We start from the raw sequence: 53,341 nt of genomic DNA on the forward strand, positions 1-53,341 counted from the left end.
GACTGGATGCCATGATCTTCATTTTCTGAACGTTGAGCTTTACAGCAGGTGCATAATAAATATTTGCTGAAGGATTAGTCAGAAACTGGCGCCTGTACAGATGGAGACGGGGAACCCGCAAACTCTCTACATTCCCATACCCACCCCGCCAGAAATCTGTCTGTGGCTGTGACCCAGCCATGAGTCTCCGGATGCTCCCATCTGGTCCCTGCCCCGCACCCCCCACCCCCCGACCAGGAGACAGAGCAGACCCAGAGCCTTGAGGGCCGGTGGTTGTAAACAGTTTTATTGATGGGGGGCAGGTGGAGGAGGCAAACTCCAGAGAGGGTCCAGGACTCAGCTGGCCACTCAGCTGGCATGCATGGTCAGCTGGAAGTCAAGGGGGAGGTCACAGAGGACGGGTGGCATGGGACCCTCTGACCACCCTGGGGCTGTATTTACAGGGGGGCCCGCCCGCCTTAGCCGTCCCCCAGACCGCCCGAGCCCTTAGACAGCTGCCACTGTGACATCTGGACAGGCCTCCCGAGCCCCCGCCTAAAACCCCTGCCGCATCTCCCCTCGAACTCCTAACCGGCACCTCGGAGGCCCCCGGCCCTCTGGAAGCCCCGGCGTTGGCTCAGCCAACACCCAGGCCGCTGGGACCTCCGCGCTCACACACAGACACGCACACTGCGCGTGGCCGTCGCCACACACACGCAGCAGCAGCCTGCAGGCACACACGCACGCCTCCCTCCCCTGCCTGGCCCCTTGCACACGGACACGGCATGCACACACACACACACACCCACACACGCCAGGGGCCGGGTGGAGGAGGGCGGCTTTGGGTGGTTGGGTGGGGCAGGGGGAGCTTGGGTCTGCAGGTGCGCTCCCCGCCCCATTCCCACCGCCTCCAAGCGCCACCCCCAGCCCCTCGGCCGCCACCCCGAAAACGGAGTTGTGCAATTGGTTTAGAAAACTGCAAAAGAAACGCAAATTGGAAAACAAACCAAAATCCACGCGCAGAAGGTCAACCTCAAATCCATAGCACATTCCGCCCGCCCCGTCTGCCCGCCGCAGACCGCCTCAGTGTCCTGCGGCTCTGGGGGCGCGTTGGGGTAGTGGGGGAGGCCGAGCCCCTTGTGCTTCCCTGCGGCGGAGGGGAGCCCCCGCCCCCCCGCGCGGCCGGGCTGGGGGTCTGAGCACCCACATGGGAGCTGGCCCCGGGCTCTCGCTCCTGGTTCCCGTGGCTGGCACCGCCGAGGCGCGGGGCCGCGGCCTAGGGCACAGGGGGCGCAGTCCTGTCGGGGCCCCCGTAGGAGAGCAGGTGGGCCAAGTCCGTGACCGGCCGGGCGTGGCGGCCGCGGGGCCGGGCCTCGCCGCTGTTGATCGTGTGCGTGCGGCGCAGCGCAGCGGCCGGCGGGGCGTGCGCGCCTGGTCTCCGGAGACTGCCTGTGGGCGGCGGGCTCCAGGGCCGCGGGAAGCCGTCGGTGGACGAGCTGTGGTCCGAGGGTCCCGTGGGCGCCGACACCACCCGCCGGCGGTCCGGGCTGGCGTGGGGGGTAAGCGGGAAGTCGCCGTGGGAGGCGCGGCCCGGGCGCGCGGTGAAGAGGCGGGCGTCTGGGGCCGCCGGCTCGCCCGGCGCGGGGGGCGGCTCAGGGGCGCGGCCAGGGGCCAGCAGCAGGAGCGAGGACGAGGCGGAGGCCGTGAGCAGCGCGGGACCGTGTTCCCAGGCTCGGGGGCCCAGGGTGTGCGGGTGCGGGGTGGGCAAGCGCTTCTGGGGCAGTGGCGTCTGCTCGGGCGTGGGCAGCAGCCCGGAGTCCAGGTCGTGGGGGCCGCCCTGCAGCAGTGTGGCCTTGGTCCAGCCGTTCTGCATCAGGGGCGCCAGCAGAGCCTCCGGGGGACCCCCGGGCCCGCCGCCGCCGCCCCCGGCCCGGCCTCCGGGGCCGCCCGCTCGGCGCTCGCCCAGGCGGCTGACGCTCAGCACGGCCTCGCCGCCCCCGTGTGCCAGGATGGCCTCCTTGTCCTTGCGGCGGGCCAGTTCGCGCCGCTCGCGGAGCCCCACGTACCAGCCCACGCTGAAGCCGGACACCACGGCGCCCACCACGAAGGCCGCCACCGATGACGTCACCAGCAGGTTCACCGACACCAGCCCAGCGCGCTCCTCGGAGAGGCTGGCGCGCAGGAGTCCTGGCGGGGAGCGCGGCGTGAGAAGGGCTGGCCGGACCGTCCCCTGCATACCTCCTGCGACCTCCAGCCGGGCTGTCCACCTCTCTGCTCAGGGGCGTCTCTCTGACCCTTTCAAAGCCCATTTGCCCATCCGTCTGTCCCCTGGCATCTGTGTTCCTAAAATCTGTCTGTCCATCTGCCTGTCTCTTGGCCTCTTTCTGCCCTCCCTCCCGTCCCGGTCTGTCTGTCCTTTTCCCACTACCCTATCTGGAACTGGGGCCCCTTCCCAAGCCCTGAGGGACGTCAGTGTATCCCACCCATTCGGGTGTGAGAACCCTGGAGGATCAGGACTTAGAGTCCCCAGGCCTCCTCCCCTCTCCCCTCTTACCTGTACAGTCCCCTAAGCCTGCAGTGCTGGCCCCAGACACGTCCTGCTCAAAGGTGGCTCTGATGGGCGGGGGTGGGGGGGGCAGAGAGGCACGGTCAGTGGAAACCCCTGGCACAGAGCTGTGGTTGGTGGGGGTAGGGGACTCCCGATCATCAGGTGACTCAGTCACCCTCCCCCCACCTCCCACTTCCCCAGTACCTGGTGCCAGGGCTCAGGAAGATGCAGGAGCCATCGGGGGCCCACCCGCAGTAGGGGTCCTGACTACCAACGCAGTTCCTAGGGCAGACAAGGGACCCGGCAGGCAGATCAACCAGGGTTTCTGCAGAGGCACCTCTTACCGTCAGCTCTGGGAGTTCCCAGGACACATCTGAGCAGTAGGGGCTATTCCTTCTCCATTTTACAGATGAGAGAACTGAGGCTCAGGAACGTTTACTTTTGTCCAAGGGACAGAGCCAGGATTGGAGCCCAGGTTTTGGATCTGTGCTATGGCATCACTACTACCATGATGGTGGGCACAGGGCCAGGGTGCTCCATGCGGAGGGCTCACTCTGAGTCCATGAGTGTGCCAGTATTTTGCAAACATCTGTTCCCTGGTCCCCAGCTTCTGCTTCTCTAAGAAATGTCTGTCAGATCCCATCCTGCTCTGCCCACAGATCTCTGGGGCTCCCACCTCACTCTGGGGGTGGGGGAAGGAACCCAAGTTCTCCTGAGGTTCACAGACCCTACCCAACCTGCCCCGTCTTCTCCCTCCCCTTCACTCACTCTGCTCCAGCCACAGAGGGCTTCTCACTGTTCCACCAACACACCCAGCATTCCTGCCCCAAGACCTTTGCACATGCTCTGCCCTCTGTCCATCGTTCAGAGTCAGAATGCTGTTGGAGCCTGCACTTGAACTTGACTCTCCCCTTCTTTCCATGCCCACCTCCCTTCACTTCCCTTGCCCACAGCTGGCTGGGGGCAGGGGGCACTCACTTCATGCATCCTGAGTATTGCTGGCAGCGTGCCACGGGCACTCGGACCACACAGCGGGGGAAGGCTGCCAGCAGGCCGCCCGAGGCCGCATCCAGCTCCAGGCTTAGCAGCCGGTGCCCTGTCTCGCCACCTCCAGACCGTCCACACCTGGGGGTGAGCAGACTGGTAAGACTCAAGGGGAACGCCCTGTCTCCCTGCCCGGTGGCCCTGCCTCTTGACCTCTGCCAGCCTCACCTGTCAGGCCGATAGGTCTCAAATTCCTCCAGGAAGACACTGGGCCCCGTGGTACCTGAGGCACTGGCGTTGGGCCAGACAAGGAACTTGAGGACCGTGCCTGCCTCAGACCCCAGGAAGACAACAGTCTGGTTGCCCCAGGGGCCGGCGCCCACGTCCACAGCCACTCGGGTCAGCTGGTGCCTGGGGCCAGGGTGGAGCAGAAGTCAGGCTGCCGCCCAGCCCCCATGGCCCCTTGTGTGCACTCGGAGACATCACCCATGCTGCGCAAGGTGGGCATGGGCATGGCTCCAAGGGTGCACATCACAGAGGGAAACAGACGCCCAAAGCCAGCTCCTCCCTGGGCTCTCCTGCCTTCATCTCCCCATCTGCCTCCCTCTCTGTGTCTCCCTCCATCTCTGTCTTCCCCTCGTGTCATGTCAAAAGTGGCCCCTATGCTCCCTTCTCGCCCACCACCCTGGCCTGGGCTCTTTTCCCCACCCAGGCCTGGCCACCAGGACCCCAGCCAAGTGTAGGAACTGACCGCATCAGAGTCCGAACAATCCAGGGTGCGTGGCCCAGGGAGGGCACGGCCTCGTCCATCAGAGGGTGCGTCTTGACAAAGTTGAGGATCTCGTCCGGGAAGGCGCTCGAGGCATTGTACTGCATGCCAGGAGCTGCGCAGCACCCGGGCCTGGGTGGGGTGAGGGGGTGGTCAGGGCAGACCTAGAGGCCCCCCACTCAGGGGCTCTGATTCACTAGGGTGCCCCTGCTCCAAGGGCCTCAGTTTTCTCCACCTGCATAATGGCTACAGCTGACCTCTGTGCTGTACTTAGTTGCTCACTCGTGTCCAACTCTTTGCGACTCCATAGACTTTAGCCCACCAAGCTCCTGTCCATGGGGATTCTCCAGGAAGGAATACTGGAGTGGGTTACCATGCCCTCCTCCAGGGGATCTTCCCATCCGAGGATCAAACCCAGGTCTCCTGCATTGCAGGTGGATTCTTTACCATCTGATCCACCAGGGAAGCCCAGGAATACTGGAGTGGGTAGCCTATCCTATCTCTAGGGGATCTTCTCGACCCAGGAATTGAACCAGGGTCTCCTGCATTGCAGGCAGATTCTTTACCAGCTGAGCTACCAGGGAAGCCCACAGCTGACCTCAGCAACAGCCAAACAACAGCCTGGGAGTCCCAGCCCTCAGTTCAGGGTCAGGATCCTACCCAGGTACCCACTGCAGGATGCAGGGGCCTCTCACCGGGGCCGTGGCACCTGATCCTCTGGCACGGGTGTCCAGATGGACTCAGGGGACTTCTGCTCACGGAAGCGGCCCTCAAACACGGCAGCCACCTGTGTCATGTCAAAGGCGCAGACAGCCGAGCCGGGGATGCTGTAGGTGGAGGCAGATGAAAGGAAGTGGTGAGCCTGGCGGGGTGGGGAACTGCCCTGGGCAAGCATGTAGAGGAGTGTTTGTCCTCTGGAGCAGTCAGACCTTCACTTCCCTGGGCCAGAGTTGCTGCCCACCCGTCCAATCCAGTCATTCCACCATCTAAGCAGTTCTCAGACTGGATCACAGCTCAGTTCCTCCATGGCCACCCATGTCCAGGTGCCCCTGTCACTTGCCTGGATGTCCAGTTTCCCAGATGCCACTCTTGCTCCCTTTCAACCCATTCCCGAGAGAGTTTTCCAGAAATGCAAGTCTGACTTGTTCCTCTTCTGCTCCTTACCCTACCATGGCCCCCTAGGGCCCTCAGGATAAAATTCAGGCTCCTCCCCACAGCCTGCCACCTCCCTGCTTCATATCCTCCACTTTCCTTCTTGCTCCCACCGCTCTAGCCTCCTCCCTATGGTGTAAACATTTCAAGCTCATTGGAGCCTCAGGGCCTTTGCACATGCTGTTCCTTGGCACACTCTTCCCTTTCTCTCCATCTCATACCCGTTGATGCCTCTTCTAGGACACCCTGCCTGACCCTTCCTCCAAAGGCAGAAAATAAAGACGTGCCTGCATCTGCCAAGTTTTGGCCAGAGGGCCTTGGAGGGTCAGTGTCTGGCTTGGTCCCCCTCCTGGCCTGGGACAGAGGCCTCCTGGGAGCCCTGTTTTACCCAGCACAGGACCCCTGGGAATATGTGATGAGTGAGCGTGAGAACTCTCCACCTGCACCCACTGACCTGTTGCTGGGCGTGGAGAAAACAGCAAGGACCACGGGCCGGCCCCCCAGGCTGACCACGCCCGTGACAGCCTGTAGCACGTTGAAGTAGAAGTGAGAGTCCCCCGGCACAGAGCAGTTGAGCCGCGCCTTCAGGAAGGAAGTCCACTGCTTCTCCAGCACGCGAGGAGAGCCGCCCACGTCATTCTTGCAGACCCGGGCCACACGCGACACCACCACCTGGCACATCAGCGGGAAGACAGGGGCCTGAGCCCCATGTTCTGCCAGGCCCACCTGCAGGCTGCAATGCCCACCACCCAGGATGGGATGGAGGAGGCTAGTCCTGGCTGGCTGTGAGTCCCTGGCCAGTCACCCTGGCCCCCTGGGCACCAGATTCCCCGGCGGAAATGTGAGGATGGTGATGATCACAGCCACCAAGGCAACTGTAATCATCATTGCCTCCACTGATGGATCCCTCACTAGGTGCCAGGCACTTGATCCTGTCTCACGCTCCTCCCGAAGCTCTACAGAGGAGAGCCTGTTATCCCCGTGGTACAGAGGGGAAACTGAGGCACAGAGAAAGGGAAGTAACTGAAGCCCAAGGCCACACTAGTAGTAAGTGGCAGTCTGTGCACTTAACTGTCTGCATGGATTGAGAGAGGTGATGGATGGATAGGTGGTGCAATGGAGGTGAATGGATGGATGGATGAATGGATGGATAGATGGGTGAATCTGAAGGGACAGTGATGGATAAAGAAGATAATGAAGAAGGAGATAACTGGTGGATGAATGGATGTGTGGATGGATAGATGGATGGATGGACGGGTGGACAGATGAATGAGTATGTGGATGGACGGATAGGCAGATGAAGGAGATAATGATAGATCATTATCATGGCATATCCATGGGTGGATAGAAGGTTGAATGGAATGGATGAGCAGGTTATGAGGAGAAGCTGGAGGCTAGATGACTGGATATACAGACGGGTGGGCAGGTAAATGGGGAGATGGATGGCGGATGAGTTGATCAGTAGGAGGACAGATCAACGGATGGTTGGTATATGAATGAATGGACAGGTAGATGGATGAATGGATGAAGAAGCCAACGAGTGGGAGGTGGATGGATGGATTTACAGGTGCACAGAAGGTGAGGGATGGATGGATGGATGGATGGATGGAGAATGGTTGAGGCAGGGGTGGGCAGATGGATAGATGGATAAATGGTTTGATGGAAGTGTGGGTGGGCTGAAATTGGGTAAATGAGAGGGTGGCTGAGTGGGCAGACATATGGGCTGTGGTTGAAGAGTGGATAAATGGATGGTAGGTGGGTGGATGGACAGACAAACAATAACAGGACTGGGACTGGAAACCACGGGTGTATCAGACTTCAGACCTGGGACCCTCACCCAGGGCTACTCCAGAAATGTCTTCAAGTCTCAGGGGCCTGGTCTTGACCAGAGTGGAGGGCCCTGAGGGCCAGAGGGCTGCTCTCACCCTGGGTGAAGTTTCATGGACCCAACCTCTGCTCTCTACTTCCGATGATTGGAGCCTCTCAGCTATATGCCCTACTGCATGGGCCTCTCTAGGAGGGGAAATAGGACCTTACCTTCTCCAGGTAGTTAAACTCCATTGCGATCTCCCGGAAAAAGAAATAGATGTGGCTGCCCCACTCCACCGCGTGGACAAAGTATGGCTCTGTAGGAGAGAGGGGTCAAAACCCATTTCGTGATGGGAGAAAGGGAGTTTCTGGAGCTGGGAACACAATAGCCTGGGTAACTGCTTTTACAGTGAAGGGGTGGGGGAGAACATCAGCTGATTACCCAGGCAAAATGAAAGACACACAAAGTCTGGGATTTGTGTGTGTGTTGGGGGGGGGGGCGGAGAGTGGGTGTCAAAATCCTAAAATCATCGTGTCTACTTTCCGCAAACAGCAACGTCTACTATTTTGTCATCCTCCTGTGTTGAGCTGAGCTCCTGCTGAACCCCTAGTACTGTTCCATTTCAGGCTGCTAAGCCACTCATTTCCAGCAAGTTCTACCTTATACCCAAGTTAAATCTCTCCTCTGACTAGATCGTCAAAGAGACCAGTAGGTTCTAAAGAGGAGATGGGAGTTCCCTGCCTGTCTCCTCTGGGACTTTATTTTGGTGGGGAATTTGACAGATGTGAGCCCTGCCAGGCCTGTCCCTATCGCCCCACCTTTGAACCACTTGGAGTCATGTTTCACCGTGCGCAGAGTGGGCCGGTCCCCGAGACTGCGGTAGATGACGGCATCGATGGCGAGGAAGTCAGTAACGGTGGCTGTGAAGAGCATCCCTTCTGGGTGGGTGTGAATCAGGGGGAGGCAGGTAAGAGATTAGACTGTAGACCTCAGGGGTTGGGGGGGTCAAAACCTGATCTCCAAGAGTGAGCCCTGGTACTTCCCTGGTGGTCCAGTGGCTAAGACTCCATGCTCTCAAAGCAGGGGAGCCAGGTTCAATCCTGAACAAGAAACTAGATCCCACACACAACAACTAAGAGTTCACAGGCTGCAACTAAGACCGATGCAGCCAAACAAATAAATAAAATATCTAAGAAAAAAAGAGACTGAGCCCGGAGCTTAAGTGAGCTTAAGTCCTAGGCTGAGCCCCAACCCTGCTGGGACCCTGGCTTCAGCTGATCCTCAATTCCCCAGCTGATCCCCAACCTCGGCTGAGTCCTTCCTGCCTTGAGAGTCTGTCTGTTTCATGGCTGGAGAGATGGTCTCCCAGCCACCTTCTAAATGACCAAACTCCAAGAATGGAAAATTCCACGCCTTGCTCAGGGCTGAGGCCCCTTCAAATGGTCAGGGTTGGGGGCACTCACCGGAGAAGAGGGCAACGTTGGCGTGTTTGGGGTCGTATGGGCAGCGGGCCATGCCGCTGATGTTGTCCCCAAGGGGCTGCAGTGTGTCCATCTGCGGGGGTGGGGGTGGGGAAATAGGGTCTGAGTGACAGCTCCTGGCTGTACCTAGCAAGCAGCCCCTGGCTCCCCCAGCGACCCCCTCCAAGGGGAATCCTGGTGCCACCTTGGATGCTGTGTGACTTTGTCAGTCACTTAACCTTTCTGGGGCTGTTTTGCTGTTGTTTAGTGCCTTAGTCGTGTCCGACTCTTTTGTGACCTCACCAAGCTCCTGTGTCCATGAGATTTCCCAGGCAAGAATACTGGAGTGGGTTGCCATTTCCTTCTCCAGGGGATCGTCCAGGGATGGAACCCGCACCTCCTGCGTTGGCAGGTGGATTTTTAACCGCTGAACCAGCCGGGAAATCCAGGGCTCAATTTACTGATCAGAAATTGGGTCTAGGAGTCGATCCTAGTCAATCTTTAAGTAGCCTCAGCCTGTAGAGGCCGCCTTTGGAAGCCTCTTATGGAATTCTGGGTGATGAGGGGGGAGGACAGTTCATCCAGTAAGGCTTCCTGTAGGAGGTGATGTGGCCTGGGGATACTGCAAGACCAGCAGAGGGCCCATGAGCAAAGGGTCGCCGATGTTAAACCTGGGTGGGCAGGGCTTCGAAGGGCGGTGACTCACGCTGTAGTTGGCACACACGGGGTTGAAGGCATTGGAACCACACACGAAGAGAGTGGATTCGTCCCGAAGTAGAAGCACCTTTACAAAATTTCGACACTCGCCCTGGGATGGGGCGGGAAGAGAAAAGCCGAGGTGGGCGTGATCACGGGTGTGGGCGGGGCCAGGACTGTAGGGCGCGATGGGGCGTGGTGAAGGGCGGGGCCAGGGTAGAGGCGGGGCCCGACTGGGAGGGGTCAGGTTGTGGGCGTGACCAAAGCAGGGGGCTAAACTAGGAGAAGACTGGGGGCGTGGCCATGGCTGAGGGTGGGGCACAGACAAGAAAATAGGGCACTTGAAGGCGTGAGCTATGGCAAGGCCACTAGCAGAGTGGCCACGACTGAGGACCACCTTGAGGGCATGGCTAAGCTCTGGGAGTACCCATGGCAACAGGGGCCTGGCTTGGAATGAAAGCAGAGAAGGATTTGCCCTGTGGGATGGCCAGGACGGATTGGGGCGTTACCACAGCTGATGCGGGCATGGCCAGGGCTCACTTACCTCCTGCTTGCCCTTCATCCGACACACGTTGATGTCGCTGGGGTTGGAGGGCCAGGTCAGCTTCTGGGGACACAGGGGGCTGGTGAGGGGAGGGGGTCCGTGACGGACCCAGGAACCCTGCTAGGCAGACCTGAATCCACCGTGCTCCTCAGCGCAGTGTCCGGGCTCCCTAGTGGGAGCGCCAACAGCTGCCCCCTCCCCTCCCGCCTGCGCCCCTTCCTCACCCGCTGGTACCGCATTTCAGTTGATGTGGGGGGCTCCAGCTCCACCCGGTATAGGTTGTCCCTAGAGAAGAGGTGTAGTTAGTGAGATCGGGGGCCTCCCCTACACATTCTATCCTCCCGGCAGCAGACGTGGTGTCCAACACGTACCACACAGGGGCGTGCCAACACCTCTGTCACGCGCAGCTCCAACACTGAGCGTGCCTTCAGGCGCCTGAGCATGCCCTTACACGCCTCCTTGTGCCCTAAAATGAACCACGGGTTCTAGCACACCCCACATGCCTTACGATGCCACCTCACACAACCCATAGCCTAGGGACCTACAGCTAACACGATGCACTGTCCAATGACTTTACATCCAATGTCCCCCCCCACCCAGCACCCCTCGGTCTCACCCTCCAGGCTCTCACTTCTCCTCCACATGCAGCAGAGACTGCCCTGATCAAGGTCACTGGCCATTGTCAAGTCCAGCGGTGACTTCTCTGTTCTCTTCTCCCTTTCCACAGTGTCTCTCCCCACCAGTCCATTTTCCTTCTGGGAACACCGCCCTCATTGCGTACCTGGACCTGGCACTCACCTGCCTTCCCTCCCACCTCTCTGGGCCCTCCTCTTCCCCCGGTGGGCCCACGCCTGGGTCCTCTGGCCTCTCCCTTCCCCTAGCCATACCCCTCTGGGCGGCCTTGTCCACTCTCAGGGTGGAACCGTGGCTCTGTGCAGATGACACTCACAGTCCTGTCTCCAGCCAGGGCCTCCCCTGAGTTCCAGCTTTGGGGCCCGGCTAGCCCTCAAGGTCTCCACAAGGGAGGGCTCACAGGTTTCTCACGCTCGACATGGCCTCGCTGAGCGCGACCATCCCCCAAGCCTGCCCCCACCCTGACCACCCTCTCGGGTCAGGTGCTGTCTCGGCTGAGACAACAGTGTGGGAGGGACCCACATCTCCCCGCTTCGCCTTCCCTCCCAATATCTTCACCTCTGCCTTCAATATGTACGCAGCGTTCATCCACTTCTCACACCCTCTACGGCCACCATTCTCGTTCAGCCCCCGTTACTGGATTGCCCAGGTGTAGGGGCTCCCGCCCTCACCGACACAGCCTGTCTTCCCCGCAGCAGCCACCGGAGAGTCGGGTCCACATTCTCCCCCACAGTCGGCTCTCCTCACAGCAGCCACTAGAGGGCACCTGTGAGCACCTGAGTCAGGCCCCGCCCCTCCTCTGCACAGCCCTCTTGGGTCCCATCTCCCTTGGGGTAAAAGCCTGAATCCTCCCTGCAGCCCACAAGGCCCTGCACGACCTGCCCTGTCCTCTCCCTGCCCTCCCCTCCTCTCTCTCTCCCCCTGCTCCAGACATTTGTGCCTCTTCACTGTCCCTTCACCATACGAGACACAGTCCTGCCCCAGGACCTTTGCATGGGCTCCATCCTCTGTTCTGACGTCTCTTTCTCCCTCAGATTTCCTCACAGCTGGCTCCTCATCCTTCAGGTCTCAACTCAAATGTCACCTTCTCAGAGAAGCCCTTGGTGCCACTTCAGCACCCCCTCTAGCAGCCAGTGAATTCTGACCAGACAGCTGTGCCCACTTGGTAACACACTATAAGCAGGGTCTGGTCTTCAACCACACCCAGAGTTCAGCACTTGAAATTCCCACCCCAGGGACACGTATTCACATTCCAGCTGAACTACAGGCCCTATCCCACAGACCTCCCTAAAATGCTACCACCTGCTCCCCACACCTCACCCACCGCATTCTCTGCCGGGCAGTTTCTCCTACCTGCCCCCGATGAACAGCGTTCTATTGACCCGTAGAACTCGCTGGATGTTGAGGTCATCAGCGTCTTCTGAGGGGCTCAGGCGTCCTGGCCCACTGCCCACGAACACGGGATAGTGATTCAGGTCTGGGGGAGGGTAGAGGAAGGGTGTGATCCAGGGCCAGGGTGAGTCTAGCCTGGTGAGACCCCGGGGAGGGGGACTCCCTCCCCCATCGCAAGACTCCCCACTCACAGTCCCTCGGGGCCACGCTGAGCGGCGGCGGCTCTTCGGGGAAGAGGCCGTGGGCGCCTCCCAGGAGCAGCAGCAGGAGCAGTAGGGCCGGACGGGAAGGGGGCCCTCGCGGGGTCCGCATGGCGAGGTCAGGGCGACAGGAGGTAACACCTGCGAGCGAGGGGCGGGGCGGTGAGCCGTGTGGCTTGCAGTCCCGATTGCTGCCAGCAGAGGGAGCGCGAGTGTCACGGCGTCCGGGACCTTCAAGTCCCAGAAAACTTTCCCATTGGGGTAATAATTTAAAAATAACAACAATCATGGCATTAGCGATAATAATATCAGCACTTACTAATTACCAGAACAACTTTCTGACCATATTTGAAAGCGAAAGTTCAGGAAACGGTTCCTAACAAAAAATCATGAGACTAATTTAAAAATTAAATGATTTTAAGTTAAAAATAAATAATAACATATTTCAAAACATATATGTATTTAAAAATTCAATTTCAAAACATGTTTAAAGTATTCTTAAAACACAAAAATTTTAAAAGAAAACGCTCAAAAAAAAAAAAACAGAAAAGAAAGAAAAAGAAATTCAAAGGCCCTAGGAATTTTATAAACCACAATCTGGGAACTGCAGAACTTTGGAACTGCAGGATATTCAGTTGGCTGGGGACCTCAGAGGCCGCCGTGAGCCCGACTCCCTTCCGAGTCCAGCCTTTCGGTCCTCTGCTAACATACTTCTGTGACAGGAGCCTCACCACCTTTAGGAGGGGTTGTGGGAGAGGCCGCTTCCTGCTCTAGGTGTATGGAGACCCCTCCCCCACCCGAATGATGCTCTGGTTGATGGTGTAAACAGAACTCACCCTCTGGAACCCAGCCCTCCACTCCTCTTTCAGAAGGGGCGCCGTCCGGAGCCCCAGGAAGATGTCCGGAGCCCCAGGAAGACATCCGAAGCCTTGTCCTCCTGTGAAGTCCCGGGCTAGCTCTGAGCCTCAGTTTCCCCACCTAAGCAGCAGGTACATCTCCCAGCCCTGCCCAGGCCCTGGGGGCATGGGGATTCCGAATCCGTGGAGGTGGACATGAGCCACGAACTTTGGCCCTGGAGCGCCTGCCTCCGAGGATTCAGGGCCAAAAAACAGGAAGGCCTTGCGTGAGCCGGCAGTGTTTCCTCTCCGACCCTGAGCTTCCAGGATTTGTGACTCAGCCGACGCCAGGATCCCATGTGCGTATGGACCTGGCTCTGCTTCCTTCAGTTTCCTGCCCGGGCTCCTCCCCTGCTCCACAACTGCCGGAGTCTCCCAGCGACCCCAGAGTCAGGCCACCAACACTGCGATTCAAGGCCCCCAACTCCACGGCCAGACCTCAACTCTCCACTCCACCCAGAAAATCTCCTCCCCACACCTGCGAGGACACCTCAGCCTCTGCGGTGTTCTGTCTGCTTGTGCCTTTTTCCCCCCCTTTTTTTTTAAACACTTTAATATTGTGGTCCAGTGTACACAGGGGCTTCCCTGGTGGCTCAGTGGTAAAGAACCTGCCTGCCAGTGCAGGAGAGGGACAGTTCGATCCCAGGGTCGGGAAGATCCCCTGGAGAAGGAGGTGGCAACCCACTCCAGTATCCTTGCCTGGGGAAGTCCATGGACAGAGGAGCCTGGCGGGCTATAGTCCGTGGGGTCACAAAGAGTCAAATACGACTTAGTGAGCAAACAACAACACCAAAATATATATAACATAAAATTTGCCATCTTAACGATATTTAAGTGGCATTAAATACATTCACATTGTCGTGCAACCATCCTACGACCCACCTCCAGAATTTTCTCATCTTCCCAAACTGAAACTCTGTCCCCATGAAACAGGCTCACTGTCCCCTCCCCTAGCTCCTGGCCCCACCATCTACTTCCTGTCTCTGTGGATCTGACTCTAGGGACCTCCTGTGAATGGAACCAGACAGTATTTGTCCTTCTGTGTCTGGTTTCCCTCATTGAGCATCACATCCTCAGGATACATCCTTGTTGTACCAAGTGTCAGACTATCCTTCCTTTTTAAGGCTGAGTGATATTCCATGGTGTGGATGGACCACATTTTATTTACGCATTTACCTGTCGATGGACAATGGGGCTGCTTCCACCTTTGGACTGTTGTGAACATCTATGAACACAAGTGTGCAAACATTTCTTTGAAACCCTGCTTTCATTTCTTTGGGTGTCTATGTAGGAGTGGAATTGCTGGATCGTATGGTGACTCTATGTTTAACTTCTGGAGCAATCGCCAAGCTCTTCTCCACCGTGTCTGCACCATATTCCCACCAGCATCACCCATGTGTTCCAATTTCTCTTGCCAACACTACTTTCTGCTTTTTGATAGTAGCCATCGCAAGAGGTGTAAAGGCAGTGCTCTGGGCCTTTTATCCCATGTTATATTGGAATTGTGTTTAACTTCAGAAACTTTAAGACAACAGCTTCCACTCACAGGCCATGCAGCACTGTGATGAGTGGCGAAGCTCCAAGGTCATAAGGGTTCAAACCCCAGCTCTGCTCTGCTCTGTACATGCTGTGTGACTTGGACACGGCACTCCACCTCTCCCTGCCTGTTTCCTCATCTGTGAAATGGGCATGGTAATAGCACTGACCTCACAGGCCTGTAGTGGGTGTTAGCACAGAGCCTAGAAATGCTGCAGTTGCTCAGAAAATGCTAATTCTTATTATGATTGTTGTTGCCATTGGTATATTAAACATATCAGAGGCCAAGCTGAGTGGTTTCCAGGAATTGCTTCATGGTAACCCCAAGGGCTCTAGCAGGGCTGGTATAACATTCAACCCATTTTTGCAGATGGGGGAACTGAGGGGCTGATTTGGTGGTCATGACCCACCAGTGAGGACTGATCACAGGGCTCTCTCTGGCTCCAGGATTTTGCTCCTAGGAGTTGAGCGTTTGAACAGTCATGACAAGATTAATAGCCACCCATTCCCTCACCCTTTAACCAGGTGAAGCCAGCAGTAACTTTTTTTTTTTAATTTTTTGGGTTGCATTGCACAGCATGTGGGATCTTAGTTCCCTGACCAGGGATCAAACCCTTGTCCCCTGCAGTGGAAGAGCAGAGTCTCAACTGCTGGATATCTGGAGGAGTCCCAGAGGCCAACAGTTATTTAACACCCAGTTCACAGACAGGCAGGTTGAGGTCAGGATGGGACCTCACGGCTCATTTTTTCTCCTGGTTTTCGTAACTTTGTCATGCAGCCACTTGGGGCTAGAAGGATGTTCCTGTCATCCCTCCGTCCACAGCTGCCCCAGCCACTCAGAACCACCCTGGGACCCCTGCACCCCAAACTGGGCTTTTCTTGCCTCAAACCTGCTTCTTTTACCAGATCCCTGACTTACGAATGGCTCCACTGTCCTTGAGCCAAAGACCAGGGTGTTGGCCTCCCAGTCCCTTCCTCCACCCTGATCGCCCCAAGGCCCAGCTCCCACCCCCTACCTTGTCCCCTGGCTTCCAGTCCCAACCCTTCAGTATCTTCCTTAAGGTAGCAAAGGAATCTTTCTAGAACCCAAATCTCATTTGTTTCTCTCCTGCTCTAAACCAGGGTCTCTCCCCTTCAGCACTGCTGACATTTGGGACCGGATCATTCTCTGGTGGGGGCCATCCTGGGCACTGTGCCAGAAGCATCCCTGGCTCTAACCCACTCAATGCCAGGAGCATCCCTCAATGGTGACAACCAAAAACATCCCCAGACATCATGCAATCTCCCCTGGGGGGGAAACCCACCCCCAGCTGAGAACTTCTGCTCTAAAGCTTTCTATGGCTCCCCAGTGCCCTTGAAATGACATCTCCCCCCTCCCCTCTCCACCTCTGGGCATCTGCATGTGCTGTTCTCTCTGCCTGGAACAACCTGCCTCCTGCTCCTAGTAACCTGATGAACAGGTTCGTCACCTTAACACCTCCTCCAGGAAGACTTCCCAGATCAGCCTGGATTGACTTCCTCCAGCCTCCTGCCTGCCTGTGCATCCCCAGTGAGTGCCCTGCTCACCCCATCCTCTAAACGCCTGGCTAACTGTTCACCTTTCCCACTGGACTCTGACGCCCACATGCACAGTGGGGCTGAGTCTGTCCTGGCCACCCTTGTGTCCCCACCACCCAGCACAAGACCTGGCATACAGTATAAGCTCAATAAACAGTAAAAATAGCAAACACCAAGCACTTTCTATGGGCCAGGAACCATTCTAACGTCTTCAATGAACTCATGTGATCCACACAACACATCCCATAGGTGGGTGCTGTTAATATGCCCCTTACACAGATGGGGAAACTGAGGTACAGAGAGGCGAAGTCACGACCAAATGGAAATGGTGGAGCCAAGACCGAAATCCACTCAGTTTTCTTTTCCTTTTTTTTTTTTGGCTGCACAGCATGTGGGATCTTACCTCCCTGATTAGAGATCGAACCAGTGTCCCCTGCATTGGAAAAGACTCTTAACCATGGGGCCACCAGCGAAGTCCCTGAAACCCACTTAATTGACGTGTTAGTTTGTTGATGGTGCAGAACTGAACCCCACATGCTGTTTTGCAGGAGTCTGGGTCACTTCAGGTTCAACCCACTGTACCTGGCCTCAGTTTACCCCCTGACCTGGGGTTATCGGAGGCCTCAGCATCTCCCTCACCACCCCCAAGACCATCTGCTTCTCTCCATGAAACTTGAGGCATCTCTGCTAGCAGCCACTCGGCGCCTGCCTGCCCAGAAGTGGCCCCACCACCTGCCCCGGCACCTGGCCACCAGGAGCAGGACCTCCTCCAGGACCAGGTGGGAGGAGTCACGTGGCTGGCATGTGCAACCCATGGTGTGCAGACTACCTACGCACCTATGTGTCTGCCTGCCTGCAGCCCTGAGAATGTGCATTTATGCCTGTGGGGATGGGAGGGATGGTTAAAGAGACAGAGATCCCCCCCGAGGAGGGCTTGTGGGTACTGTGACACCACCTCTCTGCCCAGCCTCCATCACTCCAAGTCTTGGCACAGTCCCATTGTACAGATGAGGACACTGAGGCAGGTATGGAAATCCCCTCCAGGCTACCTGCTTCACCCTCCCATCTACCTTTTCAGGTGCCATATGGCCTTAGCTTGTACACCTTCATCATAGATTTGAATTTCCTTCTGAAACATTTTTCCCACCTGGCCAGGGTGTCTGGGCTACTCTCTCCCTGCCCCACCCCCAGCAGTTCAGCATTTCAGGATCAGCTGGCAAGTTCCAAAACAAACAACATAAAACCTGTTAGGATTTTCACTGGAACATAGAACTAACTGATTTATTGACTGACAGGTTCCCTGTCTTCACTGATGGCTCAGGCCACACCTGGGAGTCACTCCCAACTCCCTCCAACACCACCCACCACCCCATTCTCTCACGCTCACATCCAATGCCAGCAAGTACTGTGGGGTCTGCCGAATTCATCCTGAATTTTCACGCCTCGCTAGTCTGTTCTCTGGTCAGCTCCCAACACCTCCTGCCTGGACCCCACAGTTTCCTCCAGCGGGACCCCAGCTCCCACACTTAATCCCTACAGTCTGTCCTCCACCGAAGCAACCCCTAAAGGTCACCCGTTAGCACTTGAATCAGGCTCCATCCCTCCTCTGTCTACACCCCTGGGGCTTCCCACTTCCCTCCCAGTAAAAATCCAAGTTTTTCTTGGTGGCCCACAAGACTTCACACGACCTGCCTCGTCTTCTCCCTGTTCTTCCCTCTTCCTTTTTTCTACCCTCCCCGCCGTACTCCAACCACATAGGCCTCCCCCTGCCCCAGGGCCTTTGTACTGGCTGTTCCTCACTCGAGAAAGCCTCTTCTCTCAGATACACACATCAGTTCAGTTTAGTTCAGTTGCTCAGTCATGTCCGACTCTGCAGCCTTATGGACTGCAGCATGCCAGGCTACCCTGTTCATCACCGACTCCCAGAGCTTGCTCAAACTCATGTCCATCAAGTCAGTGACGCCATCCAACCATCTCATTCTCTGTTGTCCCCTTCTCCTCCTACCCTCAATCTTTCTCAGCATCAGGGTCTTTTTGAATAAGTCAGTTCTTCATATCAAGTGGCCAAAGTATTGGAGTTTCAGCATCAGTCCTTCCAGTGACTGTTCAAGACTGATCTCCTTTAGGAGGGGCTCCCTCCTCATCTCACCTCTCTACCCTCATCCGCTGGACTCCAGCAGCCTCTCCCCTCCCCACGCACCCACCCTCACAGTATGACACTCTCAAAGGCTCCTTTAGACAGTCCGTTACTCCAGATATGGCCCTTGCACCAGCAGAGGGAGCAGCCTCACTTGGGGTGGTTAGAAATGCTGAGTTTTGTGTTTGTCCTAGACCTGCCCAAGGAGACCCTGCATTTTAGATCCTTTTTCTATATTATTGGTTAGTTGCAGCATGTGGGATCTTTAGTTATGGCATGAGAACTCTCGGTTGTGACATGTGGGATGTAGTTCCCTAACCAGGAATAAAGCCCAGGCCTCCTGCAGTTGGAGTGCAGAGTCTTAGCCACGGGACCACCCAGGAAGTCCCAGAGTGTGCAGTTTTGGGCAGAAGAATCCTGAGCAGCTGAGCTTATGCACAGATCCCACCAACTGAAATAATCACCTACGGAACAGCCTGTTCAGAGCCCAACTGTTTTCCTGAACTAGGAGCCCCATGAGGGCAGGCCCAGGTGCATCTTGGCCAATGACAAGTACCTACAGCGTCTGGTACACAGCTGGTGCTCAATAATGGCTTGTTATAAGGAATGAACTGTCAGCATTCAAAGTTGAACCCAGATCTGAACCCCTCCCTGGCTCACCTTTGCCCATCACCCCCACACCACACATGTGAGTCCACAGGTGAGTGGATCCCCCTATGAATATCCACAGGTCCCAATGTCTGCGTGTTCACACATATCCACAGATGCAACCACCGCACATGTGTGTGCCCCAGCAGGGGCGGACTGTCTGCCCCCCGTGTACACATGTCTATAAGCGTGTCAGAGTCTGTAAACTGGGCACCCCTGCATGAACCTGCTGCCTGCAACCCCCTATTGCTGGCTTTCTGGCTATGAAATTTTTCCAAGGACCCCAATTAACTGTGGATAGCAGGCTGGCCAAGCCTGTGTCTATCTACCCTTCCCACCTGCTCTGTCCAATTCTGTTGGAGGGTTGGGGAAACCGAGGCTGGGGATGAGGAAGGATGGACAGACAATGCTGCCAGCCAAAGAGCCCCGGAGTGGTCGCTTAGTCTCTAGAATCTTGTGGCCCAGACTTAAAATTTGCTCTCTGCCTCTTACCAGCCTCCAGACCTCCAGGGGTCACTCCCCCTGTCTCAGCCTTGGTGTCCCCATCTACAAACCACCAGGGGCTATAAATCTGACCCTAAAACACTGCTATGAGGATGCAGAGACACCTAGAACAGACCGTCCTACAGAAAACCACGTGCGTGTACGTGTGGTTTTGAATTTCCTGGTGGCCACATTCAAAGGGTGCAATTTATTTTAATAATATGTTTCATTTAACCCAACAGATCCCAAGTCTTGTTATTTCCACCTGTAATTGACGTACAGATGATTAATGAGACATTCTAAATTCTGCTTCTGGTACTTAATCTTTGGAATCCAGGGTGTGTTGTATATTTATGGCACATCTGGACTGGGACTGGCCACACGTGGCTCCGAGTCATATGTGGCCAGTGGCCATTTTGACAGCCCAGCTGGAGATAAAGGGCTGAGCTAGGGACTGGGACTTAGTAAGCTCAGAGTGGGCATCAGTTATTATTATCATCGTGTTATAGCTATTATACAAAAATATCCAGGGAATTCCCTGGCAGCCCAGTGGTTAAGACTCAGAGATATCATGGCAGGGGGCATGGGTTCGATCCCTGGTCGGGAAAATAAGATCTTGCAAGCCACGTGACATGGCCAAAAATAAAATAAAGCTTCTAAGAAAAAATTTTTTTTAATATCCAACTACATTCTGTGTTCCAATTCCATGCTGGAGCATCTAGCTACAAAGTCCACTGGAATAAGCCAGCGCATAGGGAGGAGCACCCTAAGCTCTCTGCCTTAGCAAGGAAGTTCTACTTTCAACCTTACCCTTGGCTTCACCCAACCCCACCAACTTGGGAGCGTCTGTGGCCAGCTCTGGCTTTCTGCACCCCAAATTGCAAGGTATTCATTCACTCATTGGACGAGCAATTACTGAGTGCCACTTGTGTGCCAGACGCAGAGAATGATAGGAGAGTCTTGGCAAAGGGGCTGCTTAGCCTGTGGTCAGGGGAAACCAAAGACAAAAACCTGGAGGCTGGAACCCTTAAAGGCACGGCAAGAGGATACTAGCAGGTGGGGAGGCGGCCATATCTTAAGAGAGGACACCTGGACAAGACCTGGAGCCTGAATTTTCTCGTCTGTAAAATAAGGCACTTGGCACTCATGTTTGCTCTCTGTGAAATGACCTTGCTGGGTGACCTTGGGCCAGCAACTCACCCTCTCTGGCCCTCTCTATACCACAGCAGATGACTCAGTGACCCCCGGGCCAGGCTCAGAGCCCCTGTTTCTCCATCTGCTGCGGCAAGGATGGGGGCAGGATGCTCGTCTCCAGTTCCATAGAAGGAGCTCCTGTCCGCCCAGCAGCCCCAGGATTCCAGCTCCGGGGCCCAGCGTCCCCGGGGGGATCGAGTAACCCGGCCAGGCAGCCGGGCCCCTGCGCCATCCAGGTCTAGTTACCGGCTCCACTTACAGCTGCCTCCTCCAGCTGCCTCTGTCGTCCCCCGGCACAGCCCAGACGGGCTCTGGGGCTGTCTAGGAACTTGGTGAAGCGGCCAGAGGGAGTCCCCTGGGGCCTGGGCCACGGGGGCGCTGAGGAGAGAGGACCCCTTACACCCCCAGTGCTCACTCCACACCCGGTAACTCACCTCTCCCCAGCCCAGGAGGTGGCAGTGCAGCCCCTCCGTCCTCAGCCCTCCTCCCTGCGTTCTGGGCTCCTGAATTCTCAGTTTCTCCATCAGAGAACAGAGCATGACAACCAGCCCCAACCGGTTATCGTGATGGGGGAATAAGCCACATGGAATAGGCGCTCCGGACTACTGTGCAGCGAGGGTCACATCTTCCCCTCTCTGGTTTTGCTTCTGCCTCTGTAAATCAGGGATGACAACGTAAGACTCCCCGGGGGACAGGGGGGTCTAGCGCACAGTAGGTGCTCAGCAAACACTGTCCCACAGACAGCCCCTATTTATGAAAGAGCTACACAGATCTGTTGATTCCAGACTTCCTGGGCACTTAATGTGTGCCAGCATAGCCGGGGATTCAACCCTGACCAGGACCATGCACAGAATCAGGCATGCAGTAGGTGTCCAATTAATGCTGAACATCTCCTTAAAGAAGATGTGTTTCGAGTACCTGAGCTATCTCCCTGCTGCACAATACAGCAGCCCAGCAGAGTAGGGATTTAAGCTAAGATTTTAAATTTTAAAAAGTTTTTAATTAAAAAATTATTATTATATCTTTGGCCATGCCTTGTGGCAGGGGGCATCTTAGTTTCCTGACCAGGGGTCGAACCTGAGGTCCTGGCATTGGCAGTTCTTAGCCTTAACCAATGGGTTGCCAGGGAGTCTCTTAAATTTGATGAAGCCCCTACTGTGTGCCAGCTGCTGGGCCAAGCCCTTCGAAGGTCTGAACACAATTCCTACCCAAGCCAACTCTATGAAGCAGCATCATTATACCATTTTACAGAGGAAAAAAACAAAGCTCAGAGAGGTTAAGACACTTGGCCAAGGTCACACAGCACAGAAGGGTAGAGTTGGGATTTGAACCCAGGCCACGTGGCCCTACCGCCTCTTGCTGACATTTCCTGAGCGCCCACGATGCACCATCTGTCAACAAGCCTGCACAGTCTAACTGCACATTTTGCAGATAAGTGAGCAGAGACCCAGAGAGAGGCTACCCTTGTCCCAAGCCACTCAGGCAGCCGGGGGCAGGGGAGACCGGGTGGCAGAGGCGGGACCTCACGAGGGGGACACAGATAGGTCCTCAGGGCTCCAGGCCCAGATGGGGGCGGGGGTGCTCCTGGGTAATTAATTTTAATCACTGTTTGGAAATTGGGCCGCCAGGAGGCAAATCGGAAGCAGCAACTTGTAATTAGAAATGGGGAAGGGGAGGGCTGCTTTCTCGGGGAGGCGGCGACCATTCTGAGGAGATTAAAATGTCATTTATACCCAGCGGGTAATTAGGGGGCCTGGGAGGGGGCCACTCGAGGAGGCTGGAGCTCCTAGGGAATTCAAGTTGGGCTGTGGATTTGGGATCAGGAACCCACAGATGGGGGCTCAGAGCCAGCCTGGGGGCAAACAGATCCTGGTGTCAATCCCAGTTTGGATGAAACAGAAAAGTCAGGTCCTGCTCTTGGGGTCCAATTTTAGGGGAGAGAGGGGAGTAAGAGTCACTCTAAGGGGCTCCACTTAGGGAGAACAAACAGATCTGGTTGGTCACTGCCCTGGGGCCCTCAATCCAGAAGAGAAGATAGTGAGCCTGGCCCCCCTCACTTGGGGTTCTGGGATCCCTCTTCTCCCCCAGGCTGATCCTCCCAACCCGGAAGTCCTCCAGCCACTGCCCTTCCCTAGAGGCCCTGTCTGGGAGGCCCCAGGGATCCCCTACTGAGATGGGACCGGACGGGCAGGTCTGGAGGGGGGACACTGCTGAGTGATGGTGGGCAAGAGACAGATGGGACCATGCCAAGTGCTGCTGGGAATGGAAGACCTGGCGAATGAAACTGAAGAAGACAAAGGTGGGAAATAGGTCCTGGGCGGAAGGCCTGGAGGTCACAGTGGACCACAAGTCCTGGTGAGTCAGGGCTCAGGAATGGTGGAGATGCTGGCAGAGTGACGTGGGTTCTGGGAGGGTGGGGTTTGAGAACTGTGCATCAATAGAGCAAGACAGAGAGGGGCAGGGGCCCCCGTTTTGCTAGGTGACCTCGGGGAATTTGCCAGCCTAATCTGAGCCTCATTTCTTCCACACCCTGGGGCTTAGAAGGGGAGCAATAGCAAACATTTCTGGAGCACCTACTGTGTCCCAAGCTCTGTGCAACAGGCTTTGCAGAAAGTACTGATGGGGTAGGTAGGAGGGGTTTCCTCACCCAGAGCAGGCAGGTAATATGCCCAAGGGCACACAGCTACAAAATGGCCAGAGTGGGTTTTGAACCTAGCCCATGTGGTCCCAATATCACACTCTTAACCACAGCGCTGTATTTAGTTGCTCAGTCCGGTCCGACTTGTTGTGACCCCATGGACTGCAGCCTGCCAGGCTCCTCTGTCCATGAGGATTCTCCAGGCAAGAACACTGGAGTGGGTTGCCATGCCCTCCTCCAAGGGATCTTCCCAATCCAGGGATCGAACTCAGGTCTCCCGTATTGTAGGCAGATTCTTTACCACAGGAGCTACCAGGGAAGCCCACAGTGCTATGTGCCCCTAGAGAAAGGGGCTCTCAGCCCCTCTGCACATCTAGAAAGTCCACCATCTACTCTGACCCACCCACTTTTCCTCTCTACTGCCTCACCCTGGCTGTTTCCCATCCTTGCTCCCCTGGACCAGTGGAGTCCCTTCCACCTGGTCCCCCAGCTTTGGCTCCCCACAGTCTGCACTCTCTGCAGCGACCAAATAGCATCCGTGAGCACCGAGGCAGGTCCCGCCCCCTCCTCTGCCCACAGCCCTTGGGCACCCACCTCCAAAAGTTCAAGTACTCCCTACAGCCCACGAGGCCCTGCACAAAAATGTGCAGGGGGATCTTGCCCCCTCCCTGCCCTTCCCTCCTCCATCTCTCCCCCTTGCTCACTCTGCTCCGGCCACACAGGCCTTCTTGCTGTGCCTCCAACAACACCAGGCATGGTCCTGCCCCAGGGCCTTTGCACAGGCTGTGCCCTCTTCCTGGAATGCTCTTCCTCCAGTTCTCTGCAGACTGGCTCCTTTTCATTTTCCAGGTCTCAGCTCAAATGTCACCTCCTCAGAGACACTCTCCCTGACACCATCAGCTGAAACAGCCCCTCCCCTCTCAGCGACACCATCCAGTGTCACTGTCCTCAGGGCACTCGTTATATTTGATTTACTTTCTTTCCCAAGTTAGTGGCCATGTTCCCATTGGGTATGAGCTCAGCAGGGCAGAGCCGGCTTGGCCTTGCTCATTGTTGGGTACACAGCACCTGGCACATAGTAGGCACACATAATAGGAGCTCATCTGTCAGCTCATGGAATGAAAGTCAAGACCCCACACCTCCAATGAGATCAGGACCAGAGGCCACAAGCTCTTAAGTAATTTCTTTTTCTAGAGTAAGAAAAGAACAGGACCAGGCCTGGCATTGTCTGCGTCCTCCTGTTTAAATGTTTAACCGTCAGGGAGAGAGAATAGCATCTGTGTCTCACAGATGGGGAAACCAAGGCTCAGAGAGGGGGCATGAGTGAGTGAGTGAGTGAAGAGATGGATGTTGTGGCAATCTTCAAGGGCAAAAACTCAGATGGGCTATCTCAGCTGCCCCAGGGGACACTGACTCAGCCTTCAGGAAAGGGAGAAGGTTCTGAAACTATCAGAAGACGTGTGGCCTGGTGAACTCCTACATATCCGTCATAGTCCTAGCTGCAACGTCCCTCCTCAGTACAACTTCTCTGATTCCCACTACACAGAGACAATTTTCCCTAGCCCCATTTTGCCCCAACTCTGATCCCACATAGCAAAGAGAGCCAGTGTCTGCCTATTTCCCCTCCTTGAGCCTGGACAACCCTTGAGGGCCAATCAGACACTAGAGTTAAACTTTTTCCTCTGAGATCTCAGCATCACCTGCCCAGAGCATGGCACAAGGAGCCCCTGGGAGCATCTGTTTAGTCACTTGTCTCCCCAGCTGCTTTAGACCAGGTCTCTCCCAGGGCCCTCCTGAGAACTCACGAACCCACAATCCCCCCTGGGATCCTGCAGTTGGGAAGTTCTCTCCTAGGTCTGCCCTTGGAAGGCAGGCTCAGCCTGGGACAAGATGCATCCTGGGAAATGTAGTCCTCACTAGACTGGGCTTCCCTCCTAGCAGGCCCTGGGACTACCACCTTTGGACCCTGGGGCCAGTGAAGGAGATTCAAGGGTGGCTGGGCGGGGGAGGGGTGTGTGTGTGCCCTGTATCACTGCCTAAGAGATGGAAGAGGCGTCTTCGGCCTCCCAAGTCACCTCCTCAGCACATTCTAATGACTGCCACTTCGTCTGGCCATCCCTCAAGGGCAGGTGATGAACGACTGTGATAATAAGAGAGAATTATGTGGCTCAGGCCCAGACCTCTCAGGCCACACATCAAACCCGGGCTCTGGAAGCCAAACCTGCACCGATCACAATGGCGGGGGTGTCTAGCGCGGGGATCTGAAGCTGACGCCTAGATATTAATAATTTGACCACAGGATGTGGGGCAGGTGGCAAGGCTGTCTTGAGCCTCAATGTCCCTGCTTCTGCTAAATGAGGTCCCACCCACTGTCAATCCCAATCACCACTGGGTCTTGGATAAGTCAGTCTGAGAATCCACAGTCCCTGAAATGGGTTAGAATTTTGGAATCACTATATCCTAAACATTTCCCCAGCATTCTGGAAAAACGGCTACCTAAACCCACTTGCTTGCCTCCCTGCACGGGTGACTCTCCACCCCTCTGAGAAGCCCACTAGGTTTGCAGGAAACTCTCTCCTGGTAGCTACCCTTCCTCATATCTGCTCAGGGTCTGAAACTCTGCCCATTCCTCTCTCTGCTCTACAACCTTCCATGGCTCCCTACTGCCCTTAGGATAAAGCTGCTCCTCGACTTGGCATCCACGGGCCCTGCCACCTCTCCGGACACATTGCTCATTGTAGCCCACACTTAAAATAGTGCAGCCATTCAAGAGTCCCCCAACACACCCCTCTGTGGCTTTCCCTGCCACTCTCTCCACCTGGAATCAGTGTACCCCTCTCCTTCTGGCAACATCCTTCAAGCCCAGTGCCAGTATCCCCTCCTCCAGGCAGCCCTCCCTGCTTCCATCTGTCCTGACCCTGGCTGAGTCCTTTCTGGGTCCCCATCATCACCTGGCAAAGGGCCAGGCACACAGGACAGGGCCAGCCACAACCCAGGGTCAGCTAGGGACACTCTCCTTCCCAGGACATGGGCAGTGACCAGCACGTCCTTCAGCCCCTGGGGACCCAGCTTACCTGTCCCGCCAGCTGACGTCAGGGTCACCTTTGCAAAGACAGTTTGATTTCTATCTTCTTGGTCCAGCCCCAGCTCACCCCAGCAACTCCCTGCTCAAGCCCTAGGCAGCCAGTACAGATGTCAAAGTCTCCTACAGCCCAAGTATCCAGCACCTTCTTTCCCCAGTGGACAGAGGTGAATAGTCCCTCCCTAGTGACTCAATACCTCCGCTGGGAAACACCTTCTCACCTCCAAGCAGAGAAGGTGATAGGACCATGAGGCCCATGGGTACTTAGCCCTGACAGAAGGCAGGTGGGGGCCAGAGGGAGAGGTTACATACCCAGGGTATTCCATGGTACATCTCTGCCTCATCTCCTTCCACTCAGGTCCTAGAACCAAGAGCACTTTCTGGGGCGATTGCAGCCCAGAGACGGCTAGCGACCTGTCTGAGGCCACACAGCAGTACTCCTCTTCTCACGCCCTGGTCTTCTCTATGATGCTTTTTTTTTTTTTTTTTTTTTTTGAGAGTGGTGGGGCGTTGGATCCTCCAGGTCTAATGTCTGCCCTGCGCAGGTCAGTGGGGTGGTGGTGGGGGACTGGGGTTTCCAAGGAAACATTTGGGCTGGTGTTTTGGGTTTCAGCTGATATGGGGGTTCCTCTCCCCCTTGACCTCATCTAGCAGCCCCAGCAGCAGAGGGGACTGGCTTCCCTCTTCACCCATCCTGCCACCTCCCTGGGCCTCAGTTTCCCTGTCTGTTCAGGGAAACAGGTCAGCTCAGCAAGTACATGCTGCAGTTTAATGAGCCTCCTGCCAGGCTGCCACCTGTGGGATATCCAAGGGGGTCTCCTCTGAGCCACAGGGATCCACACCTACCTTCCCAAAGAGCTCAGGACCTCCTCCCAGGAGAATCCTGACCCCATCCATGGCCCCCAGCCGCTTTCCCATACCCCATACATACTCTGTCTATACAGAGTTTCAGGCATCCCTCAATTACATCCCAAAATTTCATCCTGAAAGACACCATATCTACAGGGATGTGGAAAAGGGGCTAGCCAGCGTCTGCAGGGAAGGGGACGCTGCACGGGTACTGAACTTTGACTTTGAAGAGCACACTGTACCCCTTGAGAAACTGAATGAACCCAGAAACATATAAAGCATTGCAATTTTGCAAACTGGGGGCCCTTCTGAAACCCAAGCCATTAGTCCCTTCTTCCTCCTTAAACCCCAAAAGAGACCCCCAAAACTTGCGGGCCCAATCCCCTAACCTCCAGCCCCAGTTCCCCTCCAGTCCCAGAGTCAAAGATAACAGCCTCAGGGGGAGGATGTCAAAGACCTCAGCTAGTGGCTGAGGGTCTGGGAGTCACCCCCAACCCCAGGACTCTTGCAAATACACCTAGCTTCAGCGTCTACAAGACAGGGCAGGGGCAGAGCAGGGGGGTCCTATGGCAGCGCCCCACCTAGGAGGGGCCCCAAACCCGGAGGGCACCCTGAGGCGGGACAGGGGTTGCGAGACCCCCTCCCTGGAGACCAATCAGCGCCCACAGGAGGGGGCCACATTCGGCGCCCCCCACCCCTCCCAGCGCACTGCGAGAGAAAGACGATTTCTTTGTCCCTTTGTCAGCTCTTGGGGGGCCCGAAACATGGGCCCCCACTGCAGCGGCGGGGTGGGGGTGATCCAGACCCGTTGACTTTCTCCCCCCGCATCACGGCCCCTCCCCCGCGGCCCCAGCCCTGGACTGCTTCTGGGCCGGGCGTGAGGCTGAAGAGGGCTCAGGGGCGCCCAAGGTGCCACGGATGGACCGTGGAGTGGGGCGGAGGGGCCTCGCTTCGCCAGGACCACCGCACCGGCCCCTCGACTTAGCGCTCAGGGCTCCGCCCCCCAACGCATCCCCCATCCCCGGCCAGCAGGCCCCCTGCCTGCCCTGAACACCCCCACCTGGGCCCCAATCCAGCTCTCCAGCGGCGCAGCCGCGAGCCCCCGTTATTGTGCTTTCTACGGCGCCCCCCATGGACAAAACCTCCACCCTCTGTGGTACCGACAGAACCCCCATTATAGCTCCACATATAGGCCCCCCGTCAACAATCCAGGCCGCCCCCAGCTGCGGTGCCATTAGACACCCCCGTTACGGAGTCTCATTCAGAGACCCAGGCCCAAATCCAGACCCTTCAAAGCGTTCTGACTGGTCCCCCATTCTATCGCTCCATACTGCGACCCCCCGAAAATCCAGCCTCCTCCCCAGTTGCGTTGCCGACAGAACCTCCCGTTATAGCGCTCCACAGACCCCCTCCCCGGCCCAATCCATCCCCCTCCCAGTGGCCGGGTCCTCAGGCCCCCCCATCATAACGCCTGACCCGGCCACCTCAGCCAACAATTAAGGCCCCCAGCTGCGTGCCGACAGACACCCCCAGGATAGCGCCTCCCCAGCCCCCCTTCTTGCAGACGCCCCGGGGCGCTTACCTCGGAGCCGCGGCCGCCGCGAGTGCGCGGGAGGGAGCGCGAGGGCGGGAGGGCGCGGGTGGTGGTGGTGCGGGGGGGGGTCGGTGCGCGCACCTGTCCCGGCCCGGCCGGCTCAGCCAGGCATCCCGGGGTGGGGAGGGGGGCTGGGGGCGCGCGCTCTCCCCGCCCCCGGGCCCGCGGCGCTGCGCTGGGGGAGGGGGCTCAGCCCCGGCCCCCGGAGCGCTGGCGTCGGCTCCCGGGGGGGCGCTGCGCGGCGGCCGGACCGGGGGCGCGCCGCGGCCGCATCTCCTCTGCCCGCCGCGGCCGCCGCTGCGACTCGCGACTCCACCACCTCCGCCCCCCCCTCGGTAACCCCCCCTTACCGAGCCGGGCCGGAGCCGTGCAAAACCTGGCCAGGAGCTTGGGCGGCGCGGAACGGAGGGCGGAGCCGGGTGGGCGGCCAAAGGGGCTGGGGGCAGGGCCGGGGGTGCGGGTGGAGGAGCGACCCAACAGAAATCACTCTGCTTTGGTCCGGGTGGAAGGTCTAATTGCCGGCCCCTCCCCCAATTTACTGCCTAGGTCCACTCTGGCCGACCTGCATCCTCAGGATCCACCCTCTGTGAGATGCTGGAGATGACCGGGAGACTGCGGTGTCGGGAACCCAGAGGGGCTACGTGGCCCTCTTCATTTATGAGGTCATTTATTCAGTCCACAAATTATACTTAACAACACTCAATAGGCACGTAAGGAAACTGAGGCATGGGAGGCGTCTTGTCCAAGGTCACCCAGTTAGAAAGTGGCTGAACTGGGGTTGAACAGAGCAAGCTGGCTGCAGAGACCATGGTACACAGCCCTGGAGGCTGTCTTTGATCCCAGCGCCCAAAGGAACCTGACCAAGAAAGAGATTGTGGCCGGGGGGCAGTGGCTGCAGCATCCCCATAGCCAGTGGAGAGCACTCCTGTTCCCTGCCTTTGGGACTCCAAGACAAACGGGTCTTCCTGTTTCAGAGACCGCCCAGGGGACCTCCGTGCCTCCCTGTGACCTCAGAACAGCAGGAGCCTTTGAGCACCTCAGTGTACCTCTCTGTCCAAGAGGTGCTCAATATAAGTTTGACCACTCTGCGTGGTTCAGATAATAAAGAATTCACTTGTAATTCAGGAGACCTGGGTTCAATCCTTAGGATGGGAAGATCCCCTGGAGAAAGGAATGGCTACCCACTCAAGTATTCTTGCCTGGAGAATCCCATGGACAGAGGAGCTTGGCAGGCTACACAGTCTGTTGTGTATTTATCTAGTGACATCTCTTGCACACCTGCTGAGTGCTTATGTTAGATGCATAAATGGCATTGTTCAGTCTTCAAGGCAGTCACACGAGGCTCCCATAGACTGGGCACAGACAGGTCCACCAGCTAGCACACGTCTGCTTGCTCTGGTCCTAGACACCTTTGATGTGTGTGTCCCACCCAGGGCACCCAGAAGTCCAGGGGCTCAGGCAAGCTGTGTGGCTTCCAAGTGGCGCACACACTGGGACACTAGGTCCTGGGCCACCTGCAGCCTCCCTGACATCCATGGAGACAACCCCAGCCTTCCAGGCCCCAGGCATCTGCCCAGGGGCCATCCTGGCGACCACAAACCTCCGCCAGCAGCCAGGCCTTCCTGCCGGTGGTTTTGCTCTGACCAGCTTTCCGGCTGAGCCAGAGTCCCAGGCAAATCAGCCTGCACCTGCCTGCAGCCATTCAGACTTGATCCCCTTGCGTGCTGGGGAGACTGAGGCCTGCCTTGCAAAGGGGATGGGGGACGGGCACCCCAGCTTGGCTTCCAGGCTCTGCATTTTCCTCTCATTTCTGAACCATTCTTGGCCCAACTGGGATCCTCTGCAAAACCATTCCTTCAACGAACATTGATTGAGTACAGTGTGTCAAGAGGAAAAGGGGATACAGAGGATGAGATGGTTGTATGGCATCACCCACTCGATGGACTTGAGTTTGAGCAAGCTCTGGGAGTTGGTGAAGGACAGGGAAGCCTGGTGTGCTGCAGTCCATTGAGCCACAAACAGTCAGGTACAACTGAGTGACTGAACAACAATTTTGTGCCGCACTGAGCTGAGCAGTCAGTAAGGCAAACTAGCTCGTGCCTACAGTCTAGGAGAGGAGACAAAAGAATCTGCTGGAGAGTTCAAGGTATAGGTAGATGAGGGTGTTGAGCGGCCCAGGAGGACTAGGAGGTGACCTAGGGGCCATAGAAGGACCCTGGACAGATTTAACAGAGCACACGGGGTGCAGGGGGTGGTGGGAAGTCAGCGTGTACTACACAGAGGGGCCCGCTAGCACAAAAGACCCTGAGGGAGGCCCCACCCCCGCGGCCCGGCTCAGCTGCCACCCAGGCTTCAGCACTCATGAATGAGTCTTTCATGCCCTGGACGGGGGCAAGGTCAGACTTGGCTGCTCCCTCCCCCGCCCTGGGCTCCTGACTGTCTGAGCCTTGACCTGGAAGAGGGTGGCAGGAAGTTCACAGCTTGCCCGCCGGGTGAGCCAGGGAGGCCCAGGGAGGGGGCAGAACCAGCAGCGTCCTCACAATTGTGTGACACTAAGCAAAGCCCCGCCCCTCCGGGCCTCAGTTTCTCCGGCCAGGTGGGTCAGCGCGGCGCTCCAGTCCAGCTCCGACCCAGAAGGAATCCAGCGCGGGTTTTGCGGATGCCCGGCGGCTACCGACACCTTCCTCCCTGGGCGTCCCGGCCTCGGCCCCGGGTCCGAGGGGTCCCGGGGAGACCTGGAGTAGGTCAAGCGGCCTTTGGGTCCCCCGGGATGGGCTGAGGCTTATCCCGGCCTTAGTGCCTAGCGCCTGGGCGTGCTGGGAAACCCCGCCCTGCTGCGTGCGCGCCCCCAATCAGCGCTCTCCATCTAGCCGCCCAGCTGTGTGACTCCGGCCGTCCCTGCCCCTCTCTGGGCCTCTCAGGAGCCTAGCGGCTGGACTGAAGCTCTCAGGGGGGTCAACTGGGTCCCGACCCCTTCCTGGAGCGTCCCAGCCTTGGTTTCCCCCAGTCAGGTCTGGGCCCTCTTTTAAGCCCAGGTTGGGGGTCGTAGGTGCTGGGTCGCGGCCCCAGCCCCGGGTAAGGCCTGGGAATCCCCCGGGGGCTCGGAAAGGGCAGCTCCGATTGGCTGAGGCTGCCTGTGACGTCAGGGCCACCCCGACGCCCCCTCCCCCCAAGGCACGTGGGGGTGGCCCCCGCATGGGAGGGGCTCGGGGTCCGGGCGGATTCGGGGTGTCCCCCTAGTCTGAGCTGGCAGCTGGGCAGCGCAGACGCGATTCTCCTCGGACAGATTTTTCACTCGTCCCAAATCCCCCTCCAGCCCCCCCAAAAAGGCAGCTGTTCCGGCGGCAGATGCGCTGGCTAAATCCGCCCAGCTGGTCCTTCCGCAGACCTAACCAACCTAGAGCCCTTGAGGGGTAGGGGTGTGCGCGCGCGGGCGTGTGTGTGTGTGTGTGTGTGTGTGTGTGTGTGTGTGTGTATGTGGCATGGCCTTGACCTATCCCCTGCCCCTTGCCCTTTGACCCCTACCCGCTGCAGGCATTTTGGGGGACTCCTGTCCTCAGGTTCAAAAGCACTCCTGGGGCCCTGGGGTACCTGGTGCCCAGAGAGAGTGTGGCTATTTCCCGAAATCACACAGCCACCCCTAGGCCTGCTGCCTGAAAATGACCCATATGATGCGTATAGTAATTATAATGAAGAGTTAAGACTTACTGAGCACTTACTATAAAAAGCCCCATGATTCTAGAGCGTGACAACATTTTTTAATCCCATTTTCAGGTGTGGAAACTGAGACCCAGAGAGAAACGACTTGGCCACTCACATAGCTGGGAAATAAAGCTGGAATTTGAACCCCATGCTTTAAAAAAATTTTTTAATTAAATTAATTTCTTTATTTATGGCCATGCTGGGTTTTCCTTAGAGCACAGGAGCTTTTTTCTAGTTGCCTCCAGTGGGGGCTACTCTCTCATTGAGGTGCTCATGCTTCCCTTTGCCTTGGCTTCTCTAGTGGAACACAGGCTCTAGGGCATGCGGGCTTCAGTAGTTATGGCTCACAGGCTTAGCTGCCCTGTGGCATGTGGAATCAGTTCCTGGATCAGGGATCGAACCCGTGTCCCCTGCATTGGCAGGCGGATTCTTAACCACCGGGCCACCAGGAAGGTCCTGAACCCCATGCTTTTAATCATTTACAAGGACTCAGGGACCTCCTAGCTTGGAAGGTTCTTAAGGCAAGTGACTTAGGGTCCCTCACTTGAGGTGATCCCAAGGAGGGTCTTGATGACTTCCTCTTCACCCTCTGCCTGTGCATGCTGAGCCTGACTTTGTTGCACCATGCAGCATGTGGGATCTTAGTTCCCCAACCAGGGATTGAACCCATGCCTCCCTCACTGGGAGCATTGGGAACGTGAAGTTTTAACCACTGGACTGCCCAGGAACTCCCATGGGTGTCTCTGTCATCTAGAAACACTGAGGAACCTGGGGGGCCACCTGGAAGAGGAAACTCCACTCTGAAATGCTGGGGCATAACTGTTAAGGGCTTGATGGTGTCTCTGAATGGGTTTCCCTGGTGGCTCAGATGATAAAGAATCTGCCTCCAATGCGAGAGACGTTGGTTTGATCCCTGTGTTGGAAGATCCCCTGGAGAAGAGAATAGAAATGCACTCCAGTGTCCTTGCTGGGAAATCCCACAGACAGAAGAACTGAGTCAGACACGACTGAGGGACTAACACTTTCACTGAAAGTAGTTTTAGTACTGAGCTTGATCTGCCCCAGGGCCTTTGCACTTTCTCTTCTTTACCTGGAATGGTTTCCCCTCTCCCACAGATCCATGTGGCCCCTCTGCTCTTCCAAGTCTCAGATCTCAAATGTTACTTCCAAAGCAAGGCCACCCTGACCTTGCACCTATGGCAACACGTTGTCCCTTTCTATCTTCTTACCCTGCTCTGGTTTTCTTCATCCTATTTTTCACAACCAAACATTGTTTATCATCTCCCCCACAGCATTGTTTTATGCCCTTATGAATCCCCATTGACTAGAACAACACCTAGCACTCAGTTGTTCGGTCCCTAAGTGGTGTCCCGACTCTTTGCGACCCCACAGACTGCAGCACAGGCTTCCCCATCCTTCACTATCTCCCAGAGTTTGCTCAAACCCATGTCCATTGAGCCGATGATGCCATCCAACCATCTCAGCCTCTGTTGTCGCCTTCTGCTCCTGCCCTCAATCTTTCCCAGCATCAGGTTCTTTTCCACTGAGTTGGCTCTTCGCATCAGGTGGCCAAAGTATTGGAGCTTCAGCTTCAGGATCAGTCCTTCCAATGAATATTCAGGATTTATTTCCTTTTTGGATTGACTAGTTTGATCTCCCTGCAGTACAAGGGACTCTCAAGAGTTTTCTCCACCACCAGAGTTCAAAGGCATCAATTCTTCAGTGCTTAGCCTTGTTTATGGTCCCACTCTCAGGGTACTTAATAATTGCTTGTTATACAGAAATCTTAGGGACGTAGATGTGAATGGGGGCTGGAGGGCAGAAGGCAGCCCTCAGGAAGGCCCATACAGTAGTTCTTTCTTTCTTTTCTTTTTTTTTTTTAGTATTTATTTACTTGTGGCACACAGGATCTTTTAGTTGTGGTGTGTGAACTCTTAGTCGTGGCCTGTGGGATCTAGTTCCCTGACCAAGGATTGAACCCAGGCCCCCTCCACTGAGAGCATGGAGTCTTAGCCACTGGACCACCAGGGAAGTCCCTGGTAGTTCTGGCTTGCTGTGTGTCTAGGAGCCTCAGTCATGACCCTGTCTTGTGCCCCTTTCATCCAGTCCTCCCCAGGACCCCCTCCATCACTCTGCTTCAGCCGCACTGAATTCCTTATTCCTCACTGTTCCTCCAACTTGTCAGTCAAGCCTCAGGGCCTTTGCACTGGCTGTCCCTGCCCCCAGGAGAGTCATTTTCCCCTCAGATATCTGAATGGCTCCAGGTCTCAGCTCAATGTTCCCCTAACACACCCCCTGTCTAAACAATCACTCCCTTTTCTCTGTTTGGATTGCTTTGCTGTACAATTTTTAAATTTAATCTTTAATTATTATTTTTTCAGCCACATGGTGTAGCACATGACATTTCGTTCCCCAACCAGGGATTGAACCCATGCTCCCTACAGCGGGAGCACAGTCTTAACCCCTGGACCGCCAGGGAAGTCCCTGCTCTGCTGTACTCTTTTACCAAGAGTATTTCGTTTGTCTATTACTTGTTTCTCTTCCCATTTCCCCCTCCCCACACAGCTGCACCCAATCAGCTCTACCAGGGCAGGTCCAGAGTTTCCCGTGGTCATGGCTGTGTCCCTGGGGTCTAGGGTCTGGCACACAGTGAGCATTCAACAAATGTGTTGAACAAATGAGTGAATGAATGAATGGGAGCCTGAAAGCTCTACCTTCATTGTTTGGATGAGAAAACTGAGGCCCAGCTGGGCAGGAGCCCTGGGTCACTCAGTTCCCTGGGCAGCAAAATGGGGCCATGAGGCCAGCTCTTCAGGCTCAGGGAGGGGCATCCAGTGAAACAGTAACTTCAGGAGCACTTGTTAAGTGTGTGCACTGCACAGCTCCAGGTACAATACACATTTTGAGCCAGAGCAAGGATTTCAACCCAGCACACCTGCCCCCAGAGTTTGCCCAAGTCCCCCTCCACTGCAGGGGAGAGGGTATGTGTTAGTCAGGCCAGCCTATATGCATAGCAGGCCTTCAGCCAGGCAGCCAGCCTGGATGGCTGGGGGTTGCCCAGCCTGAGACCCTCTCTCCAGCCCCTTGGACTCAAGGCTGTGGCTTGAAGTGACTGTGTGTCTGGCTGGAGCTCCAAGTACCACACATACCTACCCCCGGGAAACAGTAGAGAGAAAGTGGCAGGAGCCACTGCCTGATTTGTGAGTAAAACTTCAAGCAATTACAGTGCTTTCTTCCTGTCAGAATCAGCAAGCAACATCCCCAGAAAGGCCTGGGTGTGTCCAGGGTCCTCCCAGAAGCCCATGCTCCAAGGTCTCATCTGCATATGGGATATCCTGGTCCCTGGAGGAGGAAGTAACAAGGGGCCTAGGGACCACTGAGCTCCCTGGGGTCTGTCCTGGGGGTGGATAGGAAACTGAGGCACAGAGAGGGCAGTGTCACTTGGGGGAGGGGGAAAAGGTGTCACATTCTCCCTGTTCAAAATCCACCCTCCACTGGGCTTCCCTTCCCAGCTGAGATGACACATGGAGCTCAGCCTCACACCAGGGCCTTTGCACTTGCTCTTCCCGCTTCTTGGGAAATCCTCATGTGTTTGGTCAACGTCCTACTCTCTGAGAGGCCTTTTGTTGATTCATTTTTTTAATCCACGATGGAGTGGTGCGCTGCCCTTCATCAGGAGCAAGCAAACTGGAGGTAGAATGAGCATGGACTCTGGAGGAAATCTGACAACGCCTGCAACCTGGATGAACCTTGAGGAGTGATGCTCAGGGGGAGAAGCCAGGCACAGAAGGGCACACATTGTCTGATTCCACTCACAGGAGCTCCCTGGAGGAGTCAGAGCCACAGAGGTCCTGTGGTCAGGGGGTGGGGGAGGGGATGGGGAATCAGTGTTTCACGGGGACAGAGTTTCCATCTGGGAAGATGGAAACGTTCTGGGCCAAGGTAGTGGTGATGGCTGAACAACAGTGAGGAGGTATTTCATGTAACTGAATTGAACTCTTACAAATGGTTAAAATGATGTATTGTGAGGTATATTATCCCACAACTAAAAAAAAAGAAAATCAGAACTGTTATGGAGGGGAAAAAAAAAAAACAGCCAGCGACAGTAAGGGTGTGTGCGAATGACCTCAGCTGGTAGCGGCTTCGTCATTGCCACCAGGGCTCTCGACTCAAGTGATGCTGACGTCAGTGTGGAGGTGCAATTTGTGGGCTCTGAGCTCACCCTCCACACCTAGGCTCCTTCGGCCCCACCTGGCACGAGCTCAGCTCCAGCTGCAAACCCTCCAATGCCTTCAGGAGGCAAAGCCGAGTCCTGAGGTCTTGACCCTTGTTGGTCTGTTTATTCCACTGACTTTATTGAGCACCTACTGTGTGCCAGGTTCTGCTGGGTGGTGCTGGCGGCACAGTGGTGACCAAGACAGAGCCAGGTCCTGTCCTGGCCTGCTCACAGCTGGGCAGCAGTAGATAGACTTATTTAACCAGTATTGATTATCTGTTGGATGCCCGGCTGGTTCTAGTCACTGGGGACACAGCAGCGAGCAGAAGAGAGAAGTCTCTGGCCTTGTGGAGCTGACGTCCCGATGGGATTGGCAAACAAGAAGCAACATAAATGAGTGAGATCTCTTCTGGGCCAGAGGGTAAGGTGAAAAAACTGAGCAAGGAAAGAAGATGAGGGCACTTCCTTGGTGGTCTAGTGGTTATGACTCCAGCTTCCAGCGCAGGGGTGTGGGTTCAGTCCCTAATCAGGGAACGAAGGTCCCACATGCTGGGGTATGTGGCAAAACACGTTTTTTTTAATTAAAAAAAGTAGAAGATGGGGGGTGTGCCTAAGGTGGGGGAGATATTTAGCAGGTGGTAGTCAGTGAAGGCCTCATGGAGGAGGTGACATCTGAACAGAGACCTGAAGGAGATAATGGAGAAAATCATGCAGGTATGTGGGGAAAGTCAGCTTCAGATCTAGGAAACAGCCAGTGCAAAGGCCCTGGGGCAGGACCATTCCTGATCTGTTAGGGGAGGCCTCTGTGGCAGGAGCAGCCTGATCTAGGAGGAGAGAGGGAGGAGGTGGAGGTGAGAAAGTGACGAGATGCTGGGGGCAGACCATGCAGGGCCTTATGGGCTGAGGAGGCCACTTTGGAATTTACCTGGCTTCTGAAATGCCTCCAGCTTTCATAGACAAGGCGCTTGGTCTTGGTCCCAACACTGCCCAGCACAGGCCTGGAACACAGTAGGCACTCAATAAAAACAATGGAGTATTGGCTAAGGTCCAAGTGAGCATCAAGGAAGTTTCCTGGCCCCCAGGGTCCCATGGAGGGATGGGCCAGTCCTCATCCCAGACCTGCTCTGGAATAGCCAGTGAGGCCAGTGGTTCCCCTTGTCCTGCCTCAGTTTCCCCTTCCAAAAGATTCCAGTAGGTGATGATCAGAGTGAAGGCAGGAGGTAATGCTACTGATCCAAATGTGTAGTGGGGATCCGGTATGTCCCCAGCATGTCCTGAGGTGGCAAGGCCCCTACCCAGCCCTCCAACCTCATCCCTCCCAGTCTCCCTCTCTGTCTCCTCTCCTCTCCTCTCTGTGTTTCTCCATCTCCCCACCCTCTTCATCTCCCCATCTTGCTCTTTTACTGTCTTGGTCTCAGTTTTCCCCCAGGTCTCCAGATTTATATTTCTCACCCCTATTCCTGCCCTTTTCCTACCTGCTCCCAAGACTGCTCCCCTACCCCTAAAGATCCCCAAGGGATGGGGGCTGAGACAGCTACCCACCCTCAGCTTCTGGGTCCCTTAGGCCCATAGGGAATTTGTGTGGGGCGGGGAAGGAGAAGGAGAAATAAATACTCATGTTATTTACATAAATCTGCATCAATTAGCATATCGATTACGAGCTGTTTGTAAGGGAAACAGTGACTTTAATAGCAAATACAGCAGACAGCTTGCCCAAGGGAGTGGCTTGTCACAAGTCCACCTATTTTACAGACAGGGGAAACCCATGGAGGTGAGGTCACTGGCAGGATCTCTGTCCTCTTGGGACACCCATGGACAGACCACAAAGAAATGAGTGATTAAAAAATAATTTCAGATCATTATGAAGGCCAGGAAGAAATGAAGGTGAAGAGCAGCAGCTGACTGGAGGCATCAGGGAGGGCTTCTCTGAGGAAGTGACTTTTGAGCTGAAACCTGAAGAACTAGGAGCCAGTCTGAGAAAAAAGAAACAGGGGAAGGGTGGAGAGAACAACACAGTGCAAAGACCCTGGGACAGGATCATGTTGGAGGAAAAGTGAATAGGTCCCTGTGGCTGGAGCAGAGTGAGGGAGGGGGGAAGAGGGAGGAGGGGGAGGGCACAGCAGTGGGTGTTGGGGACATGGGGAAAAGTCCGGACTTTATTTCAAGGGCACTAGGAAGCCATGGGAGAGGTTATAGTGAGCAACTGAGATGATCTGATTTGACTTTTTAAAAGGTCCCTCTAGTTTGACTTTTTAAAAGCCTGCCTGGCAGAGAACGATGTACCCAGGACAGGAATGGGCCCCAGGGGAGGAGGGACTAGTCTAGGGGAGCAACATGGGGACCTAGACCAGGGTAGGGAGTGAGGAGGTAAAGAGAAATAGGCAGGTTTCAAAGGCGTTTTAGATGTAAAGACACAGGACTTGGGGAACCAGGAAGTGGGAATAATCCAGGAAGACTCTGAATTCCTTTCTGTGTAACCTCCTCCTCTGTCCCACTCTTCTCTCCCCATCTCTCCCATCTTCCACTGGGCTCAGCTCATGTCACCTCCTCCAGGAAACCCTCCCGACTGCCTCGGCCAAGTCAAAACTATGTACCAGACGTTGGTCCTGCAGCTTCCCAGCACCCAATACAGCACAGAAACCTTACATGTTCCCTGAGAAAGAGAGAAGATTCTAGGGTCCTGGAATTTGAAGATTTCCACAAACCAGTAACATTCGTCTCTGGGTTTAGCATCTCATGTGGACCTCCCAGGGGCAGGCCCAGTGATGTCCCTTTTTTCTTAGTCCCCTGGCAGGGGAAAGGGAGAGCAGAAGAGGTTTGGTTTCACTGGGAGAAACTGAAGCATTGCCAGCTTCTTCCCTCACTGTTTTCCTGTAGGGGTCCCTGGGGCTGGGGGCTTCAGCTCTGCTACTGCAATATGAATGAGCCTAGCTGAGAAGGAGCTGGAGTGGGAGAGAGGAAAGGCCGGGAGGGGCTAGAAAAATGTCTATTTTTCCTCCTGCAGCTGTATTTATAGATTCCCTTTGATGTCCCAGCGGTTGGTTGACCTGGTTCTCTGCCACTGCAGGAAGACAGGTTCTCGGAGCTGCTTCTGGGAGCTGTGTGGGGGGTGCCTGAATGTGGAGAGCCAGGTGTATGATAACTGGGCCCCTGGGCTCGGGATGGGGGAGGCAGGGAGCTGGCCTCAGTTTCCCTTTTTGCAAAATGGGGCTGTCACGGTACTGTTCTCAGAAAGTTGAAAATGTGACTCATTTCAATGTAAATTCTGGTCAATGATTAATTGACTCATTATTCAGGGAACCAATTAAATGGTCAAGTTGGTTCTGAGAGCATTTAAGGGACTGAGTATTTGTCAGGATCTTCCTTTCTTCCTTTTTTTTTTTTTTTTTTGATGCACCAGACAGCATACAGGATCTTAGTTCCCCGACCAAGGGTTGAACTGGTGCCTCTTGCACCGGAAGCATGGAGTCTTAACCACTGGACCACCAGGGCAGTCCCCAGGATATTTCTTTCTTAAGAAAGTTAGAATAAGATTAGGCTGGATACAAACTAGTGAATGGCCTACATGCAACAAAACCATAATTGGAGGTTTCTTTTTCCTACCAGACAGAAATCTACAAGTTAACTGTAACTTACCAGGGACTGGGCTCCTAACAGACAACAGAGAGCAAAGTCAAATAGAAGCATTTGCTCATAGAGCAATGCTCATCAATAGAACTTTCTCTGATGATGTGTGTTCAAAGTTATACAGCTCTGTGGGTTTGGGTTTATTTTCTCTGGGCCTCAGTTTCTACATCTGTAAAAAGGGACTTCTATTAGTGGTTCCCATGACCTCATTTGGTTTTGGGGAGAATTAAATGAGCTAATCCATATAAAGCAGGCACCCAGTGAGCACTCAATATATGCTATTGTATTGTTGTTCAGTTGCTAGGTCATGTCCAGCTCTTTGCGATGACCCCAGGGATTACAGCATGCCAGGCTTTCCTGTCCTTCACCATCTCCCAGAGTTTGCTCAGATTCATGTCCATCGAGTCGGTGATGCCATCCAACCATCTCATCCTCTGTCACCTACTTCTCCTGCCCTCAATCTTTCCCAGCATCAGTCTTTTTCAGTGAGTCAGCTCTTCATATCAGGTGGCCAGAGAACTGGAGCTTCAGCTTCAGCATCAGTCCTTCCAATGAATATTCAGGGTTGATTTCTTTTAGGACTGATTTGATTTCCTTGCTGTTCAAGTGACTCTCAAGAGTCTTTTCCAGCACCAGTGTTATTGTATTGGGTTAGCCGAAAAGTTCTCTCTGGTTTTTCTCTTAAGATTGTGCAGAAAAACCCAAACAAAATTTTGGGCCAACCCAACCGTGATTACTCATTGGATCATTTCACCCTGCGAGTCATATAACCTTACTCTGTGCCTCAGTTTTCAATCTTTAAAATAGGGTCAACAATACTTGGGAACTCAGAATCCTGCTAGAAGACAGAGTTCATTCACAGAAAAGCTCTAAACATGGCCTCAGGCACATCATATGCACTGAAGTTGTGTGCAGTAACCAGAGAGGTTGACTAACATTCCCAAAGCCACATGGCTGAGCAATGTTAGAGCTAGGAGTTGAAGTGGGGTCTTTCTAGCTAAGATTGGGAGCGGTGCCAGAGATTTCTACGGAGTCAAGAGGGTTGATGTTGGGCCTCTGAAGACCCGGCGCCCAGGCTCCAGGGTTAAGCCCCCATGGCAGCTGAACTTCCGTGCATCTACCCCTCTGAAATCCCTGGGAAGCAAGGCATCAGGTGTTCCGGAACAGGCGCCTGCTCTTGACAGGCGGGCGCACACATGGAGGGACAGCTGGTGGAGGACGGGTGGGCCTGGGGGATGGGCCCAGGGGACAGGGGCACCTTGGCCAGAAAAAGAGGTCACAAGCTGCCCCAACCCACCCACCCCCAGGCAGGGGCCATGAAGGCTTCTCTTTCATGACAACCCTCTAGAACCGAAGTTCCTTCATCAACATTCAGCAAATATTTCTCTTGTGTACCAGGTGCCCAGCTGAGCCCTTCCGTTGAGCGCTGGTAACAATGAGAAAGAAACAGTCACTTGTCCAGGTCACACAGCAAATAAACAGCAAAGCTGGGGCTGAAAGCCAGGGGCTCTTGCTCCTGCCACAGGGCCTTTGCACTTGTGTTTCTCTGCTGCTGCTGCTACTGCTAAGTCGCTTCAGTCGTGTCCAACTCTGTGCGACCCCATAGACGGCAGCCCACCAGGCTCCCCCGTCCCTGGGATTCTCCAGGCAAGAACACTGGAGTGGGTTGCCATTTCCTTCTCCAATGCATGAAAGTGAAAAGTGAAAGTGAAGTCACTCAGTCATGTCCGACTCTTAGCGACCCCATGGACTGTAGCCTACCAGGCTCCTCCGTCCATGGGATTTTCCAGGCAAGAGTACTGGAGTGGGGTGCCATTGCCTTCGGTTTCTCTGCTAGGTATACCCTTTCTTGGGCCCTAATATCTTTAGCCTTCAGTTTAGATGACACCTCCTGTGGGAAGCCTTCCCTCTGGGATCCATCACCTCCCTGACCCCTATTGCCACCCCCCCATCACAGCCCTCTGACCTCCATCACCCCACTGACTATCTTCCCCACTGGTCAATGAGCTGTATCCCCAACCTCCAGCACAGGCTTGCAGGCAGTAGGTGCTCATTCAATGTTTGTTGAAGAATATGAATGAATGAAGTTAGGATTTCTACCCATCCCCCATTTCAAAAATTGGCTCCTGGGCCTGGGAAGCAAGGAGTGAGAGGTCTAAGGCAGGGACTTGAAGGGGGTGTGCCTGCATGAAGGTCTTTCTGGCAGTTTCTGATAAGGAGCCTAGCCCCGGGCTGGGTGTTGGAGGTAGCAGATAATCAATCGGGCATGAGGGGCGGTCGGGGAGGGCAAAACCCCCAAAGCTCCAGCTGTTCTAGTCACAGAATATGAGGGTGATACTGCAGATGAGGAGGAGCCAGGGTAGCCTCTGCCAGCCAAGGAGTCAAGTTTCTACCTGGAACAGCCGGAAGGGGCTGTCCCAGGACACCTCTCCCCACAAGGAGCTGAAAGGTGGCAGGGGGTGCTTAGAAAGGGGGAGCTGAGAGAGGAGGGGCTGAGACAGAGGAGACTCACCAAGGGGAGGGGGCTAAAGATGAGAGGGCGACGGAAGGGGAGGGGCTGAGAGAGTGAAGTGGGCTCAGACCCGGAGGCGGCTCGGCGAGGGGGCGGAGCTCGGCGAGGGGCGGGGCTTATAAAGGTTATGGACACGCCCAGTTCTGCCCTCCCCTGGGCCCCCAGGACGCCAGGGTCCGGAATGTAGCACGTCACCGGGCTTCGCATCCTCCCAGAAGCTTGGCCGCGTCCCCAAGCTCAGGGTCGCCCTCCATCCCGCGCCCTACGCCCCACTTCTCGGGTCCTTCAGGTCCCCTCCCCCTAGTCAGCTGTGACCGTATTTATAGCGGTGCGGGGCCCCGATGCCGCTTCACTTCCGAAAGGGATTGTGCCCCTTCGACCTACCTTCAGAACCCCCGACACCTGTTCCCCGCACGAGCCCAGTGGCTGGGGGCAGTGGGCGGCCCCTCCTCCCGGAGCCGCCTTTGGGGAGGGGGCTAAGCTCCTCGGCCTCCTCGAGCTCCCTCCTGGTTGGGTGCGCCTCACTCCCCGCCACCCGCCCCGAGCTCCCACTCCTCCGGGAGCCTCTGTCTGATCGCAGGACCCCCTCCCTGCACACCGACCCCGAGCCGCTCGGTTCCCAGGCCCCCCGAGGCCCCAGCTCCGCCTGTCTCCCCTCCTCCCCCCGGCCTGCCTATTGTTCTGGATCCGGGGTCCTGGGGCCTGGGCGGGCAGTGTTCTGCGTGCCGGGGGCGAGGCCCCGCCGACAGCCCACCCGTCTCTGGGCAACGCTGAGAAACCTGGAGAGACGCTGGCCCCGCGCCGGACACAGAGGCGGCGCTGTTCCTGCGAGGGGCCGGAGGGCACTTAAGTGACCGCCAGGGAAGGGGATCTCAGGCCGGGGGGGTGGGGAGGAGTGGGGGGGGGGTGAGGGGTGGGAGCGGAGGCCGGGGGAGGGTGGCAGATTTAACTGTCCCAGGTTGGAGAGAGGTTGATTGACGGGGGCCATGGGAAAATTTTTCCCAGCCTGCGTCCCTATTGTGTCCTCAACTCACCCAAATCAGACCCTCTTGTTTGGCCAGACCCCACAAGGGGCTCTTTACAAGCCTGCTGGCACGTGGTCCTCATAACCTGGATTCTGCAATGAACCCTACCTTAAGGATGCTGAAATAGAGGCCGGGAGAACCTTTGGTGACTGGAGTGGTTAAGAGACCAGGTTCTGGGTACCTGGCTTGGGACTGAAGCCCCAGTCATGCTGTCTCCTTCCTAGCACAGCCCAGCAATCCGTCTGAGCCTCAGTTTCCTCATCTGCACCACTAGTAGATAATAGAACCCACCTGGTGGGTGGCTCTGTGGATCCCACTGTCCCTGTGGGGGAAATAAGATATTTAGCACAGGCAGGCCTCTCGACTCAAAGAGTGCCTGCATGCCAAGTCACTCAGTCGTGTCTGACTCTTTGTGACCCCATGAACTGTAGCCCACCAGACCCCTCTGTTCATGGAGATTCTCTAGGCAAGAATACTGGAGTGGGTTGCTACACCCTCCTCCAGGAAATCTTCCCCACCCAGGAATTGAACCCCTGTCTCTTATGTCTCCTGCATTGGCAGGCAGGTTTTCTTTCCTTTTTTCCTTTTTTTTTTTTTTTTACCACTAGTGCCACCTGGGAAGCCCCAACTCAGAGAGAGAAGTGTTCAAACCCCGTTGCCACTTACCAGCTGTGTGACTAGCCAGGCGACGCCGTCTCTCTTTGCCTCCGTTTCCCCAATTGCTCTTACAATTGAAGCAGTTATGATACAAACTCACTAGTATGGAATACACCTTTCGTAAGTGTTAGCTGGCTCTCCAATTTTCCCTCTTATCCTGTGTTCTTCATGAGAGAGGCTGGGTGTGCCTGTGTGTGTGTGTGCGGGGTGGAGAGGGGGAAGGGTGTGGTCATATGCCCAGGGCTTCCCAGGCCCCAGACTTGGAGTCAGGGGTTGAGGTAGGTGAGTCTGAGACTGGTCCTGCTTCCTGGCAAGTGACCCCCTATCCCAGAGCCCTCCAGGGCAGCACCCCCACCAGCCCTCTTCTTCTGGGGCAGCTTCTGTTTCCTCCTGCCAGGCAGTCACCAAGGTAGGTGCCCCTGGCCAGGGGCATCTTTTCCAGAATGCAGATTCCTGGTGTGGGGGCCCTTAGTGGGGAGGAGATCCTGAAGGGGATGGGAGGAAGATGACTGTAGATAGCGGACTCTCAGAAACTGGGTGGTCAATGAAGAGGAATGTGGGACCAAGAAAAGGGTTTTAGGACTTCCCTGGCAGTCCAGTGGCTAAGACACCATGCTCCCAATGGAAGGGGTTCGACCCCTGGTTGGGGAATGAGATCCCACATGCTGCAACTAAGAGGTCTTGTGTCGCAGTGAAGATGCCGCTAAGACTTGGCACAGCCAGATAAATAAACAAATATTTTAAAAAGAAGAAGAAAGGGTTTCAGGGACTTCCCTGGCAGTCCAGGGGTTAGCACTCTGCACCTCTGCAGCAAGGGGGTATAGGATTGATCTCTGGTCAGGGAACTAAGATCCTGCAAGCAAGGTGCAGCCAATAAAAAAAAATTTTTTTAAGTGGGTGGAAAAAAAAAGTGGGTAAAAAAAGAGAAGGGTTTTTTAAACTGCCTTGAAGGGATTCCCTGGTCGAGAGGTTAGGACTCTGGACTTTCCCTGCCAAGGGTGCAGGTTCAATCCCTGGTGTGGCTGAAAAAAGAAAGTGCCCCAAACCGTGTAAACGCTCACAAAAGGGATGCTGCTAAATATACTTTTATTAGATAATAATTAAAATCATTATCCTAAAGACAGTGATTACCAGTTCTCGAGGCTCTGAGCTCCAAAGTCTGTCATCCCCTTCAGCTCACAAAGGAGGGGCTAGAAGCTACAGCAGGCGGCCAGAGGCCTGCAGCCCAAGGTTTAGGCCCCAGGTTGTCCACGTGGCGGCATCGATTTCTATTTTAATGTATTGCTTTGAAAGCCCAGGAGGCTGCATATTCCTGTCTCTTGGGCTGGGAGTGGTAATGAGGCCTCTCCAGGGAGGATGAAAAGCTAGGAACAGGTTCTAGAAGCGTGGTGGTGGTGGTGGCTGAGGAGGGGACTGCCCAGATCAAAGCTGGGAGGTGGGAGGGAGGCCCCCAGCTTGAACTCCCCCAGCTGCCACTTTGCAAGTTCTCAGGAGCGGGGCTGAGCCCCAGGGCCAGTGTGCATTCATAGAGCACCCACTGTGTGCTGGGCTCTGGGAACTCAGAGGCAGCTATGACAGATATTAATGAAAGAAGCTCCTTAGTCAAATGCAGCCACAGCTGAACGAGTTTCAAGGAGTCAGGGGAGAGAGGGACTCCAAAGGCTACCATGAGGAAGTGACACTTGAGCTGAGGACAGAAGAATGAGGAACTGGAGGGGTGCCTGGAAGTGGGACAACAGGGCAAAGGCCCTGGGGCCATGTGAAGTGTTGACTGTTTCAGAAACTGCATGGCCCCCAATTAAACCCATTTTCCTTCTGTCTCTGAGCCTCATTTACTCCCTCTGTGAAATGGAAAGAATCACAGAAACTCAGAGTGTCTCTCCAGGTCCTCCCAGCACACTCCAACAATTACTCTTTTATTAGACTCACTCTCCCCCTCCCCAGTCAGATTCCATGCTCCCCAGGACAGCGTGTGTGCATGTCAAGTCCAATTCTCTGTGACCCCATGGACTGTAGCCTGCCAGATTCCTCTGTCCATGGGATTTCGTAGGCCAAAGTACTGGAGTGGGTTTCCATTTCCTACTCCATGGGATCTTCCCAACCCTGGGATTGAGCCTGCATCTCTTGTATCTCCTACACTGGCAGGATTTTTTTTTTTTTTTTCTACTGGCACCACCTGGGAAGGAACTTATGTGAATCTTGTTCACCGCTGTAATTGCTAGGCCTGGCATGCATTAAGTGCTCCATCAATACCTGTCAAACGCATACATAATAAGCCCTATAGAACCACGTCCTGGGTTAAGCATTTTCTAACTATTAACCCATTTGTTTCTCCCAGAAGCCCCATGAATGTGTGTGTGTCAGGGTTGTGGGGGAGGGGGACCATTATAAACCCATTTTACAGGTGGAAAGGCTGAGTCACAGACAGGTTATGTTCCCACATGTCTCACCACCATGTTACACCGCCTCTCGGTCTGGATCTGTGGGTTGTGGGTTTGCGTGTGTTTGCATGTCTCTGTACATCTAGGTGTGTTCTCAGTGTTACCAAGTATCTGAAGATCAAACTTACCAAGGGCTTGCACAAGCTGGGAGGGCACCCCGAGCCTGAGGACAGTGGGTGCCACAGTGTTGGAGGCCAGAGAGGGAGGGCAGGGGGGCAGCAGGTCACCTCCAGTGAGATCGAAGGCCCAGCCTTCAGGCCCTGTTTCCCATCCTGGAGCCGGGCTCCTTCTCACCTGCCGTGGTCTGGCCCTGGCCCAACTGCCGACCTCGGGAACTTGAATCCCCCCAGGGATGCAGGCAGTCAATTAGAACTGGCAGCGCCTGCCTAAGTAAAAGGCCTGCTTTAATGAGGAGGCCGGGAGGGGTGCTTGGAGCGGCAGGTACCAGGCTCAGCCAGGCCTGGCCAGGAATATGGGGTCCTGCAGCCACCAATGCCCACCCGCCTGCCAAACCTGTGAGTCCCCGTGTATGCTTGTATTTGATTTATCCTCACCAGGCTGCAGCTATTTACAGACCTGAGTGGAGCAGCCTCCAACTCATGCAGGCTACACATTTATTGGGTGTCGACTGTACGCTAAGTCCTATGCTAGATGTGAGGACACAGCAGGAACAAGAGACACCTCCTAATGATCTTGTGGGAGTGACAGACATCACTAGGTAACCCACAGAGCGGTAAGAGCTGTGATGATGACACAGGTGGCATTGGGGACCAAAGGAAGCATCAAGGTAGGCTTCCTGGAGGAGGTGATCCATAAACTGTAATTTGAGGCATAAATAGAAGCAAGTCCCAAAGGAAGGCAGGGAAGAGGAATGCCTGGGCATGGTTAGGAATAATCTCCATGTGTCCTGGGAGATTAAAGCTACATAACCATTTGTGCTAGGCAAAATGATGCTCCCCAAAGAAGGCTGAGCACCAAAGAATGGATGCTTTCAAATTGTGGTGCTGGAGAAGACTCTTGAGAATCCCCTGGACAGCAGGGAGATCAAACCAGTCAATCCTAAAGGAAATCAACCCTGAATATTCACTGGAAGGACTGATGCTGAAGCTGAAGCTCCAATACTTGGGCCACCTGATGCAAAGAACCGACCCATTGGAGAAGACTATGAAGATGGAAAGATTGAGGGCAGGAAGAGAAGGGGGTGGCAGAGGATGAGACGGTTGGATGGCATCACCGACTCAGTGGACATGGATCTTAGCAAACTCCAGGAGATAGTGAAGGACAGGGAAGCCTGGCATGGTGTAGTCCACGGGGTCACAGAGTCGGACACGACTTAATGACCAAACAACAACAAAGATGTCCTCATCTGAATCCCTGGAATCTGTCAATATTAAATCTGGAATGGCAAAGGGGAATTAAAGTTGCAAATGGAATTAAAGTTGCTAAATCAGTTGACAGTTAAAGAGATTATCTTGGATTATCCCAGTGAGCGAGGTGTAATAGGTATGACGAACCTAGACAGCACATTAAAAAGCAGAGACATCACTTTGCTGACAAAGGTCCGTCTAGGCAAAGCTATGATTTTTCCAGTAGTCATGTATGGATGTGAGAACTGAACCGTTAAAGAAAGCTGAATGCTGAAGAATTGATGCTGTTGAACTGTGGTATTGGAGAAGACTCTCGACAGTCCCCCGGGCTGCATGAAGATCAAATCAGTCAATCCTAATGGAAATCAACCCTGAATATTCATTGGAAGGACTGATGCTGAAGTTGAAGCTCCAGTACTTTAGCCACCTGATGCAAAGAGCTGATTCACTGGAAAATATCCTCATGCTGGGACAGATTGGAGGGAAAAGGAGAAGCAAGTGGCAGAGGATGAGATGATTAGAAAGCGTCACCGACTCAGTGGATGTGAATTTGAGCAAACTCCAGAAGATAGTAAAAGATAGGGGAGCCTGGCATGCTGCAATCCATGGGGTGACAAAGAGTCCCACACAACTTAGCAACGTACAACAACAACCAGTGTAACCACAGGGACCCTTATCAGAGGGATGTAATGGGAGGAAGGCTGCACCAGCTATGAAGATGAAGGACGGGCTCCCCTCCCTTGCCCCTCCCTCTAACTGTTACTCTGAACCGAGGAATGCAGAAGGCCTCAAGAAGTTGAAAAAGGCTAGGAAACAATTCTCCCTGGAACCACCTTGCCCACATCAGGATTTTAGCTCCAGAAATTTAAAATAATAAATTCAGGCTATTTCAAGCCAGTACTTTTGAGGCAGCCTTGGTATTCTTTGGCTGGTAGCCACATCACCCCAGTCTCTGCCTCCATCATTTTTCATGACTCTCTTCCCTGTGTGTCCAGATCAGCCTCTCCTTTCTCATAAACACACTGATCAGTGAATTTATATGCTTAGTTGCTCAGTCATATCTGACTCTTTGCAGCCTCATGGACTGTAGCCGGCCAGGCTCTTCTGTCCATGGAGATTCTCCAGGCAAGAATACTGGAGTGGGTTGACATCCCCTCCTCTAGGGGATCTTCCCAAGCCAGGGATAAAACCCAGGTCTCCTGCATCCGTAGGTGGATTCTTTACTGTCTGAACCATCAGGGAAGCACGGAGGATTTAGGCCCCACCCTAAGTCTGGATCGGAGAAGGCAATGGCACCCCACTCCAGTACTCTTGCCTGGGAAATCCCATGGACGGAGGAGCCTGGTAGGCTGCAGTCCATGGGGTCGCTAAGAGTCAGACACGACTGAGTGACTTCACTTTCCCTTTTCACTTTCATGCATTGGAGAAGGAAATGGCAACCCACTCCAGTGTTCTCGCCTGGAGAATCCCAAGGACAGGGGAGCCTGGTGGGCTGCCGTCTATGGGGTCGCACAGAGTCAGACATAACTGACGCAACTTAGCAGCAGCAGCAGCTAAGTCTGGATGATTTCATCTCGAGATCCTTAATTACATTTGCAAGGACCCCAGTGGCAAATAAAATCCCATTCTGAGGTTCCAAGTGATCATGAATTTGTCCAGGGGCAGTGGGGGCGGCAGGGCAGACAGGCACTATTCAATCAGTACCGTGTGTGTGTGTTTAAACAGCATCAAAAATATATATTTATTTGGCTGTTGTTGGGTCTTAGTTGCAGCAGGCAGATTCTTTGTTGCTCCATGCGGGATTTTTCGGTCTGGCACAGGCACTGTATAGTTGTTGCAGGATCAGTAGCTCTGGCACATGGGAATCTTAGTTCTTGGACTAGGGATTGAACCTGTACCCCTGAACTGGAAGGTGGATTCTTAATTGCTGGACCACCAGGGAAGTCCCTACAGCGTGTGCCTGATTTTGGTTTTCTGCTTTGTCAACTCCTGGAGGGCAAGAATTCTGCTCATCTTGGAGAGGACACTGAGGCCTAAAGACGGAGAGTTGTTGAGGGGTACAGATTCATTTGGGCTTCCCTGTTAGCTCAGGTGGTAAAGAATCACCACCCATGCAGAGGTGAGCCTGGTTTATTATTCTAGGGGCTCTTTTGGGAGTTCATATTTCCCTAGTAAATTCTTTTCTATTCTTTAATTTTTAAGCTTATCTGCATCATTCTTTTTTTTAATATAAAACACTTTATGATGGGAACTTTTAAACATATAAAAGTAGAGATTAATGCAATGAAACCTATGTAAACATTGTCAATGTCAAACTTATTAATTCATGACTGATCTTGTTTCATCTTTATTAGTATTATTTTGAAGACAATTCTGGAATCATATAATGTAGACATACACAGATCAGTTTCTATCTCTAAAAGATAAGGACTCATAGTTAAAATATTAATATTTCCATAATATCATCAGCCTTTAAACTTCCAGTTGCATAAAAAATCATAATTTTTTTTTTGGCCGTGCTGTTTCATGCATTGGAGAAGGAAATGGCAACCCACTCCAGTGTTCTTGCCTGGAGAATCCCAAGGACGGGGGAGCCCGGTGGGCTGCCGTCTATGGTGTCACACAGAGTCGGACACGACTGAAGTGACTTAGCAACAGCAGCAGTGGGACATGTGGGATCTTAGTTCCCCAAGCAGGGATCAAATGCATGCCCCCTGCATTGGAAACGCTGAGTCTTAACCAGTAGACCACCAAGGAAGTCTAAAAAAAGTAAAAAAAGAAATCCTACTCTTTGAAGTGGATCCAAACAAGACCCCCACACACAGTTGTTTGATTTCTCCTTACATCTCTTTATGTCTTTTTTTCCTTGTAATTTATTTGCTGATGATCAGCATTCTGTTTTAGGTGTGTGTCCTCAAAAGAACATAGTGATGGATTTTGTTTCTTCGTTGCTGTTTTTATGTGTCTAATTTGAGAGTCTATGTCTTTCGAGTAGTGAGTTTAATCCATTTATATTTGTTGAGTTTAATCCATTTATATTTGTTGAATTTATAGATGTATTTGGATACATTTCCATCACTTTCTTATATAGTGTTTTATGGTCAACACTGTTTTTTCCCATTACTTCCTTTTTACCTTCTCTTCAGCCTCCTGCTGAACTTGTGGGATTTTCTCTATTTCCTTTTATTATTCCCTCTAGTGGCTTGAAAATTATTCACTCTATTTCTGTCCTCTAAGTAGTCATTCTTATCATACTTAAAAGAAAATCAGGCATACTTAGCTTACCACAGCAGAAAGTCAATCAGGGTCTCTTTGTCTCTCTCAATAAGACGAGATCTTAGGATTTATGAACACTACAGACTCCCCTACCCACCACCTGACACACACACACACGCACACACACACGCACGCTCTGAATGTCACTCCTGCTGGTATTTGAGTCCTGCCTTGGTACACCCAAGGATGGAAGTGAGCTGGGAGATGCCCATGTGGGTTGTCAGTGTCCGCAGCTGTGGTTGAAGAGGTATAGATGGATTCCAGAGGCCCTAATTTTCTGTGTGACAGGTCCTATTTGGGGCCTCAATTTCCCCATCTGTAGGAAAGTGTAGAGTCCCTCCTATGCTAGCATCTGAAGATTCTGCCCTCACCTCCACATCTTTATTCCCACCACTCAAAAGACCATGCAGGAAATGAATACAGGACTGAAGCGGGGGACGGGGGCTCCAGGAACTCGCAGGAGATATTGTCATTATTTACTTCACTGAGCTAAATAATCTTGGGAATTGCTCATCAGGGCCTGATAATTCGATTGGATTCACGCACAATTAGGCCTTCAGAGCTGAGGAATTCGTCGTCAAGTTCAGGGAAGAAGCTAGGCTCCCTGCCAGGAAGACTGGGTGAGTGGGCAGGGACATGGGTGCCCAGACCCAGGAAATGGCCAACTGTGCCAGAGGGAGGCCCTGGATGCCCCGGCGAGTGGCTCCAGCTGCGGCTGGAGGACAAGACCCACCTATCAAATTCAACCTGTCGTTGTCCATGTATTATTAATAGTTGATCTATATTGGGGGACTTTTTTTTTTTCTCTTTTTAAACATAAACTCCAAAGAATACTATTGCATAAGAACCAACCTCAATTAAGGAACGCAGTTAATGTTTTGCCGCTTTTCTTTTTCGCCTATTATTTTGCTTTCGTTGTTGTTCAGTCACTAATCCGTGTCTAACTCTTTGCAACCCCGTGGGCTGTAGCACGCCAGGCTCCTCTGTCCTCCGCTATCTCCTAGAGTTTGACCAAATTCTATGTTCACTGAGTCAGTGAGTATTTTGTTATTGGAGTATAACTGTTTTACAATGTTGTGTTAGCTTCTGCTGTGAAACATGGTGAGTCAACTATTACGTATGTACACAGAGATCCTCTTCCTCTTGACCCTCCCTTCCCCTCCCCCCATTCTCCCCCTCTAGGTGTCACAGAGCGCTGAGCTGAGCTTCCCGAGCGACGCGGCAGGTCCCCACTATTTTACACATAGTAGAGTACATATGTCAGTATTACTCTCCCAATTTGTTACTTTTGCCTGAGATTTTTGTTTTTCTTCTGTGAAATAATTCAGAATGATCAATTTAAAATCTACGTCAGATCCATCCTCCCTCTGCCCACAGCCCTTCAGGGCTCCACCTCCCTTGAGATAAAAAACCCAAGTCTTCTCCAGGGCCCGCAGGGCCCTGGATGACCTGCCCCATCTCCTCCCTCCCCTCTTCCCTCTCTCCTCTCTCTCAATTTGCTCCAGCCACACAGGCCTCCTCCCTGTTCCTCTAACACACCAGGCAGGGTCCTGCCCCAGGGCCTTTGCACCTGCTGTGCTCTCTGCTAGGATGCCTTTCCCCCAAAATCTTTTCTTCCTAGTGATCGGTCACCAATTTACCTTTTAATGCCCCTGTTTCAAGTCCCTCTTTGGTGCAGCCTTAATTCTCCCACCTAAACCACTGCTTGGCTAGGAGTCAGGGTGGGGGACAAGAAAG

General features: G+C 54.5%; 1 protein-coding gene across 2 annotated transcripts; it reads right to left on the reverse strand.

Annotated features, from left to right (window-relative positions):
* Positions 266-28,904, reverse strand: SEMA6B (semaphorin 6B). 2 transcript variants are annotated; one of them, XM_018050883.1, is made up of 17 exons: positions 28,770-28,904; positions 12,159-12,308; positions 11,929-12,052; positions 10,167-10,227; positions 9,943-10,005; positions 9,409-9,510; positions 8,706-8,796; positions 8,061-8,180; positions 7,470-7,558; positions 5,887-6,104; positions 4,976-5,107; positions 4,263-4,412; positions 3,740-3,922; positions 3,506-3,652; positions 2,732-2,809; positions 2,534-2,592; positions 266-2,166 (listed from the first exon to the last, which is right to left on the reverse strand). In XM_018050883.1, exons 2-17 carry the CDS (start codon positions 12,277-12,279, stop codon positions 1,256-1,258), a joined length of 2,649 nt encoding a protein of 882 aa, XP_017906372.1. In that variant the 5' UTR covers positions 12,280-12,308; positions 28,770-28,904; the 3' UTR covers positions 266-1,255. The 2 variants fall into 2 exon arrangements, with proteins under 2 accessions (XP_017906372.1, XP_017906371.1); XM_018050882.1 differs by lacking the exon at positions 28,770-28,904 and adding an exon at positions 13,004-13,289.

Source organism: Capra hircus, chromosome 7, assembly GCF_001704415.2.
Source record: "Capra hircus breed San Clemente chromosome 7, ASM170441v1, whole genome shotgun sequence".
Taxonomy (NCBI): Eukaryota; Metazoa; Chordata; class Mammalia; order Artiodactyla; family Bovidae; genus Capra; species Capra hircus.

Bases quoted from the DNA above. Each gene is read 5' to 3' on its own strand.
- SEMA6B (XM_018050882.1), bottom strand. From the start codon at position 13,088: ATGTCTTCCTGGGGCTCCGGACATCTTCCTGGGGCTCCGGACGGCGCC. The intron at 12,309-13,003 runs GTGAGTTCTGTT...CCTCGCTCGCAG, and splicing joins GGAGGGCTGGGTTCCAGAGG to GTGTTACCTCCTGTCGCCCT. The intron at 10,228-11,928 runs GTAGGAGAAACT...CCTCTTCTCTAG, and splicing joins ACGCTGTTCATCGGGGGCAG to GGACAACCTATACCGGGTGG.